This window comes from Arachis hypogaea, chromosome 9 (genome assembly GCF_003086295.3).
Source record: "Arachis hypogaea cultivar Tifrunner chromosome 9, arahy.Tifrunner.gnm2.J5K5, whole genome shotgun sequence".
Lineage (NCBI taxonomy): Eukaryota > Viridiplantae > Streptophyta > Magnoliopsida > Fabales > Fabaceae > Arachis > Arachis hypogaea.
In genome coordinates, this window is record NC_092044.1 from 77,053,855 (window position 1) to 77,125,943 (window position 72,089).

The 72,089-nt window shown below is 36.5% G+C and overlaps 2 protein-coding genes and 1 non-coding gene across 10 annotated transcripts; 1 reads left to right on the plus strand and 2 right to left on the minus strand.

The window, feature by feature from the left end:
- Positions 1-7,714: 7,714 nt before the first annotated feature.
- Positions 7,715-15,303, minus strand: LOC112711062 (uncharacterized). 8 transcript variants are annotated; one of them, XM_025763610.3, is made up of 8 exons: positions 14,816-15,276; positions 13,845-14,077; positions 12,606-13,227; positions 12,065-12,132; positions 11,637-11,965; positions 11,102-11,193; positions 9,320-9,514; positions 7,715-8,737 (listed from the first exon to the last, which is right to left on the minus strand). In XM_025763610.3, exons 1-8 carry the CDS (start codon positions 15,017-15,019, stop codon positions 8,081-8,083), a joined length of 2,400 nt encoding a protein of 799 aa, XP_025619395.2. In that variant the 5' UTR covers positions 15,020-15,276; the 3' UTR covers positions 7,715-8,080. The 8 variants fall into 8 exon arrangements, with proteins under 8 accessions (XP_025619395.2, XP_072059132.1, XP_025619394.2 ...); XM_072203031.1 differs by having other exon boundaries at positions 7,715-9,214; XM_025763609.3 differs by having other exon boundaries at positions 11,102-11,196.
- Positions 15,304-23,371: 8,068 nt separating this feature from the next.
- LOC112711064 (uncharacterized) lies at positions 23,372-24,152 on the minus strand. Its single transcript, XM_072203034.1, is given in 4 exon segments — positions 23,372-23,577; positions 23,579-23,586; positions 23,741-23,761; positions 23,763-24,152. Coding segments are annotated over 4 exon segments (429 nt in total). The 5' UTR covers positions 24,093-24,152; the 3' UTR covers positions 23,372-23,507.
- Positions 24,153-27,203: 3,051 nt separating this feature from the next.
- On the plus strand, positions 27,204-27,311 carry LOC112713924 (small nucleolar RNA R71). Its single transcript, XR_003158883.1, has one exon. It is a non-coding gene; the product is annotated as a small nucleolar RNA R71 (small nucleolar RNA).
- The last annotated feature ends 44,778 nt before the right edge of the window (positions 27,312-72,089 follow it).

Consider the following 72,089-nt stretch of genomic DNA (forward strand, 5'->3'; position numbering starts at 1 on the left):
ACTAGGAAAAGATAGATAAGATGCTCACGCATCACAACACCAAACTTAAACTGTTGCTTGTCCTCAAGCAACCAAAACTAATATAGGCTTAGGATGTGAATTTGCATGAGAATGAGAGTTCGATTAAACTCGTGTCTCTTCTTATACTGGGGTTTACAACTGCAATCCTGAATAGGTTTGGCATCTCACTTTTCTTTGAATCAGAAGAATGTTAATGTCATTCGGAATTAGAATCCGGATAATATTATGAATTCTCTGATCTTTATATTTCAGTTTAATCCTTGAACACAGCAAAATTTTCTTTACTTTATTTTTCTTTTGGTGCTTTGCACCTTGAGCCTAGCCGTGACTTTAAATGTTTTGTCTCAAGAGTTACTTGACACAGAAACACCACAAGCACTTAACTGGGGAACTCTCTTTGAGTTTTGATTTTTCTTTTAATTACTCCCGGACAGTGGTGCTCAAAGCCTTTGGCATACTCTGTTAAATGCAATTGATCTCGACTCTAAGTGTTCTGTCTCAAGGATTACTTGACACAATCATACCACAAGCATGTGACTAGGACCTTGCTTTTATTATTATTTATTTATTTATATAATGATTTTTTTTTTTGCTATTTCTTTTGCTTCAAGGATTAAATTTTTGTTTATTTCAGAGAAGTCATAATAATTCTCTAAATTCCTATTCCTTATACATCAACATCTCTTGATTCAAATTCAAATATGCACTGTTCATATCATGCATTCAAAAATCACAGAAATACCACCACATTTAAGTAAATAAGACTATTCTTAGAATTAAACTCAATTTCTCATGCAATACATCACTTCTTTTTCTTTTCTTTTTAGATTCAAGTTCAGTGAGTGGTACATGAAACATCTTTTCAGCATTAAAGCAATTAAAAGAAAACTAATCCTATGATTCTAACTAATAAAAGATCATGCAACAAACAAAGCAAAATAGCAGAAAACTGGAACATAATGTAGAAGAAGAGGGGGAGGAATAAAAATGAAAGGAACTCAACCACCTTAGTTATCATATCGGTCGCTTTATTCTTCATGTTGTGCTCCTCAATTAAGATGATTCGCCTCCCTTTTGTGCCAGAAAACCAATAAGCGCAGCGTCCAACAACACCAAACTTAAAGGTCTGCTTGTCCTCAAGCAAATAAGAACTGAAAATAGAAGAGACAAATATTAGGACGAGAGAAAAATAAAAGGATAAAAGAATAAGAGAGAATTAAGATTGGGAGAGAGAGGAAGAAAACAGGGCGGCGCAAGCGACGCGTACGCGTGCAGCACGCGTACGCGTGGGTCGCGAATTCTTCATAATGACGTGTTAGCGTCAGGCACGCATCCGCGTGCCCTGGAGTTTGTGCGATTTGCGCGAAGCCAGCCACGCGCCCGCGCGACTTTCTGTTCGCATGGCTTGGGAACCAAAATTTCGTACGATGCGTTCGCATCATGCATGCGAATGCATGGATGGCCATGTGTGCAATTGACGCGGCCGCGTCAGGGAGCATCTGCGTGACCAAATTTGTGCTTCTAGCACACTTTCTACCCCATGCCAGCACAACTCTCTGCCCAAACACTCTTTTACGTCGAATTTGCAGGTCACACGTTCGCGTCAGTAACGCGTCCGCGTGAATGGCGAAAATCACAAACGACGCGAACACGTGGGCTACGCGACTACGTGGGATCGCTTGTGTGAAATGCTCCATTCCTGCGCCACTCCCGCGCAACTCTCTGTCAAATAACATTTTTTACGCACACATAAGTGACGTGTCCGCGTCAGTGACGCTATCGCGTCGTGTGCCCTTTTTTTTGAAATATATATAGAGCTTGAAGTGTTCGGTTCCTGTGATAAAATAGCAGCATGATCAGAAAATTAGTAAGAACTCAATAAAAATCAAATAAGAAAATTTCTACTACGAAAAATAAAAATAGCTAAGGATACGAAATTATCGGGTTGCCTCCCAACAAGCGCTTCTTTATCGTCACTAGCTTGACGGTCAGCTCCTCTAAGGAGGAGAATCATAGGGGCTCAACTCTTCACCCCTTACTTTGAACTTCTTTCCTGTATCTCCATAACGTAGCTCAATATGCTCCAGAGAGAGGATTCTGATTACTGTATAAACCCATGCTGGATTGCTGGTCAACACTACCTTCATTCCTGGGGAGAAACCTTCAGTGGGGATCTTTTTGTTTCTCCATCCTCTGGGTACTTTCTTTTTTTGGGAACCTCTTCCTTTGTAGATGATGCATTTCCAACACCAAACTTAGGTTTGATGTCAGGAGAAATTTTATTGACTGTTACCAAGGGAGGTTTGAGTTGCAGATTCTGCTGTGTATCATCAGGCGGTTTTTGAAGGTTTGGATCAATAAGCTCAGCCTGCATGCACCTTTCTTCTTCACCTGTTGGATGTATATCTTTGAAGACATGAAAGGCTAGTTGCTCATTATGCACTCTAAGCACTAATTCACCCACTTCTACATCAATCAGAGCTCTTCTAGTGGCTAGGAATGGTCTTCCTAGAATTATAGAGGCATTCTCATCCTCCCCTGTGTCCAGAATCACAAAGTCTGCTGGGAGGAAGAACTTACCCACTTTAACCAAGATATTCTCCACTAATCCGTATGCAGGCTTCATAGATTTATCTGCCATCTGCAATGCTATCTTTGTGGGTTGTGCCTCTTGGATTTGCAGCTTCTTCATCACAGATAAGGGCATTAGATTTATGCTTGCCCCCAGATCACATAGGGCTTTCTCAAAGGTTGTGCTCCCAATGGTGCATGGAATTTGAAAGCTCCCTGGATCTGGCATTTTCTTTGGCAAGTTATTCTGAATTACAGAACTACATTCCTTAGTCAGGACTACTGTCTCATCTCCCTTTAAACGCTTTTTCTTTGACAACAGCTCCTTCATGAATTTGGCATAGATAGGCATTTGCTCCAAAACCTCAGCAAAAGGAATATTGATTTGTAACTTTCTGAAGATTTCCAAGAACTTTGAGAACTGCTTGTCCTTGGTCTCCTTTTGAAGTCTCTGAGGATATGGCATCTTAGGCTTGTACTCAGGAGCCTTTGGCAGTGTAGGATAAGTGTCAAGAGAGTCTGGGAATGGATTGTCCGCACGCTTTGGAGGGGCGTGCTCCAACTCTCCCCTCTTTTTCTCTGGAGCTTCCTTTTCAACTAGCTCTTCATTGACCTTGGTCTCAGAACCAGCTACTTTACCACTTCTTAATTGAATAGCCTTGCAATCTTCTCCTGGGTTCACCATTGTATCACCTTGAAATGTACTTGCAGACCTCTCAAGTATTTGCTTGCTCAGTTGACCCACTAGTACTTCTAAATTTTTAATGGAGGCTCTGGTTTCCTGCATAACTTGTGCTTCTTCACTTGCCACTTGTCCACTTATCACAGTGATAGCCTTACATTCTTCTCTTGGATTTGGAATTGTGTTACTAGGAAGGCTATTAGTGGTCCTCTGATCAATTTCATTAACTCTGGTGGCTATTTGACCCATTTGAATCTCCAGGTTCTTGATGGATGCACTGGTTTCCTGTCTAAAACCTGTCAATATTGCTTCCAAATCATTGTTCTGTTGGAAACCACCCTGAGAATTATTGTTGAAGTTCTGAGGTCTTTGAGGTTGATCTCTCCATCCAAAAAGTTGGGTGATTCCTCCATCCCTGGTTGTATGTCTTAGAATATGGGTCATTGTTGGGATTTCTAGGACCACTCCCCATGTAATTCACCTGTTCAAAAGAAGGTTGAGCATAATCATAATTATCATTTCGCACAAAATTACATGCCATGTCATAGGAGACTTCCTATGGGGGATTTTGGGTGTTGATAGCTGAGACTTGCATGCCACCCATCTGTTGAGTTAGTAGATTTATTTGCTGAGACATCAGCTTGTTCTGAGCAAGAAGAGCATTAATAGCATCAATAACATCTACTTCCAACATGCCTCTCTTCTGAGGGGTTTCAGAGTTCACAGGATTCCTGTTAGAAGAGTATAAATATTGGTTGCTTGCAACCAATTCAATCAGCTCAATAGTCTCCTCCGGTGTCTTCTTCTTGTGCAATGAACATCCTGCAGAATTGTCTAAGCACATTTTGGACATTTCACCCAAGCCTTCATAAAATATGTCTATTTGTGTCTATTTGGAGAACATGTCTAGAGGGCATTGCCTAGTCAGTAACTTGTATCTCTCCCAAGCTTCATACAGAGTCTCACAATCCTTTTGTCTGAAGGTCTGAACCTCCATCCTAAGCTTATTCAACTTCTTTGGTGGGAAAAATTTTATGAAAAACTTAGTAACCACATTGTTCCAAGTATCCAAACTGTCCTTGGGTTGAGAATCTAGCCATAGTTTTGCTCCATCCCTCAGAGCAAATGGGAAGACCATGAGTTTGTACACCTCTGGGTTTATCTATTTGTTTTCACAATGTCACAAATTTGCAGAAAACTAGAAATAAATTGATTTGGGTTTTCGTGGGGAAGACCATGATACTGACAGTTTTGTTGCACCAGGGTGACCAGTTGAGGCTTCAACTCAAAGTTATTCGCAGCAATAGGGGGCACCACAATGCTTTTTCCATAAAGATCCGCAGTAGGGGTAGAATAAGAGCCAAGCACTCTCCTTTGTTGATCATCCCCATTCGGATTTGTCATATTGACATTAGCATTATTATTGGGATCCATAGTGGATTCTGTAGCCTTGTAAAGTCTTGCTTGTTGTAAACGCCGCCTGAAAGTCCTTTCAGGTTCAGGATCAAAGTCTAAGAGATGTTCTTTGTCTCTGTTCCTGCGCATAAACAACCAGAAAACAAGAAAGAATGGGAATTTCTACGTTAGAGTGCAGAGAATTCCCAATGAGGTAACCTATGTAAAGAGATAAAAGTATTGAATAAAATAAATAGAAGGAAAATAATAAATAGGTAACACCAAACTTAATTTCAGAAATTAAGAAAAAATATTGGTGCTATTTATTAAAAAAAATTTTGAAAATATTTTAAATATATATATATATATATTTAAATAAAAGAAAAAAAAGAAAACGAAAAAAGGGGGCAAGGGGTACTGAACGGAAAAGAAGAAAAAAAATTGGTTAACAACGTAAAGAAAAATTTTACAATAATAAAACAATATTTAAATAAAAATTAAAACTAAAACGCCTAATCTAAGCGATCAAACAACTAGTAGTTGTTAATCACAGTCAATCCCTGACAACGGCGCCAAAAACTTGATGCGGTTTTTTTACAACCCACACTTACTAACCGGCAAGTTCACCAGGTCGTACCAAGTAATACCTTACGTGAGTAAGGGTCGATCCCATGAGGATTGATGGATCAAGCAACAATAGTGTTTGATAGAATTAGTCAGGCAAGCAGAAAATAGTGTTTTGGTATTCAAAGAGCATTAGACACAGACAAATAAATAAGTTAGGAATAATATAATGAGAAGATAGTTAAGGTTTCAGAGTTATCTATTTTTCCAGATTTATTTTTATTACTAACTAATTTAATCATGCAAGATATAATTTCATGGCAAACTATATGTGACTAGGCCCTAATTCTTTAGACCTTCCTAGTCTCCTCTAAAATTCATTAACTGCCAATTTCTTGGTCAATTACTTCCAATTAGAGGGTAAAAATCAATTTTCAGTTTATATGCCACAAAAATTCTAATTACCCAAAAATAAAGAGATTATATGTCACGTATCCCATTAAATCCAAATAATTAAAATTTAGGATAATATGTTTCCAAGCTGTTGTTCAAGTAAAGAGCTTTTCTAAATTTTACAAGAACTCAATTAGAACATGGGTCATACTTCCGTTCCACCCAATATTCATTAAATTAAGAGCGAAAACAATTATTGAAATATAGATCAAAACATGAACAAATTAGAAAGATCAAACGAATTAATCCATTAGAAATAGACAGAGCTCCTAACCTTAACAATGAAGGATTAGTTGCTCATGGTTCAGAGAAGAAAAATAAGGGTTCTTGTAACAACCTGATACCTGTCTAAATGTACAGAGTTTTTATTTATTACTAATCCTAATAGGTTTAAAAATCAAAAACTAAAATTAATATCTTTTCCTAAAAGATAAGATTTGAATTTAAATTCGAATTAATTAATAGATTTTCAGTTTATGGGTGGGGACCACTTGAATTGTCCATTCTGCAGCTTCTAATATGTATTTTTTAGGCCGAAAATTGGGTCAAAAACAGTCCAGAAATCGTAACTAGCGTCATTTGTATTTTTGCAGATCGCGCATGTGACGCATCCGCGTCATCCACGCATTCGCGTCATTTGTGCAGATTCCAGTCCACGCGTTCGCGTCAGGCACGCGATCGCGTCATTGCAATTTCTCCATTCCGCGCGGTCGCGTGAGCCATGCGTCCGCGTCGGTCTTCGCTGGTCATCTCTTTGGTTTCTTCTTTTTCTCTACAAAAACTTCATCAAATCCCTCCGAATGCTACCTAAAATAAATAAAATTGCACAAAACTCAAAATAGCATCCATAGTGGATAAAATATAATTAATTCTAAATTAAACTCAACAATTTAGATGCAAATTCACTAGGAAAAGATAGATAAGATGCTCACGCATCACAGCAAGTTATGCAACAAAAGCAGTTTGGCTAAGAAGAATTCCTGAGGAATTAAACAAGAAAAAAAGTACTCCAGTAACAATATTTTGTGATAACAAGTCAGCTATTACACTTTGTAAAAAATCCAGTATTCCATGAGAAATCAAAGTATATTGATATTCAATTTCATAAAATCAGACTTGGTGAATGAAAAAGAAGTTGTAATTGAGTATTGTCTTACTAAAGAACAAGTTGCAGATATATTTACAAAGCTATTGAGGACTTAGTTATGTTACAAGTTGAAAAAGATGTTTGAAATATTTAATTCTGCAAGTTTGATTTAAGGAAGGCAATGTTAGATAATTAAATCAAGAACATTCAAGGATAGTACAAATACAATATGCTAAAACATTAAAGAAATTCGAAATTAAATTGAATTGGAAACCATGTTGCACCCTCAATTAAGTGGTAGAAACTACAAGAATGCACGTTGTTTTTCCTAGTGCAAGACAACACAACATTCATGAAAAATAAAGAATTATGAATTGAAAGTTTCAAGTTGATGACTAAACTTAAAAATTTTGAAGCAAATTTGAATAAGAAAGTTAACTAGTCAAAGTTTTTGCTAGTTTCATGAAATATTACAATTAGTACTTAGTTCTTATAAGAATTATTATTTTATTATGAAAATTTGCCTATATAAAAATTTTATAGGTATGTTGTTAATCATCTCTCCATATGAATGAAAATATATTGGATTATTAGAAATTTTCTTCTAATTTATGAGTGTGTTGTTGGTGACTTTGAAAGCCAAAAAGATGATAGTATCGTTTATGAGTGAGTGATTCTGAGACCAATAAATTGTGAGTATTTTACTTGTAATTTTGCTTCCAAATCCAATCTGAACCACCCAATTACATCCTTTGTTTACTAGACCTGCCAAGAGGGGTGTTTATCCTTACAAGTGATAAAGCTGACACAAAACGTTCTCATAATTAACAAAAACATAAAAGGAATGGTCATTCAATTGTTCGAATTAACTATTTCTACTATCTGCTTGATAGTTGTTGAAGTTAGATCGGGTTGGCTAATTAACAAAGAACTCATCAATAGAAGTTCAAGAATATAAAATGCTATAACTGAACTATTCCTCAAATTTGAGGATATGAATGCAAAACTCAGCAACTAGACAAGTTCTCAATGTGTTGTTTAGCTGTGGCTGTGACAAATTTACAAGAGACAATGTATCTTTGACCTCCTCATGACCTGACAATATTTTCTTAGCTAGGATCATTAACATACCTATAAGCCCCAGTTTGATCTACTAAGCAACTTAAAATGTACAACTAAAAAATGAAACAATATCTGATACCTCCAGTTTGTTCTGCCGTATAGAAGGTACTTGTCTGTCACATTCATAATCAACAAGTGATCATGAATGAACAACATATCTGCATTTCCCATTTACGCTCTGGTTCTCATGGTCCTCGCATCTTCTCAACAATGTGCCTGCTTTTCTCTTCAAGATGACGCCTTTTCTCTTCGAACTTCTCACCCATCTTCTTCCGCAAATCAAACATCCTTTCCCTTCTCCCCATTTTCCTTGGCGTTCCCTCATCTTGCTCAATAGAATGATTGCGTTTCTCAGCTACCAAACTTCTATCCACTGATATGATCTGAGAGTTATCCTCCATCCTATGTTCACTAGTTTCGTCTTCGTCATTTTGTGAAGGTGTTCCAAATGGCTCCGAGTCTCTAGTTTCTTGTGGTTTGTCATTCTCTAATAAAGGCGTTGTCAATTCTTCCAACTTTCTGCTGCTTTCCAGGGATGGTTGGCTTGATGAACTTTGTGGAAGAGCAGAGTATGATGATTTGCTGGTCGGCTCTTTACTAGGTTTAGGAATTTTAGGCCTTTGTTGTTTGTGGTCCGAACCAGTACTCGAAGTACATGCATTAGCTTTCACTCCACCAGAAGGTTGATTATTGCTATCATTTGAACTGTCAACCGCAAATTCTTGGTTAATCCATATGAATGGAGCAACAGTGCGAGGAACCCAATCATTCTTTTCTGCTAACATCCATGGGATACAAATGGATTCACAATTGGGGAGTACTAAAGTTTCCCAAATTCCTGCCTGCAGGAGGAAAAGAAATAGTGAAATTTTATAGATTCCCTTTTGGCGGGGAAAAGAAAAATACCAGCTCAATCTCTTGTCCCGAAAATCCAAATTCCAATTTGTGTATAACTGACCATATTTGAGACAAGCTCAACCAGAAAGTAATAAAATGAGAGAAACTTAGGCACTTAAAAGGGGGTCCATATAAACAGATAGACGGAGACAAAAAAAAATTGCTTATAGAAGATTTATCCTCATTTAATACAATTACTGACACCTGCGATATATGTAAACTCGGTCTAAGTTTAAATAGCCTATGGTCGAGTTACGCTTATGACAACCAACATAAAATTTGTCTATGCATGGCCATGACGCAATGACGTCTTTGGATCCATGTAGGGTTGTGTTAGGTTTGCAACAACCAACGTAAAACTGTCGCATCCCAATGAATGGACATGACGCAATGACGTCTTGGATCCATGTAACCGACTCCACCTAGTAGGAAAAGGCTTTCTTAAAGAGTTAAGAGAGTTACACACTGAATAAAAACTGTAGGAAAAGAATGATCTTTGGCTTGAATTCTTTAATGAAATTACATACCTTTATTCTATTGATGAGGTACGAAGCAATGTGCCCACTAGCTATCTTACGTTCTCCAACAGATGACTCCAAGCTAAAATCAATATCTGGCATTGATGTGAAACCGTACCAGAGTTGATCAGACGGAGGTGGCTTTACATGCAAACGCAATGTCCCTCTGAGGGATTCTACCTTTATTGCCAAAGAGAGCGGAACCTTTTGATAAGAAATAATCAGTTACTCTGAGAATAAACACCTTTAGCTGTTTCATAATAATAATAATAATAAACGCACATATCATCAAATATAAATGTCTCTAGGTGCATGCATCAAAATGGTCTAGAATTGCAATATTATGCACCTTGTCAATGATGTTGTATATTATCAAAAACCTACAAAGTGGTTATGCGTGTAGTGACAAGAAAAATGAAGATAATATTAAGAATCATAACCAAAAAAGATTCAACTCACGCACTTCAGTTAATTTAGTTATTAAAAGATTCAGATAAATATATTAACCAACACTTATTGAAAGCAGAAGTCAGTGTTACTCGGACCAATATATTTGTATATAGGAGAAGATGCCAGCTTGCTGCTGAATCTTTCTAAGTAAGAACAGTTTGAGGATTTTCAAATTCAATGCTCTGGTACAAAGAAAAGAGAAGTTTAGCACAAATATGCAATTTTAACAAAAGCCTGTGACTCTCAAGAACCTTCTTGAGATAATCTTGAATTGCATGCTACTTCTGTATAGATTATTCATTTAAATTAACTCATTGTCTTCCAATTGGGAACACTCATGCCCATGGTCATAAACTTGCTGGAAAACAAATGACAATCAGCCACCAGAAAATTACACGATATGATAAACTTTCTATGCATGTGAAAAAGAAAAAAAAAACTTTATGATGTCATGAAAACCTATTTGGTTAGAATTCATTTAATGTAACTTTCAAGTAGTATGTTGTAGTACATACACCATTTCAAAATACCGGTCATATATATTGAAATCAAAAGAAAACTAAGTAATAATGGTCTCATTGGAGGCTTCCTGTTTGGCATGTTTGATATGGATTTGTGCAAGTTTGCTAGTCAGTGTCTACCCATTCAGTTTCAAGGATTCAGAAGAAGAAAGAAAGCAATTTTGTGACATTGCAGTTTATGGGTAATGTGAGTGGTATGGCAATGGTTGGAAAGAAACACACGTATGCTCAATGATATTTCATTACCTCTTAAATTTGTTATGCATCACATAATTTTGAAGAACCTATCTTTTCAGACATGAAAAGGGATTGACTCTAATACAGTTACTAATTTCGTACGAGTTCTTTCATTATGGTTTCTTTTACTGATTTTATTTGTTGGGGATTTCTTATCCTACAATCTTGATTGTTTCTTTATCCAGCTTTACCTTATAAAGTTCTTCTATCAATACACACACAAAGACCTCCCTTGTGGTTAATTTTCATTGGTCTTTTTCTATATTTTCCAACAAATGGACAGTCTCTTCACTGGTTTGGTAAATCTTACGGAGAAGTTAATTCAAGTTACTCAAACAAGAAGTTATTTTTCAAAAAATTTAGGGTGAAATAACAAGCTCGTGTGCCAAAATATAGGAGGATCTGTGCAACACACACACTATTTAACTGAGAAAAAAGGAATAAAGGAGAGAAGATGCCAATTTATTATGACCACACCACATTAGTGAAATAGCAGAAATTCAATAACAGTGAAAGGGACTGGTAAAGTGTAAATGAAAGAAGAAACCATGGAATAAAGGAGGAAAATATAAGAAAATGGTACCTGTGAAACCTGTTTGGCAAGAGACTTTAATATAGATTTCCATCTTGAACCAGTTGAGGAAGACAAAATCTTCTTAAAGCTCTTAGACACATCTGCTAAGAGAAAGCAAGAAATGATGGAAGTAAATTGAAGTTTGAAAAATAACAAAAAAGTATTGGATGTTCAAACAATAATGAAAGTGGAGACCTCATGTCCTGTTTTTATTTCCATTTTTCATTTACTTTTTTGTTTTTGTTTTAAAATTGTGTGAGGGAGATAGTTAAAATAGGAAATATAAATTGTTTTAACTATTGTCACCTTGACAGAATCCTTAAAATGGGAAACACAAAAAATGGGATAAAAAAAGAAGCCAAACAGGCCCATAATTGTGAAACAGATTGAACAACCTCCGAGACAACCAAGTTCAAGTAGATTTCCCGGAAGAAAGACAAACAACATAAATAATTGTGTTTGACACAACTCAAGAGGAAAGTTCATTATAGGATGCACGTAGAAAATGCATAAATAACTGGACTTGATAGGACTCATCACTAACCAGTGTTCCAATCATCATCGTCTTCTTTTTCCTCTTGTAAATCATTCTTTCTTTCCTCAAGATTCAATTGTTTTCCTAAATCTTCAAAACCTTCAAGAAGATCTGATGGGACAGCTCCTCCATCACTTACCTCTGGATTTGAGTCCTCTGTTTCAAGTTCGCCAACTTCAAGCCTTGTTTCGATCTCTACCACCACACCTCCAGAATATTCAATGTCAACTTCAAAGGCCCATACCTCACTCAGTTCCATAGGAAGAACCCTCATTCTAGCTATACAAGGTGGAACATTCCCAGTATTGATGTCAGTACAGATGACTTCACCAATATAGCTGGGAGTCCTCATATTGGACAATGATCTCTGTTAGATTTTAATAAAAAAATAATAAGAATAAGAAATTAAAGAAGGAAACTTAACAAACAACAACCACCTCTCTAGCAGCAACCATAATGAAATTAACAAGTAGTGCACTATGACCACAAGTCCATGACGGAATTGCTGCATAAACATTGGTGGGGAAAACAAAATGCATGATTACATTCTCTCCAATTCTATTCAAAAAAAATTTTAAATCAATTAATTACATTTTCCATTCACCAGATTGAAAAACTCTGAAACGGAAGAGATGCCTTTTGATTAGTTAAACTAACAAATTTTCTCTACAAAAGAACACATTTGGAAAGAACAGTGGCTGTATTCTTAATGTTTTATATTTAGCACAATTTAAATTCTATGAGTATAACCTTGAGCTTTATCGAAGAACTAGGAATGAAAAGGTTACTCAATACTCAAAAGATAGAATATCTGTTATCATGTTTCCAGCAACAATAAGCAAATATTCTCAATTTGAATAACAAGTACAGATAAATGCAAGAAATTCATAATTAAGCACAATGATCTCCACTTATACATTGATGCAAAAGAAAGATAACTAAACAAACTCACACGAATCCAATGGGACAAGTACAAACCTGAATCCGTGATTGAATCGATTTCTTCAACTCTGTGTTTCCTTTGACATCAAAAAATAGTCGAGAAATCAACAGATTCCAACATAATGTTCCCTCATCAATGCCAAACTTCTCCTCAGCATCAGCATCATCTACTACCAAGGAACTCTTATGCTTTCCTGTTGGAGCATTTTTCATCAATCCAGTGGCCAAAACTGCATCTTGACCAGCACGAAGCTTCTCACTGTACTTTTTTTCGTCATGGCCTAACAATAAAGCTGAACTTGATTTATGTTCCAAACCAACCCGGGAAGTTCTTTTCGAAAACTTCTTCAAAAGTTGACGAACCTTTGAGGAAGCACTATCAGGCTTACTAGATCTTTCTACCGTATCAACACTTATTCCTGCTGATGGTTTCATAAAAGAATGAAATACAGAATTTAAGGATGTTAAATAATTATGAAATTCTTCATGCAACTGGGAGAACCATTTGATTTTATCCTTTTGATCACATGAAACCAGATGGAGAGCTTTACACCAGGCTTCTTTCTCCCATGAAGTTTCGAGATATATGTAGAGGGTTTTGCTTCCATCATATATTGCAGAGCCCTTACTTTCTAATTTGATGGGGAACCTTTTTGCCCTATTAAGTAAACCATTAATCAAATAAGAACTTGAAACATTTAATTTCTTGAATGAATGATCAATAAATAAAATAAAATTCATCTCTGCAATATTATGAAACGAATACCCCCAAAATCCATGCTATCACATGACACCCATTTTTAAGAAGCAGAAAAAGACAAAGAATTGACATTCTCTATATGAATACACATATGAGGAGAATTCAGAAAAAGAAGTCCATACAGCTTTGAAGTTTTGAATCAAACGTTGAAATAAAAAATCATGCACAATGCACTTGAAAATGTTTGCCTTTGAAAGGAATAAAATAAGTTACAGAAGACGACTGCAACTCTAGCATAACCAATTTAGTCAAGAATATAATACTCACTATGGTAATTCATTATAACCTATTCATTTCTTTTCTTTACACTGATACTAAATAGTTAAACCCATGTATGCGTGTGCAGTTAAGAGAAAACCAGCAATGATAGGAATCACAAACAAAAGAGAGGCAGCATGAGATAAAATTGGAAAAAAGGATATGCATGAATATCACCAAATAAACATCGACACTCTTCCTATTTACTGTGAGAAATTAGATACCACCAAATGAAAGTGACTACAAAATCACATTACCATTTTCTTGAAGAAAAGCTTGAAGCTGACACAGCCTGAACTGTGCAGCCCTTGAGTTCAATTGTTCTCTGCAAACCATCAGACTCTTTTAGAAGAAGCGATTGACCCTTGATCTGCCCATACATTTTGATAGGGGAAACCTCTAAGAGCTCCCTTTTTCTTTTTTGTTCTTTTGATGGTTTATCCAGCCATGATCTCCAAACTTCTTCTGACTCTAGAACCCATAGAACACCCTGCAAGAAGAAGCTAATTAGAATTAGATGAGGAGTAATAAGATGGATTAAAAATTGTGGAAATTAATGATTCCCAAATGAAGGTTTCAAATCCGTAATTTAGTATTGCATAATCAAAACCTAAAACCTAACAGAGTACCGTGCGGAGTTCCTTACTGGGTTTTCCCCACCCTATGTACAAGACTTTCCTTTTTCCAAATTCTTTAAACATCAATATTTTCTTTGAAATCATTGTGATTAGTGGCACAAGGCTTGGTTAACATTAAAATAACTATTTTCCATAAATCAGAAGCTCTACTTTCCTTCTTTCTTTCTATTTCCATTTCCCAATTCCAACCACTAAGAGCCAAAAATGCGAAGGACTAACTAATTGCTTCCTATGAAACTCAGTTTTATATCTGCAGATAAATCGCAGTCTTCAATTTACACGAAGCATACACCAAATCAAAAATGAAGCTCACGTCAACAGAAAAAAAAGCAAAAGAAACTGAAGAACATACAATGAATTTTACTCGAAAGCATAAAAAATCAGCTCAAATTATTATTATTGTACCAGCATTATTATTAACGAATTAATTTAATTAATTGATTAATATCATTCAGTTTGCTAAAGCGCGTAACGTAGTAATATAATTAAAAATACGATTAATTTAAATTTAAATTTTGAAAGAAAAAAAAAAAAGAGGGAGAAAAAGAAGGATTTGAGTTGAGTTGAGTTGAGTTGAAGAATCGAAGAACCTGCTTCTTGGAGACGAAATCGAGAGACTGGAGAGGATCGAGCTCAGCGGGTGGTGGTTGGGAAGCAGCGATTCGGGATTGGTCTCTATCGGCCTTAAAACGCAGTCGTTTGAGGATGAAGAAGAGTGCGAGAGCTTGGGCCGCAAGAACCGCCGCAACCCCAAGAATGAAGCCAACAAAAATCAGTGCAGATACCCACACCATTCTCGATTCTGACTGACGCTGACACCAGAGCTTGGATTGAATAAGAGACTCTGAGAAGTTAAATTCAAGTGAGAGAGAGAGAGGAAGTTGGAAGATGGAAAATGGAATGAAGAAGAAGAGTTGCTTTGTTTCGTTGTTGTGGGTAACAGAACACAAAGGAAGGAAGGAAGGAAGGAAGGAAGGAAGCGCGTTGTGGGAAGAAAGAAACACGTAACAGTAACAATAACAGTAACAGTAACAGTAACGGCCAGAGACACAGTCGCACCGAGTCATTTCCAATAATCTATTTTTAAATAACTAGTAAATTGTCTATTTGACCCCTGAATATCAAAACACTTATTAAATTTATTTATTAATAAATAATATTAATTTTATATTTAGGAAAAATAATTTTTATAAGACAAAAATATTTAAAATATTAATTTTGTTTACGAAAAAAGTTTTTATTAATATTCTAGATAAAAATAATAATTTATTTTCTATATAAAACTATTTTTTTGTTCACAAATAAATTTGTTTATAACTTTAAATTTCAAATATAAAAATTATAATATTTTATAAAATATATTTGTAAAAAAATTATAAACAAAAATACCTCCAACACGATCATTTTTTTCTCAAAAAATAGATGCTTTTGAATTGGTTTAGTTTTTGTTTGATTAATGTTTATTTTTTCTAAAAAACAGATCATATGCCAGTGCTATTTATTTACCCAAACAGAAAAAATTAATTTGACTGCAATTTCAAGAAAAATAGAGACGAATGTTATTATTTTGGACAGACAAATAATTGAACTTCTTTTCTTTTTTTAAATATTATTTATATATTAAAATTAATTATTAATATATTTATATTTTTAGTGACTGATTTTAATATACAGGTTACCTAATTTTTTTTCTTAGTAAAATAGCCCTCCACATTGAATTCGGGTAAAGTACCGATGAGGTTAACTCACAGGTCACGACTAAATGCTTAAATACTCAAATAACACCAACGTATCAACGAAGATACCTCTTCAAAAATCACAAGCATCAAATTCTATCAAAAAGGTTGTACAAAAGAATAATATAATATTTGGTGTAATTCAGAATATAAAGCTTTGAAATAATAAAATAAGTGGCCTGGAGTCATAAGAATTCAGAATCACAAGAAAAGAAAGGTATACCTTCAAAAATATCTGTAAGAGAAACTTGAACCATGCACCGGGCTACCGACCCTTCAAGTTCATGATCATTCGATAAGATAAAAATTTTAAAAGTATTCTTAAATTTTATTTTATTTTAATTTTGTTACATAATTTTTTAATTTATATTAAATATATTTTTGATAGTTAATTTTTAAAAAAATTTAAAATTAATTCAACAACAATTTTATAAAAACAATTCTTAACTCAAGCAAATCAAATATAATTTTATATATTATTATTAGATTAGTTTTAAATTTTTTAAAAATTTAGCCATAAAAAATATATACAAATCGAAAATTTTTTGGACAAAATTGAAACAAAATAAACTTAGAGATATTTTTAAAATTTTTGTCAAATTTCAAAAGCAAAAAATATAATTTATCCTAATAAAAAACATCGAATTTTACTTATAGTTTATTAAAAGAAAAATATAAAAAATTATCTTTTAGTTAGTTAACATGAGTTTTTCTTTTAATTTTAAAAAACAAAAAATCTTTTTTTTTAATTTAAAATTTAAAATTTATTATTAAAGATTTATGATTTAAAATTTAAAATTTAAGATAAATAAAATAATTTTAAAAAGGTCGACTGATATTTGTCAAAAAATATTCTCATTAACGTTACCTTTTTAATCCACATGCCTTGAATTATATGCAATTTATATAACAATAACAATAGCAACCACAAATAAACTATTATTTTTATTCACGATATTTAAGATACTGATAATTTATTAAAAAATAATAAATAAAATTGATATTGTACTCAAAACAATAAAATTTAAAAGACAATACTATTCAGCTACAAAAAAAAAAAAGAAAAAAAAACTAGCCATGTTTTTAAAATATTCCTTCTAACTTAATATAACCCAAAATATCTAACAAAATTCTTATTTATTTCACCATAAATTTCTAATTTTTCACTACCACCCCATCTACTTACAAGTTGCAACCACTACAACTCTAGTGATGCAAAGTTGTATAAAGAAATAGAAATTTAGATAGAAATTTAAAAAAAATAGAATAAAAATTTTTAAAATTAAGGTCAAAAGAGAGAAAATAGAATTTTCAATTACATTATACATATTTACATTAATATATTTTATTTATATTTATAGTATAATTTTTTAATTAGACTAGACCTAATACTAATTTTAACATTATTTTCTCCTTCAAAACAACTTTGTCTTCAAAAGTTGTAAGAAAAAATTATAAATCATTATTAAATTTGTAAAAGTAAATTACAAAAAATTAATTCTAAAACAATATTTTTTATACTACTGTTTAAAATAAAAATTAACCACCAGACAACCAGAATCTTATTGTTTAAAACAAAATTAGATTTTTTTTAGTATACTTTGGAACCAGAGTCTTAAGAAAACAAAAGAAAAATTACAGATCTACTATTCTCCGAGGTAAAGAGACCCCTTTACAGTAATCATCAAGTAATAATATAAGGCAATGAGGTGGTTGATCAAGAAAATAGTATTCCTATTATATTTTCAAGGCTTCCTTTGTGAGCTAATCTGCACTCCTGTTACTCTCTCTGTAGACATGTCTTATGACTCTTATCTGTATTTTCCAGCTTTGCTTCAAGTAGGGGTGTTCATAAAAAAACCAAAATGTGGTTAACCGGTTAAAAAACCATAACCACATTGTGGTTAACCAGCTTAATAAAACAATTTTAAAAACCATATCCATATTTTTTAGAATTGGTTAACCAAAACCAAATTTAAAAAAACCGGTTTTTAACCGGTTAACCAAAACCAAAACCAAATTAAAATCAAAACCTAATTTCAAAACCAAATTACATACTCTTTCTCTCTCTCTCCTCTCTCTCTCTCTCTCTCTTTCTCTCTCTCTCCCTTCCTCTTTCTTTCTCTCTCCCTCCCTTCTTTATCATCTCTCTCTCTCTTTCTCTCTCTCCTCTCTCTCTCCTTTTCTCTCTCTCCTCCTATCTCTCTTTTTCCCTTCTCTCCCTCTCTCTCTCTTTCTCTCTCTCTCCTCCTCTCCTTTTCTCTCTCCCCCTCCTCTCTCTCTCTCCTCTCTCTATTCTCTCTCCCCTTCTCTCTTCTTTTCCCCCTCTTTCTCTCCCATCTCCCTCTCTCTCCCCCTTCCTTCCCCCCTCTCTCCCACTCATTTTTCTCTTTATCTCCTCTCCCCTTCACTCTCTCCTTTCCCTCTCTCTCCGCTTCTCTCTCTCTCCGCTTCTCTCTCTCCCTCTTCCTCATCCCTCTCTCTCTCTCTCTCCCCCCTTCCATCATCTCTTCCTCATCCCTCTCTCTCTTCTTTTTCCCTCTTTCTCTCCTCCTCTCTCTCCCCTATCTCTCTCTTTCCCTTTCTTCCTCTCTTTCTCTCTCTCTCTCCCCTCCCTCCTTCTCTCTCTCTCTCTCTCTCTCTCTCTCTCTCTCTCCTCTTCCCCTCTTTCTTCACCTCATCTTTCTTTCTCTCTCCCTTGTCTCTCTATCCTTCTCTCCCTCTCTCGCTTTCCCTCTTTCTCTCTCTCCTTCTCCCCCCTCTCTCTTTCTCTCTCTGTCTCTCTCTCCTTCTCTTCGCTCTCTCACTTTCTCCCCTCTCTCTCTCTCTCTCTCTCTCCCTTCTCTCTCTTCCTCTCTCTCCTCCTATTTCTCTCTCTAATCATCTCTCCCCTTTTTTCTATCTCTCCTCCTCCTCCTCTCTCCTCTCATATCCTTTTCTCTCTCTCTCTCCCATATCTCTCTCCTTTCTCCTCTCTTTTTCCTTCTCTCTCTCTCTCTCTCTCTCTCCTTTTCCTCCTATCTCTTTCTCTATCTCTTTTTCTCTTTTCTCTCTCTCTCACTCCTCTCTCTTTCCTTTTCTTCTTTTCTCTCTCTCCTCTTTCTTTTCTTACTCTCTCTTTTCTCTTTCTCTCTCAACCTTCTCTCAATCTCTATCTCTCTTCTATCTCTTTTCTCCTATTCTCTCTAAAGTGAGAGAGAAGAAAGAGAGAAGGAGAAGACAGAGGAAGAGAAAGAAAAAAAAAGGAGAGAGATAAAAAGAGGACAAAGAGGGAGAAAGAGAGAGGGAAGAGAGAGAGAGAAGGAGAGAGACAAAAAAAGAGAGGAGGGGAGAGAGAAGGAGAGAGGGAGAGGAGGGGAGAGAGAAAGAGGGAAGGGGAGAGAGAGGGAGAGAAGGATAGAGAGAAAGAAAGGGGAGGGGAGAAAGAGGATAAATGGGGAGAGAGAGATAGATAGAGAGGAGGGGGAGAGAGAGAAAAAAAGAGAGGAGGAGAGAGAAAAGGAAGAGAAGAGGAGAGAGAGGGGAGGGGGGAGAGAGAGAGGAAGAGAAAGAGAGGGAAGGGGAGAGAGAGAGAGAAAGAGAGAGAGAGAGAAGGAAGAGAGAAGAAGAGGGGGAGAAAAAACGAGAGAGATGGGAAGCAGGAGATAAGAAAAAGTTACTCGTATCATTTAGAAAGAAAATTATTTATATTAGAAAAAATTATTTATAGAAAATGCTGAAAAGAGATTACAAAGAAAAAGGAACAAAAGCAATGGAAGGGATTTCATTAGTTACAAATGTTACTCGTATTATTTAGAAAGAAAAAAATTATATTAAAAAATTTAATTTAAAAAAGGTTTAAAAATTTGGGTTTTTCTACGTAAAAATATTAATTTTTGTGTAAAAATCTATTTTTACATGTAAAAACCAATTTTTGTATAAAAACCAATTTTTTAGTATAAAAACTGGTATTTTTTATGTAAAAACCGGTTTTTAGTGTAAAACCGGTTTTTTAATGTAAAAACCGATTTTTCTATATAAAAACCGGTTATTTTTTAAAAACCGGTTTTTAATTTAATAACCGGTTAAAAACCGATTTTGAATTTTACTAACCGGTTAATAACCGATTTCAACATGTAAAACCAATTTGGTTAATTAACCAATACTATATTTTTGGTTAACCAAAAAACTGGTTTGGTTTTTAGATTAACCAAACCATGAACACCCCTAGCTTCAAGATGGAATCTATCTTTCTAACTAGACTTTTCGGGTGTTTGTGCATGTGTTCCAATTTCGTGAGAGCTATTACTACTGCTTGTGAATCTGATTCCACCATTACCTTCCTAAATCCTAGCTCCCAGGCCATTTGTATACTGTGGAGAATGCGCCAAATCTCTGCTTGAAAAGTCACACAGCTTCCAATGTTAATCATAAAGCTACCAATCCAATGCCCTTGTTCATCCGAATGAGCCCTCTACAATCCGCTGCCTGCCATGCCATTAACAGCTCCATCCATAGTCAACTTAGTCCATCCTTCATTTGGAGGTTACTTTTTAGAAGTTGACCCAATATTTGGTCCATTCTACAAGATCTGAATTTGGGCTGAGCCAACATATTGGAAGCCTAACCGGGAGGATCCCTTCCCTTCCCTTCTTTCATTCCTAGAGATGGAGAAGAGGAGTAAGGAACTCGCTACTGCAACCGATCCAGATACCGCCGGTAGTCGCTGGCTTGCATTGAGGAACCGCTATCCAGCTCTTGTCTTGCAAAGTATATTTTATTTTTGAATTACTGGACTCAATTGGAAAAAAAAAATATATGGCTGTTGCTGATTTGCTTAATTTCTATTTTTTTCACTACTGTATATTTCTCAATTTGGAGTAGTTAAACTAGGATTCCGATAATATGCACGGCTGCAAAGTTAATTTACTTGCTGGAAATAAGACAGATGTTTAATTTACTATGTATAAGGATGGTTGGTTTCCTTCAATAAATGGATGTTAGTTTCAATAAGACGGATGTTTAATTTACTATGTATAAAGATAGTTGGTTTCCTTCAATAAAAGGATGTTTGTATTTGGATGGTTGGTTTCCTTCATATAGAAATCGCCATCGAAGTGATTGATGTTGTGAAACCGAGGCATGTTATGGTGGTCCTAAATGAAGGGATGCAAATTTCTAAAGAACCAGGGAAACAAAGATTCTTGAGAATCAAGTTTGATGTTATGTTCCCTTCAAGGCTTTCCACATATCAAAAGCATGAGCTTAAGAAGATTATGAGAAAGGGTTATAAACTGTCATAATGAACGTGATATATATAAATAAACTAATTCTTTCAATCTTTTATCACTTACACTGATATATGTATGTAGTGTAATTTTCAGCTCTAGTCTTAAAGAAATTGTGCATAATACTAATAAACAAGGCATGGTTGGTTACTGCTACACAGGTTTTGAAATTGATAGCAAAAAATTGTTACTATGTGAAAATTGAAAAATGAAAACTTTTTGTGTTTGTAACTTGAGAATTGTCTATTAAGGTAGTTAAATATAGTTATATTGTAATTTACATAACTAAGTATAACACCACAAGTGGCCCTGGATTTTGTTTTTAATAATATTATTATAACACGTTACTACTTGTGTGTAAAGTGTGTATGGTTCACCTTATGAGTGGTTTCAGTTAAAGAAGTTATAGGCTTCTTATTTAGTTTGTCATATTAATTGCTTATTATAAAAATGACTTGTCTCTAGATATTTCCCTAAGGACTAAGGTCCCATGACATGATATTATTATGAATTAAAGTTGGATTTGAGTTAAGCCATTAAATATGGTACACGAGTGGTATTTTAGTTTGGTCAATTTGTTAATTATTTATTATCAACTAAAGCGGATGTTTATTTTACTATGTATGGGGACAGTGCTTTCATATGGAAAGTTGATGTTTATTTGGGTTATACCATTGGTCTTTTGTTTGATTTGCTAGATTCTACATACACATGTTCTGTAGGTTTTTTTTGCTATATGGTTTAGATTAGATTTGGTTTAATTTTACTTGAATTGAAGTTGGATTTAAGTTAAGTCATTTAAACATGGTGCACGAGTGGTATTTTGGTCAATTTGTTAGTTATTTCTTATTAACTAAAGTGGGTGTTCGTTTTACTATGTATGCAGATGGTTCTTTCATAAGAAAAAGTGAATGTTTATATGGGTTATACCATTGGTCTTTTGCTTGATTTGCTACATTTTGCTTGCACATACTCTATAGGTTTCTTTTGCTATATAGTTTGGGAGTTAGAAAAAAAATTCGATTAGATTTAATTTAAGTTTGCTTAAATTGAAGTTGGATTTGAGTTAAGCTAATTAAACATGGTTTGATGGATGTTTCTTTGTTTTGTGTAAAACACAAGGAGAAGATTTGTGTTCAAATGGACAATTCAACTATATCTGGGAAACTGTGTGTTTACTTATAGATAAGTTTGTGCCTTGGTGAATTATGGTAGAGACAAATGTTGGTGACCAAGAAGATGTTCTTGTATAAAATGTATTTTCTTAGTCTATGAGAATTTGTAATGGCAAATATTATTAATTGATGTAGAAATATTATATCTAATTGCTCTTTTGATGGTAGCGTATAGTAAAAATTTTGTTTCACATATTGTCTATGCTTATATTTTAATCGGAAAAAGAATGTCCATTAAGGGGAAAAAGAACTATACTCCATCTAAAGATAAAGAAGGAATCTTATTTCCATTTACATAGATGAATTTATATTAAAGGAAAAAAAGAATAGCATTATCTTCTATATTTTAATTCTTTATATGTTTCCTCTAGTGTACATATACACAATTGTTTTTGTTACAATATGAAGAAGCTCTAATCCAGACTTCGTGAATCTTTAGTTAAAACCGAACCATCTCATAAACCTATTTTCATACATCAAAACATCCAAATAATAAGAATCTCTGATTCTAACTTCATGAATCTATAGCCAAAAAAAACATCTGAATCTAATTAATCTATATCAACATAAAAACATCCCAGAGCAAAGACAAACATTCGAAAAAGTGCACATCACAAGCTTCTCAATCGTTATACCTTCTCCTTAAACTTTTTTGTCAGAACCTGAAAATACAACAAGTAATTAGCACGATAAAACAAACAAGCATGCACACACACATATGGGGAGAAATACTTGGTTCTAATAAGATGAATTCCATGACCGTGCTAATTTTTAAGAACTGAAATGAAATAAATGAAATGTAAAATGCTGCAGCGTTTGGAAATAATGGATTCTATGAGCTCTTGAAGGGGAGCCAGCTCCTTCTTGTCAATCAAACCGAATTCCTAAAAAAAACACCTTTAATAACCTTGTGATGTTAACAATTAGAAATGATTTCTAAACCAGATGATACACAAATAGAAATCACAGCAAAGGGATCAAAAGATACACAAGATGGGTGCAAACAGGTAAATAGCATATAACTAGAGATCTCCATTCGGAAAAGGCATAAAGCAATAGGAAACAAGAAACTGTATTGCAAGGAATTATGCTAAACCAAACCATCTAATCAGTTTTGAGCTTCTTCTCCTCAACACTGTTGCTAAGAATCACTACACCAATTATGATGAGTAAGGGCAAACCACTATGAAGAGTTATTTTGCATAAGAACATGTTGAACAATGACAGGCAAATGAAATAACAAGCCATAATGTTGAATATGATTGACAAAAGTAAGTCCTTTCTTTTTTTGATTTCTTTGTGGCATATTAACAAACAATTTGTGTGGTGTTGTATACCTGAGGAGAGAGTGATTCATGCATGGAAGAAGAAGAAGAAACCAGCCAAACCGGAAGAGATGAAATTAGTGGCAAAATTGGTGACGGTTGCTTGAAGCGAAGAAAGGGATTTGAGGCTGTTGACAAAGCATCCCCACATGGTGACATTGAAGAGTGCCACAAAGGCATACCTAAGAAAATGTGATGTAGGGTTAGGATACAAGGTTTGGTTTATTTGATGAGAAATACAAACGAATAGAATACATGATGCGGAAGGGGCACAGTCGTTCGGAAGTCTGGTTGATGTCGCGGCGGCACGAAAAATTGGCACGTTGGGTTGTTGGGAGCGACGGCAGCGACGACGGCATGGCATTGGGGGTTTGGGCGATAGGAATTAGGTGCTCATAGTGAGAGTGGATTTTTTTGGGTATACAATGGGCTTATTTATTTTTAAAATATTCAATTTTTAATCATGAATCTGAATTAAATAATTTCTATTTTAAACTATTATTCATATTGTTCACCTATATTTTTTTTTTTTTTACAAAAGACTAATTGTCTTAGAAATTCTATTGAGTATATTGACATTTGGAGTCAAAACAATTAAAATGCCACAATAAAGATTTCATAAAATTAAGAATTTTACCAAATCAAATTAACATTTAGAGCTTACCATATGAAAAAATGACTTCACAAAGTTAAGACAAAGGTCAATTAACACATATTGTGTTAATTAACAATGTCAATTGAAACAATAAAAGAGTATGTGTCAAAAGATCTCAATTAAAATTTTAAAATGTTAAGACAAAGGTCAATTAACACATATTTAATATGCCAAAATTTAGAATAGATACTATTTGACATGCTTACAAGCCCATACAGAAGAATAGATTCTATTAACAGACATGTATTCAACTATTAATGTAGAAGCTTTTATTGACTAAGAAATTTTGTTTAGTCTATAATTAATAGTTAACATTCAATTTTTCAAGCAAATATGTGCTCTAGCATCAACTTAAAGGCACTTGATATTTCCATTGTCAATCGGTCAAAAGATAAGATAAATATTAATTGATACCATCAACTTATCAAAGGTAAGATAAATGTCAAAAGGAGCTGTCAATAAACAACTAAATTTTCACATTTTCAATTGTTATATGTCTTTGGTGTACGAAATTGTGATCATCAACAATGGCGCCAAAGACTTGGAGCTCTCAAACGTGAATCACACTTTGTCATAACTTCGCACAACTAACCAGCAAGTGCATTGGGTCGTCCAAGTAATACCTTACGTGAGTAAGGGTCGATCCCACGGAAATTGTCGGCTTGAAGCAAGCTATGGTCAACTTGTAAATCTCAGTCAGGCGGATTCAAATGGGTTATGGAGTTTTCATAATTAAAAGATAAATAAAACATAAAGTAAAGATAGAGATACTTATGTAATTCATTGGTGATAATTTCAGATAAGCGTATGAAGATGCTTCATTCCTCTTGAATCTCTGCTTTTCGATTGCCTTCATCCAATCCTTCATACTCCTTTCCATGGCAAGCTGTATGTTCGGGTTTCACCGACGTAAATGGCTACCTCCCGTCCTCAGTGAAAATGGTCCAAATGCGCTGTCACCGCACGGCTAATCATCTGTAGGTTCTCGATCATGTTGGAATAGAATCCAGTGATTCTTTTGTGTCTGTCACTACGCCCAACACTCGTGAGTTTGAAGCTCGTCACAGTCATCCCATCTCAGATCCTACCCGAAATACCACAGACAAGGTTTAGACTTTCCAGATCTTAGGAATGGCCGCCAATAATTCTAGCTTATACCACGAAGACTCCGATCTTTTGGAATGGAGGCTAAGAGATACACGCTCGATCTAAGGTAGAATGAAAGTGGTTGTCAGGCACGCGTTCATAGGTGAGAATGATGATGAGTGTCACGGATCATCACATTCATCATGTTGAAGTGCAGCGAATATCTTAGAATAAGAATAAGCTGAATTGAATAGAAGAACAATAGTAATTGCATTAATACTCGAGGAACAACAGAGCTACACACCTTAATCTATGGTGTGTAGAAACTCCACCATTGAAAATACATAAGAACAAGGTTCAGGCATGGCCGTGAGGCCAGCCTCCCCAAAACATGATCAAGAGATCAAAAGATGATCAAAAGATGAAAATACAATAGTAAAAGGTCCTATTTATAAGAAAACTAGCTACTAGGGTTTACAGAAATAGGTAAATGATGCAGAAATCCACTTCCAGGCCCACTTGGTGTGTGCTTGGGCTGAGCATTGAGCTTTACACGTGTAGAAACTTCTCTTGGAGTTAAACGCCAACTTTTATGCCAGTTTGGGCATTTAACTCCAACTTTTATGCCAGTCTTGGCGTTTTGACTTCAGAATAGGGCAGAGAAGGGGCGTTTGAACGCTAGTTTACGTAGTCAAAACTAGCACAAAGTATGGACTATTATACATTGCTGAAAATTCCTGGATGTCTACTTTCCAACGCAGTTAAGAGCGTGCCATTCGGAGTTCTGTAGCTCCAACAAATCCACTTCGAGTGCAGGGAGGTCAGAATCCAACAGCATCATCAGTCCTTTGTCAGCCTCTGAATAAGATTTTTGCTCAGGTCCCTCAATTTCAGCTAGAAAATACATGAAATCATAGAAAAACACACAAACTCATAGTAAAGTCCAGAAATATGAATTTTGCATAAAAACTAATAAAAACATCTCAAAAAGTAGCTAGATCCTACTAAAAACTACCTAAAAACAATGCCAAAAAGTGTATAAATTATCCGAATAGAGGATAATTTACTCAGCTGGTCCACTTGTGCCTCTAAATTTCTAATAGAGGATCTTGTTTCAGTCATGAAACTAAGAGTGGTCTTAGATAGATCAGAGACTATGTTTGCTAAGTTAGAAGGATTCTACTCAGAATGCTCTGTCTGTTGTTGAGATGATGATGGGAAAGGTTTGCTATTGCTAAACCTGTTTCTTCCACCATTGTTATTTTTGAAGCCTTACTTCTGTTGATCCTTCCATAAAAAATTTGGCTGATTTTTCTATGAAGGATTATAGGTGTTGCCAAAGGCTTCACCCATATAATTCACCTCTTCCATTGCATGGTTCTCAAGATCATAAGCTTCTTCTTCAGAAGATGCTTCTTTAGTACTGTTGGATGCATTTTGCAATCCATTCAGACTCTGAGAAATCATATTGACTTTTTGGGTCAATATTTTATTCTAAGCTAGTATGGCATTCAGAGCATCAATTTTAAGAACTCCTCTCTTTTGAGGCATCCCATTACTCACAGGATTTCTCTCAGAGGTATACATGAACTGGTTATTCGCAACCATTTCAATAAGTTCCTGAGCTTCTGCAGGGGTTTTCAGATGAAGAGATCCTCCTGCAGAATGGTCCAATGACATTTTTGACAACTCAAACAGACCATCATAGAATATACATATGATGCTCCATTCTGGAAGCATGTCAGTAGGACACCTTTTGATCAGATGCTTATATCTTTCCCAAGCTTCATAGAGGGATTCACCTTCCTTCTGTCTGAAGGTTTGGATTTCCACTCTAAGCTTGCTCATCTTTTGAGGTGGAAAGAATTTGGCCAAGAAAGCACTGACCAGCTTATCCCAAGAGTTCAGGCTTTCCTTAGGTTGTAAATCCAACCATGTTCTAGCTCTGTCTCTTACAGCAAAAGGGAAAAGCATAAGCTTGTAGACTTCAGGATCAACTCCATTGGTCTTAACAGTATCACAGATCTGCAAGAACTCAGTTAAGAACTGATAAGGGTCTTTTGATGAAAGTCCATGAAACTTGCACTTCTGTTGTAATAGGGCAACTAATTGAGGCTTTATCTCAAAATTGTTTGCTCCTATGACAGGGATTGAGATGCTTCTTCGATAGAAGTTGAAAGTTGGTGTAGTAAAATCAGCAAGCATCTTCCTTGCATGGTTGTTTGGTTCGACCATAATTGTTTCTTTTGCTGCTTCCTTTTTGAAAACTTCAGTGAGGTCCTCTTCAGAGTTCTTTCAGGTTTTGGATCAGCTTCAACAAGTATGCCTTTATCTTTGTTCTTGCTCATATGAAAGAGAAGAAAACAAAGAAAATATGAAATCCTCTATGTTATAGTATAGAGATTCCTTGAGGTATCAGAGAAAAATAAGAATAGAAGAAGGAGGTAAGAATTCGAACACACAAAGAGAGATGGAGTTTGAATTGACAATGGAGGATGAATGTTAGTGTTTGAATAGAAAAAGATAAGAGAAGGGGGGAAGAATTATCGAAAATTTTCATTAAAATTAAAAACAATTAGTAAAAAATGAATTTTGAAAAAATAATGTTTTTTTTTCGAAAATTAAAAGTGAAAAAGGTAGTTAAGTGGTTTTGAAAAAGATAAGAAATAAATTTGAAAAAGATAAGAAGTTAGAAAAAGATTTTTGAAATTAGAATTTTAAAAAGATATGATTTGAAAAAGATATGATTTTGAAGATATGATTGGAAAGATAAAAATTAAAAAGATTTGATTTTTGAAAAAGATATAATTGAAAGATATGATTTTGAAAAAGATATGATTGAAAGAATTTGATTTGAAAAAGATTTGATTTTGAAAAAAAATTATGAAGATTTGAAAACAAAATTCTTCTCCTTGTGTCATCCTGGCATTAAACGCCCAGGAGCTGCATGTTTTGGGCGTTTAACGCCCAATTGCTGCATGGTTTGGGCATTTAAACGCCCAGCCAGGTACCCTGGCTAGCGTTTAAACGCCAATTTTCCTTCCTTACTGGGTGTTTAAACGCCCAACCAGGTACCCTGGCTAGCGTTTAAATGCCAGTTTTCCTTCTTTACTGGGCGTTTTGAATGCCCAGCTTTTTCTCTGTAATTCATCTGCTTTATGTTCTTGGATCTTCATTTTGCTAAATCCTTTATTTAAGAAGATATGTTTTCAATTTTGAAAAACAACAAAATGAATCAAAACATATAATTCTTGGATCAAAACACAAGATATATGCAAGAACATTATGAACGTCAAGATGAACACCAAGAACAATCTTGAAGATTAAGATGAACAACAAGAACTCAGTTTTCTTAATGAAAGAAAACATGGAGGACACCAAACTTAGAACTTTTCTCATGTTTGGGCCATATGAATGCAAGAATGCATATGTAGAACATCTTGCAGTGCAATTCAATAAATCATGAAGATCAAACAAGGCAATTCATCAAGAACAACTTGAAGATCATCAAGAACATTATACATGTTTTTCAAAAATTGCAAGACAATTAAAATCATGCAATTAGCACCAAACTTAAAATTTGGCACTGGATTCAAACAAGAATCATAAAATATTTTTGGGTTTTTATGATTTTATGATTTTTTTGTATATTTTTTTCGAAAATTAAGTTTGGAAAAACGAAAAAAGAAGAAAATTTTTTGAAAGATTTTTGAAAACTTTTTGAAAACAAAATAAAGGTTGAAATAAGAAGAAAATTACCTAATCTAAGCAACAAGATGAACCGTCAGTTGTCCAAACTCGAATAATCCCCGGCAACGGTGCCAAAAACTTGGTGCACAAAATTGTGATCATCAACAATGGCGCCAAAGACATGGAGCTCTCAAACGTGAATCACACTTTGTCACAACTTTGCACAACTAACCAGCAAGTGTACTGGGTCATCCAAGTAATACCTTACGTGAGTAAGGGTCGATCCCACAGAGATTGTCGGCTTGAAGCAACCTATGGTCACCTTATAAATCTCAGTCAGGCAGATTCAAATGGGTTGTGGAGTTTTCATAATTAAAAGATAAATAAAACATAAAGTAAAGATAGAGATACTTATGTAATTCATTGGTGAGAATTTCAGATAAGCGTATGAAGATGCTTCATTCCTCTTAAATATCTGCTTTCCTATTGCCTTCATCCAATCCTTCATACTCCTTTCCATGGCAAGCTGTATGTTTGGGTTTCACCGGCGTCAATGGCTACCTCCCGTCCTCAGTGAAAATGGTCCAAATGCGCTGTCACCGCACGGCTAATCATCTGTAGGTTCTCGATCATGTTGGAATAGAATCCGGTGATTCTTTTGCGTCTGTCACTACGCCCAACACTCGCGATTTTGAAGCTTGTCATAGTCATCCCATCTCAGATCCTACTCGGAATACCACAGACAAGGTTTAGACTTTCCGAATCTTAGGAATGGCCGTCAATAATTCTAGCTTATACCACGAAGACTCTGATATTTCGGAATGGAGGCTAAGAGATACGCGCTCGATCTAAGGTAGAACGGAAGTGGTTGTCAGGCACGCATTCATAGGTAAGAATGATGATGAGTGTCACGGATCATCACATTCATCATGTTGAAGTGCAGCGAATATCTTAGAATATGAATAAGCTGAATTGAATAGAAGAACAATAGTAATTGCATTAATACTCGAGGAACAATAGAGCTCCACACCTTAATCTATGGTGTGTAGAAACTCCACCATTGAAAATACATAAGTGAAAGGTTCAGGCATGGCCGAGAGGCCATCCTCCCCAAAACGTGAGCAAAAGATCAAAAGATGATCAAAAGATGAAAATACAATAGTAAAAGGTCCTATTTATAAGAAAACTAGCTACTAGGGTTTACAGAAATAGGTAAATGATGCAGAAATCCACTTCCGGGCCCACTTGGTGTGTGCTTGGGCTGAGCATTGAGCTTTACACGTGTAGAGACTTCTCTTGGAGTTGAATGCCAGCTTTTATGCCAGTTTGGGCGTTTAACTCCAACTTTTATGCCAGTCTTGGCGTTTTGACTTCAGAATAGGGCAGAGAAGGGGTGTTTGAACGCCAGTTTATGTTATCAAAACTAGCGCAAAGTATGGACTATTATACATTGCTGGAAAGCCCTGGATGTCTACTTTCCAACGCAGTTGAGAGCGCACCATTCAATTCTGTAGCTCCATAAAATCCACTTCGAGTGCAGGGAGGTCAGAATCCAATAGCATCATCAGTCCTTTGTCAGTCTCTGAATCAAATTTTTACTCAGGTCCCTCAATTTCAGCCAGAAAATACCTGAAATCACAGAAAAATACACAAACTCATAGTAAAGTCCAGAAATATGAATTTTGTATAAAAACTAATAAAAACATCCCAAAAAATAGCTAGATCCTACTAAAAACTACCTAAAAATAATGCCAAAAAGCGTATAAATTATCCGCTCATCAGTCTTCAAGTGAAAAATCATGGGGGCATTGTGTTAGGCAAAAAAAATATCAAAGAAGAAACTTTGAATGATGCAAATGAAGTTGTAACTGACACAATGTTATTGGGCATATTTGGTAAAAGACATAACTTTACATAGGTACCAATGCAAAGCATCAAGGAAACAAGTGTGGGACTGTTACTAATTCAAATTTGAAAACTGACAAAGATATTATGGAAGTAACTGTTAATAGACATTAGGTTAGTTTATAAACAAAATTTAGGGTAAACATTGTAATCAGTTTAGTTTTTCTTGAAAAATTTACGAAAATCCAAAAATACTTTTAGCTTCCCTGGCATCACAGAGTAAAACTGAAAATCTTAAGTAATTCCTCTGAAATTTGAACTCAAACTTGTACTCTATTTTCTATTTTTAATCAAAAATATTTATTTTTATTTATTCTTCTACATCTTTTTCTTCTTTTCTCTTTTAATTTTTGCATTTTACTTTGCCTCTCGCACCTTGCATATTTTTGTTTTATCTTTAATTTTATTTTTAAAAAACTACCATTAAGACCTTGAAACACCCACAAAAGGATTCGTTTTGCTTTTTGAATTAAGATTGTGAAACAAAAATAAAAAATTATTAATTTATTTGTTGTTAACAATGGAACAAAAAATTGAGTAAAATAAATTGGCCACTTGGTGGGACATTGTCAATAGGTTATAGTTTTGTTAAAAAAATTCCAAACTTGCAAGAGGTTACGAAATGGCAAAATATTTTTTGATACTAGAAAATTAGTATCAATTGACATGTTAGGTTTGTCTACTATATCTTCTACTTCCAGTGATGAAAGAAGAAAGGAAATTGAAAATATTTTCATACCTCAAACCACAGAGGCTATCTTATTGTCTGTGAGACATGATGACATTGGTCGTACCTATCTTGGCTTGTATGAGGTGGCCATCTAATGCCTTGCCATTGGAGTTTATCCCCTCCATAGCAACACAAGGTTTGATTAATTCTGTTTACTCACCAATTCAAAACCATGTCTACTAGAACCCATATGTCAATGCTACCATGGCAAAATTTTCAACTTTTAGCTCACAAACTTCACTTGGTATATTATCTACTTCAAATGTGAGCACAATATGCGATAATTGTTCTACTACCCAAAATATAAGTCCAGTTTTTCTAGTATGTCAAAAACATTATCGCCAGAAAACTTTATGGTTACTACAGATATATTGAAAAAGTTTCATTAGCAGATAAATGAAAATCATTATAATTTGGCTAATATATTGACTCATCATATGACAAAAATGTTTGATTCTTTTATTGAGTTGACCAACACTAAGTATGAGCAATTAATCTATAAAGTAAATCAAATTGCTAAGATAGTTAGTATGAAGAAAAATTAAAATGGTTTCATTGAAGTACAAGAGATAAATACAAAACAAAATTCTCTTGAACATAATATGCATTTGGGTAACCAAGATCAAAATGATAGTGATGTAATAAAAGATGATACTAGACTACAACAAAATAGTAATCAAGTTATTAAACAAAATGACATTGGGGGCAAGTGGTCAACCAAGTGGTTGAAGAAATTCTAAAAAGATTGATTTGGATTTGTAGATCAACCTTAGTTTATGTCTTCTTTTTCCTGAATTTATCCAACAAACTAAATTGCCTAAGGGATAGAAGTTTCCTAAGTCATTAACTATATTCTCTAGGGAAGATGAAGAATTGTCAATAGAGCACATTGCTCGCATACCGTTGACATCATCGAGGTGGTGTCAAATGATGAGTATTTAAAGATAAAATTCTTTTCTCCTTGTAGGGTTGGAAGTGAGCCAACCCAACTTACTCGACTCATTAATAGATCGATAAGCTGAACTTGTGAGCTCGTGAGCTGAGCTTAAGCCTGGAATTGAGCTCATAAATTAAATGAGCCGAGTTTGAGCTTGAATAAGCTCAGCTCATTAGCTCGTGAGTTGGCTCGAATATATATATATATATATATATATATATATATATATATATATATATATATATATATTAATACACATATCTTATATGCATTTAATCTATACTTTTAATATTATATATATACATTTGAAATAGTAATATAAAATTATATATATTAATGATCTTAATTATTTAAAATTTTATATTTATTTTTTATATATAATTTTAATGTAGGACATAAATAAAAAATTTATAATTTATTGATAGATAGATAATATATAAAATTAATTTTTTATTGATATAGAATTATAGATTATATTCTTATTATTTGAGTAATTTGTTCTCCACTAAACTCAATGTAGGAGAATCAATTGATAAGTATTTGGCTAGAATCACAAAAAATAGAAGCTTTAATCTAGTTTCAGAATCTGAAGTGGTCAAAATGGCCATAAATGGATTAGAATTTGGATTTAGGAAGAAGCTTGTAAATCAACAATATCATGGCATGACTCAACTTGTTGAAATGTTAGACAAATTGAATAGTTGAAAGTTGAGAAAAAAGCAAAGTATAAGGAGATGATAAAAGAAAAATTGATGAATAATCATCAAATGTCTACATATCATTGAATAAGCAATGTAGAGAATGATCTGAAAGAAATTTCTGAAGTATAAGATAAATGACTTTTCTGCAAATAATGAGTAATTTTTATAATATAAAATATAACAAAAAATGATATCATCTTTATTTTTTTTATCGTCCTTCATCTTTTCCTCAATCTTATTTTATTTTTTCTTTTCTCTCTTCTTTCTCTAATTCTCTATCTCTTTTCTCTCTCTTATTCACCGTAGTCTTCTTTCTTCATTTTTTCTCTTTTTTCTTTGTTTCTCTATCCTTTTTCTCTTTCTTATTCATCCCATTTTTTTTTGCTTTTTCTTTCTCATTTTTCTGATTTTTTAAATTCTTTTTCTTTCTTGTCTTTTGGTTCTAACTATTTTATTTACATTTTTATAGTTTTATTTTTAAAAAAATGCATCAAGTTTAAAATCATGGGCAAAAACAATCACTCATTGATATTTGAATATGTAATTCATAAGTACAAAAGCCTAATTTTCTTAGAAATTATGTTAAGTAAATTGAAACTTGGAGTCAAAACTATTAGAATGTTAGTATCGAAATTTCATAGGATTAAGAATTTTATCAAATCTAATTGATACTTAGAGCTTTACATATGAAATAAATGACTTCACAAAGTTAAGATTCTGTTACTTCTGAAGTTAGAAAAATTGTGTCAAGTAATAGTGTTAATTGGAACAACAAAAGAGTATGTGTCAAAAAATCTCAAGTAAAATGTCAAAAGGTTAAGATGAAAGTCAATTGACATATATTTGGTGTGCCAAAACTAGAACAGATACCATTTGACATGCTTACAGCTCAGACAAAAGAATAAATTTCATTAACAGACATGTATTCAACTATCAATGTAGAAGCTTTTATAGACTTAGGAATTTTGTTAAGTCTATTAATGGTTAGCATTCAATTTTTCAAGTAAATATGTTCTCAAAGTATCAACTTAAAGGCACTTGATACTCCCATTGTTAGTGTCAAAAGATAAGATAAATATTAACTGATAACCTTAACATGTTGATGGGAAGATAAATGTTAATAAGGGTTGTCAATAAACAACTAAGTTTTCATAATTTTATTCATTACATGTCTTCAAATGAGAATATTATCTAAGAAAAAACTTTGAATGATGTAAAGGAGGTTGTAACTGATACGATATTATTGGGCATACTTGGTCAAAGACATAACTAATAGAGGTAGCATTGCAAAGCGTCAAGAAAACAACCGTAGGAAAGTTACTAATTCTAATTCAAAAACAAACAAATATAATATAAACGTAACTATCAATTGACATTAAATTAGTATATAAATAGAGTTTTGGTAAACATTGTAATCGGTTTAGTTTTTTTTGGGAAACACTTAGAAACCCAAAAATACTTTCAATCTTCTTGGCATCACAGAGTTAAACTAGAAAATTTAAGTAATTCCTCTTAAATATGAACTCAAATTTGTACTCTATTTTCTATTTTTAATCAAAGTTCTTATTTTTATTTGTTCTTCTTTATCTTCTTCTTCTTCATTTCTCTTTTAATTTTTGCATTTTACTTTGCCTCCAGTACCTTGCATGTTTTTTTTTTTATCTTTAATTTTACTTTCGAAACTACAATTGAAACCTTGAAACACCCACAAGAGGAGTCATTTTCGCTCCTTGAATTAAGATTGTGAAGCAAAACTAAAAAATTATTAAACGATTTGTTGTTAAAATGAAACAAAAAATCGAGAAAAATAGTCAGTAATATAAATTTTTAAATATTATTTTAATTTTTTATTTTTATCAAAAGACATGTCATTCTGACTTTATACATGTCATTCAAAAACTAAATATAGAAGGGGAGAGAAATTTTACCAAAATAGTAGGTGTTATAGAGGGAAATATGAAACAGGGTTGATTCATCCAATCAAAATATCAAAAATATGCTCTGATGATAAAAAAAACTTTTAGGGGTGTTAATGAATCATAAAAGTGATAAACAACCATAACAAGAAGAAGGCATGATAGAAAAGTAGTAACAGATGGAGAAGTATATGGTAAGGTCGATCAGACAATGTTAGAGAAGCTTAGAATAAGTATCATTGGAGAGTCAATAAGGCCTATGAGAGCAGAAGACTGATGAATCCATATTTGATGATGATTTTTTGTTAGAATTGAACGGATTTCATCACATAAACTTGTACTTATTTCCTTGAATAGCATGCTTTTGAACTTTCCTCCCAAATTGTGCTTGATTATGAAAACATGCTCTTTTGTGCCCAATTTGATATATTTTATTCCATTTGCCTTCCATTCGATACTTTGATCTTGTTTGTGAGTGATTTCAGGTGTATAAGGTGGAATGGTTTGGAGAAAACGGAAAAAGAGCATGCAAAATAGAGGAAACATGAAGAATCAAAGGAGATGAGTTCAGAGACGTGTGCGTGTGCACAGCCTCTTGTGCGTACGCACAGGAGCCCAAGCAGAGCGCGTGGATCATTTCGAGCGCGTCGTGCGTCCAAGCAAGCATCGCCTAGTGTGCGTGCGCACAAGTACTTGTGCGCACGCACAGGATGGGATTTTCGCAAGGTGTCGTGTGCGTCCGCACAGGTGTCCGTGCATGACTTCATTAAAAAAGAATGTGACTCGCGATTTGAGGGCTTTGGAGGCCCATTTTTGAAGTCTCTTAGCTCATATTGGAGGGGGAATGAAGGACATAACATAGCATATCATTAGTATAGTTTAGGAGTAGGAGTAGAAGGTTTTTAGTTTTAGTTTTCTCTAAGTTTTTCCTCATCTCTACTAGGGTTTCTATTAGGGTTTTACATTCAAAGTTCCATTTCCATTTTTGAATTTGGATTTTGCTAATCTCATTATAAGTATTCTCTTGTTATTACTTTTTATAGCTACATTGTCATTACTCTTTCTTCTATTTCAAGTTATAGTTCAATTTCACTTCTCCTTTGCAATTTCAACTTCTTGTTGATGCATTTGGTATTTGATGTTTGTTCTATGCTTTTTTATGTTATTCTTGTTGATTGAGATCAATTATTGCTTTTAATTTCAAGTCATTTTTTATTTCCCTCATGTTTAAGCTTTTTGCCCACCAAGTGTTTGACAAAATGTCAAACATGGTTTTAGGCTAAATTTTTGTATCTTGGCTTGGGTGAAGTGAGCCATTGGGTTCCTAGAGTTGGAATGTCCAACATTGTGTCAATTCTTGGATTGTTAATTGTTCTTGTTCCCACTAACGCTAATTTATTGCTAAAGCAATTAGCAAGCAATTTAGGATTTGTGGGTTAAGAACACTTATGCTCATTTAACTTACCTTCCGATGTGAGGGTTGATCAAGTGAGACTAATCCATCATAATTTTCATAGTTGTGGTTCCAACAAGGAAAGGACCCTTAGCTCACGCCAACCCAAGACCCCCTTTTATGCTTTCAATCTTTCATACATTGCTATGTTAATCTCTTTTATACTTTACTTGATTATATTACATAGTCGGTTCTTTAATTTCTTTATTGGTTCAATCGTTACAATTTTGCATGTTCTTTTATTTCTTTATATGTTCATTTCTTCGTTGACAACCCCGTGATCATTACAACCGGAATTTGCACACTCGTTGCCTCAAGTGATTCTTTGGGAGACGACCCGGGAGTCAAATACTCTCGGTTTTAAATTAGTTTTGAGTTATGACATATCTTGTGAATTTCTAATTTGATTGGTGACCGATTGTTTGGTTTGGTCTATGCTTGCAACGTTAATCCTCTTTTAGTGTGAAAAATCCAAACTCAAGCAATTGCCAATATCAATCGCCCGTCAAATTTTGGCACCGTTGTTGGGAAATTCGCTTTAAGTGTAATGAGTTCTATGATCTTGGTTGTGTAAATATGTGAATAGTGTGAATATTTGGTTTTTGGTTTGCTATTTGGCATTAATTGTAGATACTATTTTCCTCTCTAGTTAGTCTTAGTAGTTGTAAATCGTTAAGTTAGTTCTGATTACTTGCCTACTTTTGTTTTACTTTTCATAATTGCATGCTTTCGTTGCCTCCTCAGTTGAATGACACGGTCGCTTCCAGACCCGAGCTTGGCCACTTTTGATCCAGAAATTGAAAGAACTTTAACTCGTATAAGGCAAGCTCGGCGCCGGCTAGCTTTCGTGAATAGTGAATCGGGTTCCCTTGAGGATCACTCCCATTCACTATCACCGCCAATCCGTGACCATCATTCTCCAATCAACGAGGAGACTCTATATTCATATGTGGGGAGTACTGAATTCTCTTTGAGTGACTCAAGTGACACCGTCATGGTGGACCCACCCCAAAGGATCACCTTGAAGGAAGCCGGAGCTCCTGATCTTAATTTGCAACCACTTCAGATTCTATATCTGGCCTTGGACCCAAATTTCAAGCTTAAGTCTAGCACAATTAACTTGCTCCTCAAATACAATGGACTACCTGGGGAAGATCCTCTGAAGTGCCTTAAGGATTTCCAAGTTTTATGTGCAACTGCGAGAAGACATGGGGCGGATGAAGCCGCGGTGTTGGTCTTCGCTTTCCCGTTCTCTCTAGAGGAAAAAGTAAAAGAGTGGTTTTATACTCAGCTGGGAGAAGTTAGATCCAATTGGGACTTGTTGCGGAAAGAATTTTTGGAGAAGTTTTACCCTCCTTAGAAAACAAACAAGCTGCGAAGAGAGATCTCTTGCATTATGCAACGAGATGGGGAGACTTTGTATGAATACCTGAGAAGATTCAAGAAGTTATTGGAGGCTTGCCTTTACCACCAGATTGATGATTTGGTTCTGATCAGTTATTTCTGTCAAGGAATGCACCACCAAGATAAGCTTCTCCTAGATGCCGCAAGTGGAGGGTCATTGACCAAAAACAAGACCGCTGCAGAAGCATAGGAAGTTATATCGGATCTAGCGAACTCAACTCAATACTCAAGGGCAAGGAGTCCACAACCAAAAGCCTTGAGTGAGGTTTCTCCCTCCGGAGATGTAATTTTGACTAAGACCCTCACTGAATGACGATTTTGTTGAGGCAAATCACCCAAGGGCAACAAATCCCTCAAGCTTTGATAAATGCTCCACCTCAACCTCCACGGATTGAAGGACCATCAAGGATATATGGTGTTTGTGCTTGTAATACTCATTCCACCAATGAGTGCCCTCAAATCCAAGAAGACACTACATTGGCGGTTGCTAATCCTTACCCGCAAAGACCCAATTACAACCAAGGATCCTACCCACATGGAGGTAATCAAAGCCAAGGGTGGAGAGATAACTCAAACCAAAGGTGGAACCAAGCTCCCCAAGCTTAACCCAACCAAAATGCTCAAGTCTACTACCATCAACACCCCCAAGGTCAACCACAATACCAACAACAATACCAACACCCCCACAACCTCAGTCTCAAGTGAAGTATCAACATCCAAATAGTCGATCCAATCCTTCTCAAATTAACCAAGCCCTTCCCTCCAATCAATCCCACATGAATGACACAATTCACACCTTCATGTAAGAGCAAAGAGAGTTCCATAAGAAACAAGATGCTTACATGGCTACAATAGCCAAAGCCCTTACCGTTTAACTCTCCCTTCTCAAGCCGCACAAAGCACCCAACAAGCTTCAACCTCAAGTAGTTTACCCTCTCAAATCCAACCTAACCCTACGGGGAGCATAAATGACATTACCCTTAGAAGTGGTACCAAATTGGATAAGAATGTTGTTATACCCACAAGGTTGGTGAGGAAATAAACAATGAGAAGGTAGGAGATGAAGTGGAGGTGATGAGGGATGAAGAAAAAAATGTTGACAAAAGTGAGGAAGAACCACCAAAGGTCAAAGAGCCAAAGAGAAAGACCTTGCTTGAAGAGCCTTTGCCCATTCCATTTCCAACTTTAGCCAAGAAAATAAAGAAGCAAGAAGATCTTGACCCCACTATAGTGGAAGTTTTTGAGAAAGTTGAAGTTAACGTCCCTCTCTTTCAAGCCATTCAACAAGTGTCAAAATATGCCAAGTTTCTCAAGGATGTTTGCACTCACAAAGACAAACTTGGCAACCTCAACAAAAAGCCGGTAGATGACTCTATCTCTTCTTTACTTCCTGAAAAATGTAATGATCCCGACCCATGTTTGGTGACTTATTTGATTGGTGGGATTAAGTTCATAGACTGGATATGTGATTTGGGGGCATGTGTAAGCATCATGCCACTCTACATATGTGAAAGATTGAACTTATCTCCCCTAAAGAGGTCCGGGGCGAGGTTTGTGTTAGCCGACAAGAGTATTGTGTCAGTTGTGGGATTGCAGAGAATATCATAGTTAATATTCAAGGATTGCTCTTTCCAGTTAATTTTCAAATTTTGTAGACCCCTCCCATTGACTCAACCAATTCATCATCAATACTCCTTGGAAGACCATTCTTGAAGATGGCCCGTTTCAGGCTAGATGCACACTCGGGAGTCTATTCTTTTGAGTCAGATGGCAAGTTAGTCAAGTTCACTTTGGAGGAGTCCAACAAGCCCATCCTTGAAGCTTACTCTATTTTTGGGTGCGACATAGTTGAAGACAAAGTGAGTGAAGATGGCAAGGAGCAAGGAAAAGAGGATAGTGCCAAGAAGTCAAATTCAAAGGATCATACTCAACCAAAGCAAGTCAAGGAGCTAGAGATTTTCCTCCTTGGGAAAATTTCTGAGTGATCAAGAAAGCCATGCAAGTCTAATTTAGGACTCTTAACCAAAGTTCTTGGTGGGAGACAACCCACCATGGTGACATTTTCCAATTCTATCTCTTGTTTATAGCTTTTTGAACTACTTGTTTTCTTGTGATATAATGATTAGTTTAGATTTAGTTGGATAATTTTGAGTTGTATAAGTTAAATTACTTGTGGACTATGACTTTGTGCTTGTTTGAATGATTTGGGGTTGGTATCTTTTTGTGCTAAGGTTAGGAACCTTAGTTTTGAAAAGAAAATAAATTTTTGAAATAGGGCATCTGTGTATACGCACTAAGCTGTGCGTGCGCACAAAACTTTGTTTTTCGCCATCTATGCGGACGCACAAGCCTTTGCATCTGCACACAACTTGACATGCCCTCTGGTCGCGGTGCTAGCACAGCTTGTGCGTGCGCGTTGCCCCCTTTCCCTTGACCTGTGCGTGCACACAGCTGCGTGCGTACACACACGTTCCCTTTCATGCTTCATTTGTGCGGCCGCACAGACGTGTGCGTCAGCACACCAATTGGAAGCCCCTCTGGTGGGAGCGAGGGAATAGCCTGTGCATGTGAAAACCTCCCTCATTCTTAACCTTTTTGCGTGCGCACGTGCGCACGCACACCTGCGTCTGTCCACATAAAAAAAAGACCGAGCCCCTTGTGCGTGCACACACCTTTGTGCGCACACGCGCTCTTTTGCAACCTCTCTGGTCATGACGTTCGCACACTGTGTGCGTCCGCACAGCCCCTTGTGTGTCCGCACAAGTCGCGTTCTGGGCAATTAAAGGGCAATCTGCCCTATTAAGAGGCAGCCCCTCTCTTTTCTTCTTCTTCATAGCTGCCCTCTCCCTCTCTTCTCTGCCCAGCTCTGCCGGTCCCTGCCGCTGGCCACCGCCACCGTCAGCCCATCGTCGGCGACCACCATATCTCTCTTTCTCTTACTTCTCTTCTCTATTCACCACCGGTGAGTTCTCTCCTCCGGTGTTCTTTCCGGTGAACCCAACCGCCGTAATTTTGCAGTGGCTATAAGAAGTGCCATTGTTCCTCCCTAGTTCTTGTTTTCTTTAACCTCTTTACCTAAGGTTCTTGTTTCTTTCTCTTTCTATTAATATTAACATTTTTGCATTTATTTTCACTTCTTTTATGTTGCTTAGATTAAATTTGTTGCTTTCTTTGTTGCTTCTTTGTATTGCAAAGTGTTGTTGCTTGATTATTAGGTTGGTTAGGATCAATTTTGACCTTAATTGTGATGAACTTGCACATTGCATACGACATGTTCGATAAAATGCCTCAATGAACATCTTGTTTGATTCATATGACTTGGCCATCATATGCTTTCAATTTATCTGTTGTTAGGCATATTGTATGAATTGTGCAACTTCATTTGTGAATTTTGATGTTGATCAAATTGTTTTACCAATGCATTTCCTTGTTAGTGTACTTTGAGTTCAACCACCCACATTTTCCAAGAATTACGTACTTTGTTAATGGGTGACTTTAGTTGTAAATGCATTGTCTTGGTAGAATCTGAGTTTCATTGTTCATCTTGGGATTTAAATTGAGTAATCACTTTACAAATGTTCAACATTTGGTGATGTCTTGATCAAACATCTTTTGGCTTCCAATTAAAGAGCATTGTATATGTGATTACCACTTGTTGCGGATGAACAATTGACAATTCCTTTTTGGTGCTTGCTTAAAGTTTCTTGCATTTCTATGTTTTATATTTGCAACTTGAGAATTTAGTTGTGAAGCTTTGAACTTCAAGTTTCCTAAAGAGTGTGATTGCCGTTTTGTGCGGCCGGTGTATGTGTTCCAACCGCGCGCACCATTGGAATATACACACCGCCATTCTTATGAATCACACTATCTTCAAGCTTCTAACTAAGATTTTTGATTTTCTTGACTTTTTTAAGTGCTTCCTCATTATTCTTAATTTGTTGTTGTCTTATGACCTTGATATTTTCTGTTTTCTTTCTATATGCGAAAGAAGGGTAAGAAACCGGTTACTTTACCGGTTGTGCAACCTGCTGCCCGCACCCAGACCATGTTTGATGGATCGCCCGAGTAATGACCCGAATATCTTGCTCAACCAGAGAGCCGAGTTTCAATATGACAAATTTGAGAAAAGGTCAATTCATTAGCAACAGACGCTTAAGGTTCCGATCAAGTACAAAACGGTCATCCATGAGCGGATTGCCTCACTTCATTGGGAGTTTTTAGAGCAAGACCCAATCGAAGTTAATGAAACCTTGATGCAGGAATTCTACGCCAACTACCAAAATTGGGAAGCAGAGTCAGTATTCCTCCGGGGAAAGAGGTTGGATACTTCCAACCGAGCTCTCGAAGCTATTCTGAAGATCCCCCATATTTCGCCTGAGAATGATGACTATTCAAGGATCAAGGTGAGATTGTCCAAGGGGAGGATGTCTTTGACTCCCATACTTGCGAGAATTGGCCGTCCCGGTGCTTCATGGGAGTATAACAAAGGGAGAAATTTTGTTCCCGCAACTATAGCTTACTCTGATTTGAATGCCGAAGCTCATATATGGCATCAAATTGTGGCGGACTACATCATTCCCAGCACCCATGCTACCCATATGAGATTCAGGACTACATTGCTAATTTGGGCTACCATGGAAGGAAAGAGCATAGCCATTGTGCCTTTATTATGCACATCGATATGGATACTGATTCAGAAGAAGAACATCAGCATCCCTTTTCCATCGATGGTGATGCGTCTAGCAATAGCAACAGGGGTAGAGTGGCATCTGAGACTGATGAGAGGATTTTTGCGTGGTCTAGAATTCAGAATAAATTTCCGTTGCAAGTATAGTTCTAAACCAACAAGAATCCTTTCTTACAAACGTTTTGGTTGTCACATGTAACAAACCCCTTTAAAATTGATAACTGAGTATTTAAACCTCGGGTAATCTTCTCAAGGAACTGCAGGGAGGTATGTTCTTATTATTGGTTATGAAGATTGTAAATCGGGGTTTTGAAGTTTGGGCAATGGGCACAGGTATATTTAAATGACAAGTGAAATAAATTAACAATAATAAAATCTCTTGGCAAGGTATAAGAATTGGAAGTTGGTGCACGAATTTGTAATCCGTACAACTAACCAGCAAGTGCACTGGGTGGTCCAAGTAATACCTTACGTGAGTAAGGGTCGATCCCACGGAGATTATTGGTTTGAAGCAATCTATGTTTATTTTATTAATCCTAGTCAGGATGCCAATAAGATTAATTGGATTTAATTGTAAGAAGTCAAAGTATTTGGAATAAGAAATTGTTACTTTATTAATGGAGAATCTGTTGGAGTTTTGGAGATGCTTTGTCCTCTGAATTCCTGCAATGTAATATTCAACTCAATTGTTTGTAAAGTTCCATCCATGGCAAGCTGTATGTAGGGTGTCACCATTGTCAGTGGCTACTTCCCATCCTCTCAGTGAAAATGGTCCAGATGCTCTGTCACAGCACGGCTAATCAGCTGTCGGTTCTCGATCATGTTGGAATAGGATCCATTGATCCTTTTGCGTTTGTCATCACGCCCAGCAATCGTGAGTTTGAAGCTCGTCACAGCCATTCAATCCTTGAATCCTACTCAGAATACCACATACAAGGTTTAGACTTTCCGGATCCTCAAGAATGGCCGCCATCAGTTCTAGCTTATACCACGAAGATTCTGATTAAAGAAGCTAAGAGATGCTCATTCAATCGGATGTAAAACGGAGGTGTTTGTCAGGCACACGTTCATGGATTGAGGGAGGTGATGAGTGTCACGGATCATCACCTCCTTCACAATTAAGCGCGAATGAACATCTTATATAGGAACACACACATGTTTGAATGAAATAGAAACAAATTGCATTAATTCATTGAGACGCTGCAGAACTCCTCACCCCAACAATGGAGTTTAGAGACTCATGCCGTCAAAGTGTATAAAATTTAGACCTGAAAATATCATGAGGTACAAGATAAGTCTCTAAAAGTTGTTTAAATAGTAAACTCGTAACCTAGGTTTACAGAATATGAGTAAACTAAGATAATTAGTGCAGAAATCCACTTCTGGGGCCCACTTGGTGTGTGCTGGGGCTGAGACTAAAGCTATCCACGAGCTGAGGCTTTTCTTGGAGTTGAACTCCAAGTTATAACGTGTTTTGGGCGTTCAACTCCGGATCATGATGTGTTTCTGGCGTTTAACTCCAGACAGCAGCATGTACTAGGCGTTCAACGCCAAGTTACGTCGTTTATCTTCGTACAAAGTATAGACTATTATATATTGCTGGAAAGCCCTGGATGTCTAATTTCCAACGCCATTGAGAGCGCGCCAATTGGACCTCTGTAGCTCCAAAAAATCCATTCCGAGTGAAGGGAGGTCAGGATCCAACAGCATCAGCAGTCCTTTTTCAGCCTAACTCAGATTTTTGCTCAGCTCCCTCAATTTCAGCCAGAAATTACCTGAAATCACAGAAAAACACACAAACTGATAGTAAAGTCCAGAAATATGATTATTGCCTAAAAACTAATAATATTCTACTAAAAACTAATTAAAACATACTAAAATCTACATGAAATTACCCCCAAAAAGCGTATAAAATATCCGCTCATCACAACACCAAACTTAAACTGTTGCTTGTCCTCAAGCAACTAGATAAATAAAATAGGATTAAAAGAAATTAAGAAGGAATAATATTTTAGAGTTTTTAAGTGGAGCTCAGATTCTTATTAGATGAGCGGGGCTTGTAGCTTTTTGTTTCTGAACAGTTTTGGCATCTCCCTTTATCCTTTGAAATTCAGAATGATTGGCATCCATAGGAACTCAGAATTCAGATAGTATTATTGATTCTCCTAGTGTAGTATGTTGATTCTTGAACACAGTTACTTTATGAGTCTTGGCCGTGGCCCTAAGAACTTTGTTTTCCAGTATTACCACCGGATACATAATTGCCACAGACACATGACTGGGTGAACCTTTTCAGATTGTGACTCAGCTTTGCTAAAGTCCCCAGTTAGATGTGTCCAGAGCTCTTAAGCACACTCTTTTTGCTTTGGATCATGACTCTAACCACTCAGTCTCAAGCTTTTCACTTGGACCTGCATGCCACAAGCACATGGTTAGGGACAACTTGATTTAGCCGCTTAGGCCTGGAATTACTTCCTTGGGCCCTCCTATCCACTGATGCTCAAAGCCTTGGATCCTTTTCACCCTTGCCTTTTGGTTTTAAGGGCTGTTGGCTTTTATTCCTTTTCTTGATCCAATGATTTCTTGTAAAAAATATTATTATTATTATTATTATTATTTTCACTACTTTTTCTTGCTTCAAGAATCAATTTCATGATTTTTCAGATCATCAATAATATTTTTCGTGTTCCTCATTCTTTCAGGAGCCAATATTCATAAAATTCAAGATAAAAATTATGCACTGTTCAAGCATTCATTCAGAGAACAAAAAGTGTTGCCACCACATATAGTTAATTATAATTTTTATTATTAAGAACTCGAAAAAATAAATTACTTCTTTATTCTAATTATCTACTATTTTATTCATGCCTGATGATGATGAGAAAAATAAATTATAACTTAATTGAAAATAAAACCAGAATGGATATACTAATTACTACTACTACTATATATCTCCTAAGGTAAATTTCTATAATAACACTATCACAGAGTTAAAGCTGAAATTAGAACTCAACAACCTGTGTTTTGAGAAGTAGATGTTCCTCTGATCTGTGGGGTGCTTGGTTCTTCAAGGATTAATTTCTGGCGCTTCAGATCCCTTAAATCACGCCCTTGCTCTTCTTGTTCCTTAAGCAGTTTGCAAAGCATGCTGCTTTGATTGTTCTGTTCTTCCTTTATTTGGTTAACAGCTTCTTGCAATTTGGAAATAGATGCTTCAATATGTTCCCAATATTCGAATTGAGGAAGTTTTGGGAGGACTTCCTGTGCTCTCCTCTTGATTGGATCATCCTGCAACTGTTGTCTGTCCATTGATATTCTAGTGATTGGCCTTTCAACTGAGATATACTCTGTTATTCCCATCTTCACTCCGGCATCTCTGCAGAGCATAGAAATTAAGCTTGGATAGGCCAATCTGGCATCCTTGGAATTCCTGTTTGCTATTTTGTATAGTTCACACGAGATCAGTTGATGGACTTCTACTTCTTTTCCCAACATGATACAGTGAATCATCACTGCTCTTTTAACAGTAACTTCAGAACGGTTGCTGGTGGGTAATATGGAACTCCTAATAAAATCCAGCCAGCCTCTGGCTACTGGTTTGAGATCTTCTCTTTTGAGTTGATTTGGGATGCCAGTCGTGCTGGTGGTCCACCTGGCTTCAGGGATGCATATATCCTCTAGAATCTTGTCCAGACCTTTATTTACCCTCATCATTCTCCTATTAAAGGAGTCTGGGTCATCTTTCAGTTGAGGAAGCTTAAAGATCTCCCTGATTTTGTCAGGATGGGTATGAACAATCTTTCCTCTGACTAAGGTCCGATGGTCATAGAGGGCAGCTCCAATTATTCTTTGCCTGTCTATCTGCCATAGATTAGCATAGAACTCCTGAACCATGTTCCTTCCCACTTTCGTTTCAGGATTAGCTAGGATTTCCCAGTTCCTGTTTCGAATTTGTTCTTGGATCTCCGGATATTCATCTTCCTTCAGATCAAACTTGACTTCCGGGATCACTGATCTGTGACTCATTATTTTGTAATAATGGTCTGAATGTTCTTTAGTTAAGAACTTCCCTTGATTCCAAAGTGGCTTTGGAATATTCTCTTTCTTGCCTCTTGGGTTGGGTTGTTTTCCTTTAGGGGCCATGATCAAAGTGAGAATGTTTTTGTGATCACGGATAAGCACACCAAACTTAGAGTTTTGCTTGTCCTCAAGCAAAAGAAAAGAGAGAAGAGGAATAGGAGGAGAGCAAGTGTGGAATGGAGGATGAGGAGAGGTGGGTCGCCGAAAGGGAATATAAAGGGAGGGGGTGGGTATTCGAAAATAAGAAGAAGATATAAGATAAGAGATATGATTTATAAAAGATAAACATGATAAGAAAAGGATATAATTGAAAAAGATATGAATGATATTTAAAAATAAATTTGAAATATATAATTTGAAAAATATTTTAAAAGATAATGAAGTTTGAAAAGAAATTGGAAAAAGAGTTGGATTGGATTGAAAAAAAAAGTTTATGTTTATGTATGAAGCCATATTATTTAAAAAAAAAGTTTTAGAAATTAGGGTTTTTAGAAAACTAATTTGATTTGAGGGATGACAATTTGAAACATGTTTATGCAAGAAATCATGAATTGAAACATAAAAAATTAGAAAATTTGTAAAGAAAAATGAATTTTACCTCCTCCCCACCATCTTGGCGTTAAACGCCCAAACGCTGCATGTTTTGGGCGTTTAACGCCCAAATGTTGCTTCTTCTGGGCGTTCAACGCCCAGCTGTTGCTTCTTTCTGGCGTTGAACGCCAGGAAGTCCTTTGTCACTGGGCGTTTTTCTGAACGCCCAGGATGCTATCAATTTGGCGTTAAACACCCAGAAAGTGCTTCTTTCTGGCGTTTAACACCCAGATGGCTACCCTTACTGGCGTTGAACGCCCAGTGGGTGCTTCTTTTGGGCGTTCAACGCCCAAAACATTTCTTACTGGTTTTTTTTATGCCAGTGATCTTTCCAAATTTCCCTGTAACTCTGTGAACTCAAGCAATTGCTATTTTACCTTTTGAAGATACTTGACACATACCTGTAAAGAAAAGGAAATTTATTTAATTAGTAAATAAACTTTGTAAATGGCTGGGTTACCTCCTAGCAAACGCTTCTTTTTTGTCTTTAGCTGGACTATTACTGAGCTCTAATCAAGTCTCAGTTTTGAGCATTCTTGCTCAAGATTACTTTCAAGATAATGTTTGATTCTCTGTCCATTAACAATGAACTTTTTGTTAGAGTCGTTATCCTGAAGCTCTACATATCAATATGGTGATACACTTGTAATCACATATGGACCTCTCCACCGGGACTTCAATTTCCCGGGGAATAATTTGAGCCTAGAATTGAATAGCAGAACTTTTTGCCCCGGCTCAAAGACTCTGGATGACAATTTCTTATCATGCCATCTTTTTGCTTTCTCTTTGTAAATTTTTGCATTTTCGAAAGCATTGAGTCTAAATTCCTCTAGCTCATTTAACTGGAGCAAGCGTTTTTCTCCTGCTAACTTGGCATCAAGGTTCAGGAATCTGGTTGTCCAGTAGGCCTTATGCTCCAGTTCCACTGGCAAGTGACATGCCTTTCCATACACAAGCTGGTATGGAGAGGTCCCTATAGGGGTCTTGAATGCTGTTCTGTATGCCCACAGAGCATCATCCAAGCTTTTTGCCCAATCCCTTCTACGGTTAATTACAGTCCGTTCCAGGATTCTTTTGAGTTCTCTGTTTGAGACTTCAGCTTGCCCATTAGTCTGTGGATGGTATGGAGTGGCTACCCTGTGGCTAACTCCATAACGAACCAAAGCAGAGTGAAGATGTTTATTGCAGAAATGAGTGCCCCCATCACTGATTAATACTCTAGGGGTACCAAATCTGCTGAAGATGTGTTTCTGGAGGAATTTTAACACTGTTTTAGTGTCATTAGTGGGTGTTGCAATAGCCTCCACCCATTTGGATACATAATCCACTGCCACCAGAATATAAGTGTTTGAGTATGATGGTGGGAAAGGTCCCATGAAGTCAATACCCCATACATCAAACAACTCAATCTCCAAGATCCCTTGTTGAGGCATTGCATAACTGTGAGGTAGGTTGCCAGATCTTTGGCAACTGTCACAATTAAGTACAAACGCTCGGGAATCTTTATAGAGAGTAGGCCAGTAGAAGCCACATTGGAGGACTCTTGTGGCTGTTCGCTCACTTCCAAAATGTCCTCCATACTGTGATCCATGGCAGTGCCATAGAATCTTCTGCGCTTCTTACTTAGGCACACATATACGGATTACTCCGTCTACACATCTCTTGAAGAGATATGGTTCATCCCAAAGATAGTACTTTGCATCTGTGATCAATTTCTTTGATTGCAGCCTACTGTACTCTTTGGGTATGAATCTCACTGCCTTGTAGTTTGCAATATCTGCAAACCATGGCACTTCCTGAATGGCAAAGAGTTGCTCATCCGGAAAGGTTTCAGAGATCTCAGTAAGAGGGAGGGACGCCCCTTCTACTGGATCTATTCGGGACAGGTGATCTGCTACTTGATTCTCTGTCCCTTTTCTGTCTCTTATTTCTATATCAAACTCTTGCAGAAGCAACACCCATCTGATGAGTCTGGGTTTTGAATCCTGCTTTGTGAGTAGATATTTAAGAGCAGCATGATCAGTGTACACAATCACTTTTGATCCTACCAAATAGGATCTGAGCTTGTCAATGGCGTAAACCACTGCAAGCAGCTCTTTTTCTGTGGTTGTGTAATTCTTCTGTGCATCATTTAAAACACGACTGGCATAGTAAATAATGTGCAGAAGCTTGTTATGCCTCTGTCCCAATACTGCACCCATGGCATGGTCACTGGCATCACACATCAATTCAAATGGTAATGTCCAGTCTGGTGCAGAGATGATTGGTGCTGTGACCAAGTTAGCTTTCAGAGGCTCAAATGCCTGCAGACACTCTTTATCAAAGATAAATGGCGTGTCAGCAGCTAGCAGGTTGCTCAGAGGTTTGGCGATTTTTGAAAAATCCTTTATAAACCTTCTATAGAATCCTGCATGCCCCAGAAAGCTTCTGATTGCCTTAACATTGGCAGGTGGTGGTAGTTTTTCAATTGCCTCTACCTTAGCTTGATCCACATCTATTCCCTTGTTCAAGATTTTGTGCCCAAGGACAATTCCTTCAGTCACCATAAAGTGACATTTTTCCCAGTTTAAAACCAGGTTAGTCTCTTGGCATCTCTTTAGAACAAGTGCTAGATGGTCAAGACAGGAGCTGAATGAGTCTCCAAATACTGAAAAGTCATCCATGAAGACTTCTAGAAATTTTTTCACCATATCAAAGAAAATTGAGAGCATGCACCTCTGAAAGGTTGCAGGTGCATTGCACAGACCAAACGGCATCCTTCTGTATGCAAATACTCCAGATGGACATGTGAATGCCGTTTTCTCTTGATCTTTTGGATCTACTGCAATTTGATTATAACCTGAATATCCATCCAGGAAGTAGTAGTATTCATGACTTGCCAGTCTTTCTAGCATCTGATCTATGAATGGTAAAGAAAAATGGTCCTTTCTGGTGGCTGTATTGAGCCTTCTATAATCAATACACATACGCCACCCTGTAACTGTTCTTGTAGGAACCAGTTCATTTTTTTCATTGTGAACCACTGTCATGCCACCTTTCTTAGGGACAACTTGGACAGGGCTCACCCAGGGGATGTCAGAAATAGGATAAATAATCCCAACCTCTAGTAATTTAGTGACCTCCTTCTGCACAACTTCCTTCATGGCTGGATTCAGCCGCCTTTGTGGTTGAACCACTGGCTTGGCGTCACCCTCCAATAGGATCTTGTGCATGCATCTGGCTGGGCTAATGCCCTTAAGATCACTGATGGACCACCCAAGAGCTGTCTTGTGTGTCCTTAGCACTTGAATTAGTGCTTCCTCTTCCTGTGGCTCTAAGGTAGAGCTTATGATTATAGGAAAGGTATCACCTTCTCCCAGAAATACATATTTCAGGGATGGTGGTAATGGTTTGAGCTCGGGTTTGGGAGGTTTCTCCTCTTCCTGAGGGATTGTCAGAGGTTCTATTATCCTCTCTGATTCCTCCAAATCAGGCTGAACATCTTTAAAGATGTCCTCTAGCTCTGATTCGAGACTCTCAGCCATATTGACCTCTCTTACCAGAGAGTCAATAATATCAACACTCATGCAGTCATTTGGGGTGTCTGGATGTTGCATGGCTTTGACAATATTCAACTTGAACTCCTCCTCATTGACTCTCAAGGTTACTTCCCCTTTTTGGACGTCAATGAGGGTTCGGCCAGTTGCTAGGAAAGGTCTTCCTAGAATGAGAGTTGCACTCTTGTGCTCCTCCATTTCCAGCACCACAAAGTCAGTAGGAAAGGCAAATGGCCCAACCTTGACAATCATGTCTTCAATCACGCCTGATGGGTATTTAATGGAGCCATCAGCAAGTTGAAGACATATCCTGATTGGTTTGATTTCTTCAGTCAAACCAAGCTTTCTGATAGTAGATGCAGGTATTAGGTTGATACTTGCCCCAAGATCACATAAAGCTTGCTTGGTACAAGTACCCTCTAATGTGCATGGTATCATAAAGCTCCCGGGATTTTTAAGCTTCTCAGGTAAGCTTTTCAGAATGACTGCATTGCATTCTTCAGTGAGGTAAACTTTTTCAGTCTCCCTCCAATCCTTCTTATGACTTAAGATCTCTTTCATGAACTTAGCATAAGAGGATATTTGCTCAAGTGATTCTGCAAACGGAATCTTTATTTCAAGAGTCCTGAGATAGTCTGCAAAGCGAGCAAATTGCTTATCCTGTTCCGCTTGGCGGAGTTTTTGAGGATAAGGCATTTTGGCTTTATATTCCTCAACCTTAGTTGCTGCAGGTTTATTACCTACAGAAGTGTGTTGGGAAGCCTTTTTAGGAGGGTTGTTATCAGCACTTGTATGTGACTGATCCCCCATTGGTGTTTGAATGCCAGGGGTGAAAGCTGGAGTGGCGTTAGACGCCAACTCCTTATTTGTTACTGGCGTCTGAATGCCAGAACTGTGCTCCCTTTGGGCGTTCAACGCCGGATTCATGCTTGTTTCTGGCGTTGAACGCCAGGAATGAGCATGGTCTGGGCGTTCAGCGCCAGCATTATTCCTCTCTGGGCTCTGATTGTCCTCAGAGGGATTTTGAGTAGCCATTTGTTCATTTCTTGGCTTCCTGCTGCTTTGAAGTGAGGTATTTAATGTTTTCCCACTTCTTAATTGAGCTGCTTGGCATTCTTCTGCTATTTGTTTTGACAGTTGCTTTTCTGTTTGCCTTAACTGTACTTCCATATTCCTGTTAGCCATTCTTGTTTCCTGTAGTATTTCCATGAATTCGGCTAGCTGCTGAGTTAGAAAGTCTAATTGCTGATTGAATTCATTAGCCTGGTCTACAGGACTGAGTTCAGCAGTTACTGTTTTAGCTTCTTCTTTCATGGAAGGTTCACTGCTTAGGTACAGATGCTGATTTCTGGCAACTGTATCAATAAGCTCTTGAGCTTCTTCAATTGTTTTTCTCATATGTATAGATCCACCAGCTGAGTGGTCTAGAGAAATCTGAGCTTTTTCTGTAAGCCCATAGTAGAATATGTCTAATTGCACCCACTTTGAAAACATTTCAGAGGGGCATTTTCTTAGCATCTCTCTGTATCTCTCCCAGGCATCATAAAGGGATTCATTATCTCCTTGTTTGAAGCCTTGGATGCTTAGCCTTAGCTGTGTCATCCGTTTTGGAGGGAAATAGTGATTCAGGAATTTTTCTGACAGTTGTTTCCATGTTTTTATGCTGTTCTTAGGCTGGTTATTTAACCACCTCTTAGCTTGATCTTTTACAGCAAATGGAAACAGTAATAATCTGTAGACATCCTGATCTACTTTCTTATCATGTACTGTGTCAGCAATTTGTAGAAATTGTGCCAGAAACTCTGTAGGTTCTTCCTGTGGAAGACCGGAATACTGGCAGTTTTGCTGCACCATGATAATGAGCTGAGGATTCAACTCAAAGCTACTAACTCCAATGGAGGGTATACAGATACTACTCCCATATGAAGCAGTAGTGGGGTTAGCATATGACCCCAGAGTCCTTCTGGACTGTTCATTTCCACTTAGTTCTATGATGGAATAAAGGAGATGATATGTATGTTGATATTATTTATTTTATAAAAATTTATTTTATAAAATAAAATGAAAACGAAATAAATAAAAGAAATTGAAAATATTTTGAAATTGAAATCTGAATTTTTATATAAAAATTTCGAAAATATAGTTTAAAATTAGTTAGAAAAGATATTTTTTGAATTTTGAATTTTATGATGAAAGAGAAAAACACACAAAAGACACAAGACTTAAAATTTTTAGATCTAATGCTCCTTATTTTCGAAAATTTTGGAGGGAAAACACCAAGGAATATCAAACTTAAAAATTTTAAGATCAAGACACAAGAAAAACTCAAGAACACCTTGAAGATTCACAAGAACAACAAGAACATAAGAAAGAACACCAAACTTAAAATTTTTAGAAAACCAAGACAAATTTTCAAAAATTAAAGAAAAATTAACAAGAAAACACCAAACTTAAAGTTTGGCACAAGATTCAATCAAAGAAAAATTATTTTTGAAAAAGATTTTAAAGAAGATACCCAATTATTAAGAACAACTCCTAATGCTCCAGCCAATTAGGCAGTAACTTCAGTGTTGGTTTTAAAGATGTATTATATTTATGGATAAAAGTTTAATTTTTTTTGAAAGATAATGTTTTGAAAAAGCACAATAAAAACAAGAAAAGACACAAAACAAGAAAAACTCAAGATCAAACAAGCAAAATAAACAAGAACTTGAAGATCAATAAAGAACAAAGAACACAAGTTCGAAAATTTAAAGAAAAATATAAAATATGCAATTAACACCAAACTTAGAACAAGACACTAAACTCACAAAAATTAACAATTAATTAAGAAAAATAATATTTTTGAAAAGAAATTTTTGAAAAGAAACTATCCTATCAGAATTTAATGACTCTATAACAACAAAAATAAGTTATTCCTAATCTAAGAAATAAAATAAACCTTTAGTTGTTCAAACTCGAACAATCCCCGGCAACGGCGCCAAAAACTTGGTGCACGAATTTGTAATCCGTACAACTAACCAGCAAGTGCACTGGGTCGTCCAAGTAATACCTTACGTGAGTAAGGGTTGATCCCACGGAGATTATCGGTTTGAAGCAATCTATGTTTATTTTATTAACCCTAGTCAGGATGCCAATAAGATTAATTGGATTTAATTGTAAGAAGTCAAAGTATTTGGAATAAGAAATTGTTACTTTATTAATGGAGAATCTGTTGGAGTTTTGGAGATGCTTTGTCCTCTGAATTCCTGCAATGTAATATTCAACTCAATTGTTTGTAAAGTTCCATCCATGGCAAGCTGTATGTAGGGTGTCACCATTGTCAGTGGCTACTTCCCATCCTCTCAGTGAAAACGGTCCAGATGCTCTGTCACAGCACGGCTAATCAGCTGTCGGTTCTCGATCATGTTGGAATAGGATCCATTGATCCTTTTGCGTTTGTCATCACGCCAGCAATCGCGAGTTTGAAGCTCGTCACAGCCATTCAATCCTTGAATCCTACTCGGAATACCACAGACAAGGTTTAGACTTTCCGGATCCTCAAGAATGGCCGCCATCAGTTCTAGCTTATACCACGAAGATTCTGATTAAAGAAGCTAAGAGATGCTCATTCAATCGGATGTAGAACGGAGGTGTTTGTCAGGCACACGTTCATGGATTGAGGGAGGTGATGAGTGTCACGGATCATCACCTCCTTCACAATTAAGCGCGAATGAACATCTTAGATAGGAACACACACACGTTTGAATGAAATAGAAACAAATTGCATTAATTCATTGAGACGCTGCAGAGCTCCTCACCCCCAACAATGGAGTTTAGAGACTCATGCCGTCAAAGTGTATAAAATTTAGATATGAAAATATCATGAGGTACAAGATAAGTCTCTAAAAGTTGTTTAAATAGTAAACTAGTAACCTAGGTTTACAGAATATGAGTAAACTAAGATAATTGGTGCAGAAATCCACTTCTGGGGCCCACTTGGTGTGTGCTGGGGCTGAGACTAAAGCTATCCACGAGCTGAGGCTTTTCTTGGAGTTGAACTCCAAGTTATAACGTGTTTTGGGCGTTCATCTCCGGATCATGACGTGTTTCTGGCGTTTAACTCAAGACAGCAGCATGTACTTGGCGTTCAACGCCAAGTTACGTCGTCTATCTTCGTGCAAAGTATGGACTATTATATATTGCTGGAAAGCCCTGGATGTCTACTTTCCAACGCCGTTGAGAGCGCGCCAATTGAACTCTTGTAGCTCCAAAAAATCCATTCCGAGTGCAGGGAGGTCAGGATCCAACAGCATCAGCAGTCCTTTTTCAGCCTAACTCAGATTTTTGCTCAGCTCCCTCAATTTCAGCCAGAAATTACCTGAAATAACAGAAAAACATACAAACTCATAGTAAAGTCCAGAAATATGACTTTTGCCTAAAAACTAATAATATTCTACTAAAAACTAATTAAAACATACTAAAATCTACTATAAAATATCCGCTCATCAGAAGTCCTATCCTAGTTATCCTTATCAACTGTGATGAGAATTGGATTTTTCTCCCACTTTGTTAACCTCTAAGTATGAAGGTAAGTTAAGTGGGTGAATTAAGTCAAATCCTCAAGTCCCAGTCTTTTCTTGGGAAAAGTTAGAGTTATTGGATCTGGAATCAGTTCTTGAAGAATTCCAATTTTCAATCAACAATGAGTTTGATAACTCAAGAGTCACCAATTAATCAACCAAAGCCAAAAGGGAAAATATCTAAATTAAATTAAAAGCATTCATGTAAATAAAGCAATCAAACTACGTCTAAATATAAATTCAAGTTATAACATGGAAAGGTTCATAAGCCAATTGGGCAACATAAATCAAATACAAATAAAAGTATTAGAGTAAATAAAAGTAGAAAATAAATATTGAAGGAATATAGAACCTCGAATGAAGATGAATTGAACTAAACTAATAGAAATCCTAAAATCCTAAATCCTAAGAGAGAGGAGAGAACCTCTCTATCTAAAAACTACATCTAATCCTAAAATCGTGAATTATGAGAGCCTCCTTATGAATGAATGGATTCCCCCACTTTATAGCATCTAATATGTGTTTTCTGGGCCGCAAACTGGGTCAAAAACAGCCCAGAAATCGCTGGAGAAGAAATTTGCCACGCTGATTTTCGCCACTGCAACGCGTCCGCGTGGATCACGCGTTCGCGTTGCCTAGCGGTATGACCACTATGGCAGATTATATATCAAATCGAAGCCCCGGACGTTAGCTTTCCAACGCAAGTGAAACCGCATCATTTGGACTTCTGTAGCTCAAGTTATGATCGTTTTAGTGCGAGAGGGTCAGGCTGACAGCTTTGCAGTTCCTTCAACTTCTTGTATTCCTTCCACTTTTGCATGCTTCCTTTCTATCCTCTAAGCCATTCCTGCCCTGTAATTCCTGAAATCACTTAACACACATATCAAGCCATCTAATGGTAATAAGAGAGGATTAAATAAAAGGAAATTAAAGCCAAAGAAGCATGTTTTCACTCATAGCACAGAATCAGGAAGGAAAATGTAAAACATGCAAATCATATGAATAAGTGGGTAAAGAGTTGATAAAAGCCACTCAATTGATCCAGGAATCCCCACCAATGTTTGTACTTCCAGTAGCCTCTAGGGTCCCAAACTAAGCATGTAAAGCCCTTAAGGAGCTTCAAACAGATTCTTAGGCTCCCGGGGTGACAAATGTCAGAACAGATTCCAGGATCCCAGACCTTACTTTTACACCCGTTTTTGTCTCGATCTGCATTTTTCCAGCCGGGTGAAAGGTGATCTAAATTCTCACTGCAGCGAACAAACAGCTTCCTAGACCCATTCAGTTGAGCTTTACACCAACCTTTGCGTTTAAACTTAAAGCTTCCAACCATAACGAACCTTGCAGGACAATTCTTACCACTGGCCATCTTCCTTTTACTTTTAATGTTACAAAGAGCACTAAGTTGACCATCCGTCTCCAGTAGCCCATATTCAAGTGGAATTAGAAAGTTAAGGGATATGAATTTTACCCACTTGAATGTTGTGAAGGATGATGGCAACTTAGGGGGAGGTATTTTTAATGAAATTGCAAGCTCCACTCCCTTGTGCTCTTCTCTAATAATTACTACCTCTTTGCAAGCTTCTTCAATTTCAACCTCTTCCTCTTGGTAGCTTTCTTCCAATTCAATCTCCTCTGTATTGCTTTCCAAGGTCATGGGAGGTTGTGCTTCTTCTTCTTGAATCTTCAACCTCTTCCAAGTCTTCAACTGTGATATGCCTTGGAGGTTGTACACCCTCCTCAACATCAATTTCGAACGTCTAGGAAGGGGGTTCTATGACTGGACTTTCCCATGGAGGTTCTGCATCTCCTAAATCTTCAACCACTACTTCTTCTTCAATAATTCCGGCTTCCTCCACTTGTTCCAGTACAAAGTCATGCTCCGTACCGTTCACTAGAGTTTCTAGTATCTCCTTCATGCTACGTTCTTCATTAGATTGTCCACTTGAAGTCATGGGGGTTCCTTAAGTGTCCGAACGTCGGAAAGCTAATTGAATTATCACTTGCTCCAATTGACGAATGGTTGCCTGAAATCAATCCACTGTTTCCTTGAAACGATCCTTTGTCTCTTGATGTGCTCGGCTGTCATAAATAGGATCATAGTGCTCTTGGATTGATGGATATGGAGATGGTGAATATTGAAGTGGTCATTCTTGTGAGTAATTGGGTTGGAATTGGGGTGGTTCTATATATGGTTCATATGGCTCATAAGGTGGTTGGTATGGTGGTTGAGGGTTGGGGTCATATGGAGGTGAATGGTGAAAAGGGACTTGTGAGTATGGTGGTCCAAAGCTATGTTGAGGAGGGGGTTCATAGGCGTATGGTGGTGGTTGTTGATAGTCAAAAGAGTGCTCACCATAGCCATTGCCTTGATATGCATCACAGAATGGTTGTTGATAGTCCATTGGAGGTGGTTGTTGCCATGAGGGTTGATCAAATCCTTGTGGCTCCTCCCATCATTGATTGTTCCAACCATGGTGCATGTTGTCATTATAATCTCCTCTTCCTACAACATAATTATAGCCAGACTCATAGCCAAAGGGGTGAGAGTTCATAGTAGTGAGAGATAATAAAAACAAAAACTAACAAAAAAGGAAATTTTTTTTTGAAAAATATTTACAATAACCAATAATAAGGCACACGTTTGCAATTTCCCGGCAATGGTGCCATTTTGATGAGAGGATTTTTGCATGGTCTAGAATTCAGAATAAATTCCCGTTGCAAGTATAGCTTCTAAACCAACAAGAATCCTTTCTTACAAACGTTTTGGTTGTCACATGTAACAAACCCCTTTAAAATTGATAACCGAGTATTTAAACCTCGGGTCGTCTTCTCAAGGAACTACAGGGATGTATGTTCTTATTATTGGTTATGAAGATTGTAAATCGGGGTTTTGAAGTTTGGGCAATGGGCACAGGTATATTTAAATGACAAGTGAAATAAATTAACAATAATAAAATCTCTTGGCAAGGTATAAGAACTGGAAGTCCTATCCTAGTTATCCTTATCAATTGTGATGAGAATTGGATTTTTCTCCCACTTTGTTAACCTCTAACTATGAAGGTAAGTTAAGTGGATGAATTAATTCGAATCCTCAAGTCCCAGTGTTTTCTTGGGAAAAGTTAGAGTTATTGGATCTGGAATCAATTCTTGAAGAATTCCAATTTTCAATCAACAATGAGTTTGATAACTCAAGAGTCACCAATTAATCAACCAAAGCCAAAAGGAAAAATATCTAAATTAAATTAAAAGCATTCATGTAAATAAAGCAATCAAACTATGTCTAAATATAAATTCAAGTTATAACATGGAAAGGTTCATAAGCCAATTGGGCAACATAAATCAAATACAAATAAAAATATTAGAGTAAATAAAAGTAGAAAATAAATATTGAAGGAATATAGAACCTGGAATTAAGATGAATTGAACTAAACTAATAGAAATCCTAAAATCCTAAATCCTAAGAGAGAGGAGAGAACCTCTCTCTCTAAAAACTACATCTAATCCTAAAATCGTGAATTATGAGAGCCTCCTTATGAATGAATGGATTCCCCCACTTTATAGCATCTAATCTGTGTTTTCTGGACCGCAAACTGGGTCAAAAACATCCCAGAAATCGCTGGAGAAGAAATTTGCCACGCTGATTTTCGCCACTGCGATGTGTCCGCGTGGATCACGCGTTCGTGTTGCCTAGCGGTATGGCCACTATGGCAAATTATATATCAAATCGAAGCTCCAGACGTTAGCTTTCCAACGCAAGTGAAACCGCATCATTTGGACCTCTGTAGCTCAAGTTATGATCGTTTTAATGCGAGAGGGTCAGGGTGACAGCTTTGCAGTTCCTTCAACTTCTTGTATTCCTTCCACTTTTGCATGCTTCCTTTCTATCCTCTAAGCCATTCCTGTCCTGTAATTCTTGAAATCACTTAACACACATATCAAGGCATCTAATTGTAATAAGAGAGGATTAAATAAAAGGAAATAAAAGCCAAAGAAGCATGTTTTCACTCATAGCACAGAATCAGGAAGGAAAATGTAAAACATGCAAATCATATGAATAAGTGGGTAAAGAGTTGATAAAAACCACTCAATTGAGTACAAGATAAACCATAAAATAGTTGTTTATCAGAGACACATCATGTTCAAGGTTCCTAGAGGCAACAAGTTCATTTTGAGGGGAGATTTGGAGAGATCAACAAACACCACACCCTCCGAGAGGAAGACACCCAAAGCACCACCACCAAGTCTACCAGCTTCAACAACTGCTTTACCCTTTCTCCGTCCTCTTCTAGAATTATTCGAAGAAATCTTGCACGATATCCACGACAAGGTGCATTTGGAGAAAAATAATTTTGATTGGATAGCGGCAAAGCTTGAAGGGAGAGACCCCGGCCCACTTCCTAGAGCTTCATCCGAGCTAGCTGGGGACGAGTGTGATGTAGTTGACTAACCCACATCCAAGTCCACTGGCTGAAGGTGACCCTTCTTTACCCCCCGGAGCATAAGCATGCACGGAGGACCGTGCACAAACTAAGTGTGGGGGATGATCGATTATTTCAAGGGGGTAAAATTTCTCTTTTCAAGGCACTTTGCAATGTTTCTTCTAGTACTTTTCCTTTATTTTGAGTAGTTTTAAGTATATTTCATCTTGTTTGGTTTGTCTATAAATATTTCTTTATTATTTATGGATATTTAGTAGTTAGTATTTGCATGTTGCATGGTAGAATGAATAAGTTGGTGAAACACCAAGGAATTTCCATGAAATCTTTTTCTAGGGCGTACCACTGATTGAATTGAAGGAGATATTATGTTTGTCAACTTACTTGGAGTAAATTGTTTGTAGAACATGGAAAAAAGAGCTCGAACAACATACCTTGTGAGTCTTGAGCTTTAATAGATGGTTGCATCTTTTCAACCATAATGTTGTTCTTGTGTGTGATTATTACTCCTTTTTTATTGTGATCATTGATTTGCATGATTCTTTATGTCCTGTTTTAGTGTTTGGATGCATTTAGTATGATTGAGGCCATTTTTGACGATAAACTCACTAACCTATATGGCCAACCCTTGTATGTACCTTTGTGAACCTCTTTGAGCCTATGGATTCCCTTTTTATTCTGATGATAGCACATTACTCCCCTTAAGCGGAAAACTATTGATGTCCCCGAATTACTCTTTGATTAGCTTAGGTGGATTATTGTGTAAATTCTAAGTGTGGGGGAATTTTGGGAAATATTGGTGATAGAGGCATGAACTTATTGTAAAAAATTTTTGGTAATTAGGTAATGCTCATGCATTTCATTAATGAAGACATAGGCATTCATAGTTCAATTTCAAAAAAAAAATTGTGCATAACAAAGTATGAAATAAAGAGCTAAATAAAGGATGCATGTACCATGTTTGAAAAGAAATTGCATGAGTGAGGTGAGATAGAAAAAGAAAAGAAAATGGGTAGATAGGTTGTAATAACATGTGTATATAGGTGATATAGGATTAGGTGGATACTCAAGCTAATCAAAGAACTAATTCTTTAAGTCTACTTAGCCATATTTCATCCTACCTAAACCCTAGCCCCATTACATCCCTCTAAAGACCTCATGATATTTGTTATTCATGCATTAAATACTGGTTGATTGTTAGATGACTTGCAAATCTTTGAAAAGTATGAAAAAGGAGAATTGAGTGGGAAAACCCTAAACACTGAGCGAATTGAGTAGATACATATCCGGTGAGGGGTTCGATTGCTCAATTCTATGTTCTTGCGTCTCATAGTGAATCTTCTTGCAAGTTGTTCAGTTGTATCGTTTTGAAAATTCCAATTCAATTCTTTGGACATTGATCTTAATGCATGGACTCTTTGCATTGGCCCTAAAGCTTTCTTGTGATGGATTAGAATTTCAAGGTTTGTTTCTAGCAACTCTCGTCGTAGTACGTATTGGAAACTAGCCATAGGATAGTTGCATGCATTTGAGTAGTTTATAGCATAAGTCATTTTCCCTTTCATCTACCTCATTTGAGTGTGTTTAGCATGAGGACAAGCTAGTGTTTAAGTGTGGGGGAATTGATGAATCCGTATTTGATGATAATTTTTGGTTAGAATTGAACGGATTTCATCACATAAACTTGCACTTATTCCCTTGAATAGCATGCTTTTGAACTTTCCTTCCAAATTGTGCTTAATTATGAAAACATGCTCTTTTGTGCCCAATTTGATATCTTTTATTCCATTTGCCTTCCATTCGATGCCTTGATTTTGTTTGTGAGTGATTTCAGGTGTATAAGGTGGGAATGGTTTGGAGAAAATGGAAAAAGAGCATGCAAAGTGGAGGAAACATGAAGAATCAAAGGAGATGAGTTCAGAGATGTGTGCGTGCGGACAGCCTCTTGTGCGCACGCACAGGAGCCCAAGCAGAGTCCGTGGATCATTTCAAGCGCGTCGCACGTCTGTGCGCGCGCACAGGTTCTTGTGCGTGCGCACAGGTACTTGTACGTATGCACAGGATGAGATTTTCGCAAGGTGTGCGAACGCACATGCCTGTGCGTCCGCGCAGGTGTCCGTGCATGACTTCATTAAAAAAGCACGTGACTCACGATTTGAGGGCTTTGGAGGCCCATTTCTGAAGTCTCTTAGCTCATATTAGAGGGGGAATGAAGGACATAACATATCATATCATTAGTACAGTTTAGGAGTAGGAGTAGAAGGATTTTAGTTTTAGTTTTCTCTAAGTTTTTCCTCATCTTTACTAGGGTTTCTATTAGGGTTTTACATTCAAAGTGTCATATCCAATTTTGATCTTAGATTTTGCTAATCTCATTGTAAGTATTCTCTTATTATTACTCTTTATAGCTACATTGTCATTACTCTTTCTTCTATTTCAAGTTATAGTTCAATTTCACTTCTCCTTTGCAATTTTAGTTTCTTGTTGATGCATTTGGTATTTGATGTTTGTTCTATGCTTTCTTATGTTATTCTTGTTAATTGAGATCAATTGTTGCTTTTAATTTCAAGTCTTTTCTTATTTCCTTCATGTTTAAGCTTTTTGCCCACCAAGTGTTTGACAAAATGTCAAACATGGTTTTAGGCTATATTTTTGTCTCTTTCCTTGGGTGAAGTGAGCCATTGGGTTCCTAGAGTTGGAATGTCCAACATTTAGTGTCAATTCTTGGATTGTTAATTGTTCTTGTTCCCACTAACGCTAATTTATTGCTAAAGCAATTAGCAAGCAATTTAGGATTTGTGGGTTAAGAACACTTATGCTCATTTAACTTACCTTCCGATGTGAGGGTTGATCAAGTGAGACTAATCCATCATAATTGTCATAGTTGTGGTTCCAACAAGGAAAGGACCCTTAGCTCACTCCAACCCAAGACCCCTTTTATGCTTTCAATCTTTCATACATTGCTATGTTAATCTCTTTTATACTTTACTTGTTTATATTACATAGTCGGTTCTTTAATTTTTTTATTGGTTCAATCGTTACAATTTTGCATGTTCTTTTATTGCTTTATATGTTCATTTCTTCATTAACATCCCCATGATCATTACAACTGGAATTTTCACACTCGTTGCCCTCAAGTGATTCCTTGGGAGACGACCCGGGTGTCAAATACTCGGTTTTAAATTGATTTTGAGTTGCGACATATCTTGTGAATTTCTAATTTGATTGGTGACCGATTGGTTGGTTTGGTCTATGCTTTTAACGTTAATCCTCTTTTAGTGTGAAAAATCTAAACTCAAGTAATTGGCAATATCAATCGCCCGTCAAAGACATCATCCCCAAGCTCTTCAAAGGCTGTCACACGCTCGTTGATGTTAAATGTTTCGGCTCATTTAAAATGCTCCTCACAATTGAAGCTCTAAATTCATCATTTATCCTAAACCGCTTTGGAGATTTAAGCAGATGGTCACAATGGAAAATAAATAGGATGAAAAAGCATGGATTGATATTTTTGGAGTTCCTCTACATGCATGGTGTGAAAATAATTTCACTAAGATTGGTATGGTATGGGAGAAAGTTTTTGAAATAGAGGAAAAGTGGATGAACTTGAAAAACTTTAATTTTTTAAAAAATTTGTTATACTAATTGGATCCTTTAAATCAATAATGTTCTATGATTGGATCTAAACAGAAAAAATATGACATCTTTGTGAAGAAAATAAGCATAGAGGACAAAATATTTGAACAAAAAATGCTAAGGAGCACTTTTCTGATGACAAAGGTAGTAGAATTGAAAGATTTGGAACCATGAATGGTAAATACCAAAATTAGGAAGAAGACTTGGATATAGCAACACCAGTGAATAGTACAAAGAATAATCAAAGCAAAAGGGTAGGCGATTTACATCAAGATTTGTTGTGGGTGCATAAAGAAGTAGAAAATGCAGGTGGGAAAAGAAGATCATCTCGATTTACAAATGATAGAGACCTAGTTTCTAATGAAGACTCTTTCTTACTAGGTGCATACATGATGATAGGTCAAAAGAAATAATACAAGAGACACAACTAGCCTTGTAAGGAGATAAAAACATACCTGAGTTATTCAAACCAAATGCTGACAAAGAAAATGAATCCTTTTTAAGACTGTTATATCCACCTAGTTTTTGAAAATATGATTGAGGAAATTTTGGCACAAGTTAGGTGGGGAGAACCAAGGAAGATAAGGAAAAATCCAGTAACGTAAAGGTGATAAAGGTGGGAAAACAGTTTCAAAAAAGGAGGCAAGTAAAACAAAGGCTAAAAATATGGAAGGTTCATAAACAAAAGGGTGGCGGGCACAAATCTAATAAGAAGAAAAGCATAACCAAGAAACAAGAAAAAATCACAAAACAAAAAAAGAAGAAAAGTGCGCAAGAACAAAAAAAAGAAGGAAATGAATGATTCACAGACATATGCTGAAAGTGATATTGAAAACATAGAGGAGAACGTAAGAAGAACATGAAAATTTAGGTCTCAACTTGGTTTACAATGTTGTGATGAAGAAGAAGTGGTATAATATTTACATAGAGAAGAATTAGGAGAAAATAATAAAATAGGACAATACAATCCACAAAACTTCGAGAAGAAGGCGGAGAGTGGCACAAAATTAGAACCCAGAACCTTTTCATATGGTGGAACGCATGAAGTTCAACATTTAAGGAGCTCAATAACATACCTCATAGTTATTTTTGATATGGTATTTTGTTTTGTATTTATGGGTGTGGTTTGTTCTTTTTAGTTTTGTGTTGTTGGTTAAGAGGGATATTATTCTGTTCACATGCTTGGGTGTTTTGCTTTGTGTTTTATTTTGTTTGGATGTTGTCATCTGTTAGCTCATCAAATCCATTTTCGTTCAGCCATTAAACTTTTGCTCACCTTTTGTGGTCGAGTACCTCAACTAAAGATAAAAAAATTAGTTTTCTCTATACCCTATTCTCTAAAATACATTTGTTGTAGACTCGGCTCTCCAGACTTAGCGGCCCGATGAAGATCCGGCCTTTAGGCCCAATTCGACCCTTCCGGCCCAAACATCTGGGACCTTTAGGTCCACTTTGATTCACCCTGACAATCATTTAGATACGAATCGTATCCTTTCGGATTAAGAAGATCTCTAAATCAGGATAACACCTATATAAGGGGAGCCTCGGACTCTCCCTCCCTAGGTATGACACACAAAACCCTAAACCTTATACTTCTAAGATCAACTCTGACTTGGACATCGGAGTGTCTTTGTAGGTTCATCCCCTTTATTCACAAGAAAACCTGAAAGCCATAAAGCTCGACAACCTTGCTAGGTCGTGGATCCCATTGTTCTAGGTCAGTACCGAATATTAGCACCATCTATAGGGATCTACTAGCGGAGAAGGACGAACGGCTTCTGGGCCAATGAACAACCAGAACCCGTTGGAAAATTATGATGAATACAACCCCCCATAAAATCATGCGCCAATCAGGGTCTAAATTATGTGCATTGTTCACACAGTGGCGACACCCAGTCATCAGCCATAGAACAGGTAGAACAAAAACGCAAAAACTAGCTCACGACCTTTCGGTGGGATGTGGTTTGACAATTCACGGATCATCCTGTTGATAGCATAGTAATCATCAGATTGTTGCTCTATCCCCAACTGTTGGTAGATCAATTGCACTTTATCTCCCTTTGAGAATTCTTCAGTTGGGATCTTTTTGTTTTTCCACCCTTTTAGAGCCTTTTTCTTGCTCTTATTCCCCTTTTTGATAATTCTTGTATTTTGATAGTGGGCTGTAATTTGGGATCCATCTTCTTAGTGGCCAACACCTCACTTTTTTCTTACTTTTTCTCATCATATTGTACAGTCTCATTCTCCTTTTGTCCTGCTTTGCTGCTTGTCTTTTGCTTTAGAGGGGAGCTAATGAGTATCTCCTTGTATTCTTCCTTCCAATGCAAGTCTTCTTTGTCATCATTCATGCAGTTTTCCTTTTCATCAGTGTGTTGTGCTTCTGGAAAGACATTCAGAGTGATGCTCTCATCATGTACTCTTAGGGTCAATTCCCCTTGTTCAACATCTATGATGGCCCTTGCTGTGGCCAGGAATGGTCTTTCCAAGATAATGGAGTCACTCCCTTCTTCTCCTAGGTCTAGGATTACAAAGTCTGTAGGGAATATAAACTTATCCACCTTGACTAAAAGGTTTTCAATCACTCCTTTGGGAAGTACCACTGATTTATCCACAAGTTCCAACGACATCTGTGTAGACTTTACTTCCTCTATACATAGCCTTCTCATCATAGAATAGGGTATTAGATTGATGCTTACTCCTAAATCGCACAGGTCCTTATCAATGGATATATTTCCAATGGTGCAAGGTAAGAAGAAGCTCCTACGGTCCTTGAGTTTTGGTGGAAGCCCTTTTTGGATTACTGCACTACACTCTTCAGTGAGCATAATGGTTTCCTTCTCATGCCAGCTTCTCCTTTTGTTGATGAGCTCCTTCAAGAACTTGGCATATAGAGGCATCTGCTCTAATGCTTCAGCAAGTGGGATATTAATCTCCAGCTTTTTAAAGACCTCAAGGAACTTGGGAAATTGCTGGTCATTGAGTTCTTTTTGTAGTCTCTGAGGATATGGCAGAGGAGGTGTGTAAATCTTTACTTCCTTCCTCTGTTCTTGTGATGATTCCTCCATGACTTGTTTCCCTTTTCTTGAAGCTTGTGGCTGCTCATCTTTCTCTTTAAGTTTCTCCTGATCTTGCTTGTCTTCTTCCTTGTTATTGGCTTCATCTTTCTCAGCTGGCCTTTTGTCATTGCCCATACGCTTCTTGTTAGTTTCCTTGTCTTTCACCAAGGTTTTTCCACTCCTTAACTGGATGGCTTTGCATTCTTCTTTAAGATTCAGAATGGTATCACTTAGGAGTGAGCTTGTTGGTCTCTCAATCACTGCTTGCTTAGACAATTGACCAATTTGCCTTTCTAAATTTTTCATTAAGGCTTCATGGTTTTCACTGGTTAGCTCTTGGTGCTTCATCATCCTTTCCATTATTATCTCCAAGTTGGAGATTCTTTGGGAGTCTTGAGTTGGTTGTGGTTGATTATGGGGTGTTGAGGGTTGGTGAAAAGTGTTTTGGTTAGTTGATGGATTATTGGGTGGATAGAAGTTGGAATTGGGGTAGTTGTTTTGCGGTTTTCTGTATTAGTTTTGGTTAGTTTGCTGATGGCTTTGGTGGTTTGTGTTTCTTGAGTTGTTTTGGTTTGAATTTCTTTGCCATGGATGCTGGTTTTGATTCTGGTTGTCTCCCCATCTCAAATTTGGGTGGTTCCTCCAGGAAGAGTTGTAAGTGTCTCCATGAAAGTCATTTGATCCAGAACCTTGGTTGTGCATATATTGAACTTGTTCCTACTGCTGATCCTCTTGGTTTTCTTCATTTTGCCCCATGTGGGTGATGGTTGACTTGTGTTCACTATTGCAACTTGGAGGCCATCAATCTTCTTGGCCATCATCTCCATTTGCTGCTGGATTTGTTGGTGCATCACCTTGTTTTGAGCTAAAATAGTGTCCACACCTTCAAAATCCAATACACCTTTCCTTTGAGCTGGTTGGCGTTGCCTCTGATGGCCATAGAAGTATTGGTTGTTTGTTACTGTGTCAATGAGATTTTGAGCCTCCTCAGCCGTCTTCATGAGTTGTACTGAGCCTCTAGCAGAGTAATCAAGTGCTTCTTGAGCTCTCAGTGTCAATCCTTCATAAAAGTTTTGGAGTCTATCCCATTCACTGAACATTTCTGGCGGGCACTTCCTGATTAGAGCTTTGTATCTCTCCCATGTCTCATACATTGAATCTTCATCCATCTGAGTGAATGTTTGGACCTCTGTTTTGAGTCTGATGATCTTCTGGGGAGGATAGAACTTTGCTAAGAACATGTTCACTAGATCTTCCCAATTATTGATGCTATCTCTTGGAAATGACTCCAACCATTGAGTAGCTTTTTCTCTCAAGGAAAATGGAAACAGCAACAACTTGTAAATGTCAGGATGCACACCATTGGTTTTCACAGTGTCACATATCCTCAGAAAAGTGGATAAGTGTTGGTTTGGATCTTCAAGTGGGCTTCCTCCATAGGAACAATCGTTTTGCATGAGAGTTATGAGTTGATGCTTCAATTCAAAATTATTTGCATTGACATTGGGAGCGAGGTTGATATTCCCACAGTGCCTTGGATTAGGAAAAGTGTAGGAGGCTAGAACCCTCTTTTGAGGCTGGCCATTGTTGTTAGCCACTCCCTCTGGTAGATTAGGAGCATTTCCTTCCATTTCCTGGTTTTCTTCCTCTGATTCCTCTCCACCAATAATTCCTTTTCCACTGGCTTCTCTTCTTATTCTTCGAAGAGCACTCTGTAGCTTGAGTGCAGTGAGAGTTAATAGAGACAAAGTCTCAAATAGTTAGTGTGCTTATCAAAAATAAAGAAAAATAAAGAAAAAGTGCTTAATCTAGACCACCACCTTACCTAATCATTGTTGATCTAAATCAATCCCCGGCAATAGTGCCAAAAGCTTGATGAGGGAAAAATGATTCCACACAAAACTCATCGGCAAGTGTACCGGGTCACATCAAGTAGTAATTACTCACAAGAGTGACATCGATCCCATAGGGATTGATGGATTGAGCAATTTTAGTTAGGTGATGAATTTAGTTAAGCAAATAGTTGATGATTTGAGTGAATTGTGATCAACAGAAGCTAAATTACATGAAAATAAAAGGGAAAGGGGAAATTGACAGAATTTAAAGTGCAAAAAATGTAAATTGAGCTGAAAATTAAAGTGCAAGTAATGTAAATGACTGAAACTTAGATTGCAAAAAATGTAAATGGCTGAAGCTTAAGGTGTAAGAAAACTAAATGACTGAATCTAGATTGCTGAGAAATGTAAATTGGTTGAAGAGTAAAAGGGATTTGGGTGCTGGGATTCAGAATTCAACCAGAAAATGTAAATTGAAGCAAATCAGAAAGCTATCAGATGAAGGGATTCAATTCAGTAGCAAAACAGAAAGGAAAATTGCTTGAAGAAACAAACAGCAAGAAAACTTAATTCAATTATGAAATTCTTAAAGATAAATTGAAGATCGAAAAAGAGAAATGAGATTAGAAAGCAGATCTAGATCTCAATTGCTCTCTTGATCAAGCAGAAAAGTAATTGTAGAAGAAGAAAAATGAAAACAAAAACTAAACTCAGATCTAATTCTTAGAACAATAGAGAAGAAAGGTGAAAGATGATTCTCATAGTTTTGAATCAATAAAGCTCTTCAATCTCAATTCAAATTCCAAGAACAGATAGCAGAAGTTGCAGAAAAAAAAATAAAAGCAGATAGAAAACTCGATCCAATTCCCAATTCCCAAATTCCTAAAATGAAAATTCAAAAGTGAAAAGTAAAAAAATAAGCTAAAAGTCCTTTACAAATTGAATTAACTCCTATTTATACACTTTCTCTTTTTGGTCTTCAATGCTTGGAGTGGGCCCTTTTGATTTGTGAAGAGAGATGGATCCGATTGGCCTTGGTTTAATTGATTTGGAGGCATGGGTCAGCTCCCAGGGGAGTGCTCCATTCAGTTAGTGAGCATTGTGCTCACTTCTCTTGGCCCAGCAGCTTTTGGTGTAGCGCTCACTATTTGAGTGCTATGTCTTGTTGTGATGCGCGTCCTCAGCTTCGATTCCTAGCGCCCTTACTTTTCCCATGCTGCGCCTCCCTTTTTCTCTTGGCAAGAGCACGAAAATGCTCACTTCAAGTGAGCATAGTGCTCACTAAGTGAGCGCTATTAGAGCATGCTTCCTTTGTTCCCTGGGCGTGCCTTGCTTTTCTTGGTGAAGAGAACGCAAATGCTCACTTCAAGTGAGCATAGTGCTTACTAAGTGAGCGCTATTAGAGCGCTCCTTGACTTGTTGAGTGCTGCTGCCTTGATGGCCACGAAAATGCTCACTAGAGTGAGCATAGTGCTCACTAAGTGAGCGCCAGCCTTGGATGCCTTGCTTCCAGGCTTGAGAGCGCCACGCTTTATTTTCATGGGCCACGCTTTTTAAAGCGTGGCCTGATGTCCAAAACGTGCTCAAACTTCAAAAGTGTGCCAAAAATTCCTTTTTCCACCATTTCTTCACCTACAAGCAACCAAACAACTAATCAAAGCTCTACCAAAATCACAAGATCTCTATATTAATTATAAAATCAACTAATTCTAGCATAAATCCTATGATTTTGTGTCAAATAAATGATGGTTGATTGAATTGACATAACTATGCAAATCCACTCTAAATCACTTACTTATTATGCAAGAAAGTGCATAAAACCTAATCAAACAAGTGAAAAATGCTTGAAAAACTAGCATAAGATGACTTGTCATGAGTCTAAAGCTCATACAGTAATATATATATATATATATATATATATATATAAGGAAGTAATATTACTGGAAGCCCAATGAATAGATAAATCTCAAAGACGTAGAAAATAGATATATAAAAGCGCAAAGCATTGCACAAGATAACTAAAGCATAAAGAAAAGAAAAGGATAATAGAATACAAGATAATCAAATCATATATATATATATATATAAAAGAAAGATAAATACAAGCTGCGGAGTTTAGGCCAACTAGCTCAACTAAATACAACAGTGTTTTTGGAATAAAATAGCAACATCCTAACTCTCAAAGTAAGCCTCTAAGGCAACAAGGTACAATATATGAAAGTGAAAGATACTACATCAAAATGAACAAAATACAAGGATAAAAACAATCCACCGCATCTGTCACCATCCCACAAACTTACCGAGGTGGGTTGCGACCTGCATATGAAAAACAACAATAACATATGTATGAGAACCGGAGATTCTCAGTATAGTAATAGTGCCCAATAGATAAGATATAAGGTTTTGAGTTGCCAAAGGCAATCCTTGAACTTCACATCAAGCATAAGATTCAAACTTAGAAAAATTTAAATAAAAACCCTTAAGGGTTATCTAAACTTTTTCTAACTGACAAAGCCACCGCTGTCCCACAGCCTCCACTAACCTATCCTTCATGCGATCCCATCGGCATCGCCTACCGAGCCTCCTCAATCCCAGCAGAAAACACAGATAAATGCAAGCAAGTAAAGCACATGTGATATACATTTACCGCAAGTAATTTAGGAAGCAAGTAAGCATGTTATACATTTAGGCATTAGATGCAATTAGGCAAAGCAAGAAAACACATAGAAAATGCACATGATAAATTCCTGTCCTAGTGGCCGTGATATTGATGGAGGATAAATGTCGGTAAAGAATTTCACACAAATAATCACGTTGCAAGTATAGATCTAAACTGACAATTAAACCTCAATCAACGTTTAATTTGTTTGTTACTTAAGCAAACCCAATAAAATTAACTGAATTATTTAAACCTCGGGTCGTCTCTCAAAGGAATGGCAGGGAAGTGTAGTTTATTATTGGCTATGAGGTATATTTTGGGGTTTTGTAATAAGAAACAAGAAAGTAAAATGGCAAGAAAATAAACTAATAACTAAGAAAGCTCTTAGCAAGGAAAGAGAATTAGAAGTCCTATCCTCATTATCGTCGTCAATTGTGATGGTAAATGTAAATTGCCTTCACTTAGTTAACCTCTAACCAATGAAGGAGAGTCAACTGCATACAATCAAATTGAGTTCACAAGTCCTAGTCAACTTAAAGTGAGATACTAGATTTAGTGAAGTTCAAGCTAACCGACAATCTTCAATTACCAATCAACAAGAGACTTTGACAATTCAGGAATCTCAAAATCATCACCCAAGCCAAGAACACAAAAATCTATTTTAAAATCTGACCAAGAATTTTACAAACACTTGGAAGGCACACAGTAAAAATATAGAAAACTAACAAGAAACAGTAAAACCCAAGACTAACAATTGCAAGAAAACAATAACACAAATTAAAGAAACCATTAATAACATGAAA

Coding starts and splice junctions, on each gene's coding strand:
- LOC112711062 (XM_025763611.3), bottom strand. CDS start 15,292: ATGACTCGGTGCGACTGTGTCTCTGGCCGTTACTGTTACTGTTACTGT. Junction 9,515..11,101: donor TTGCCAAACAGGTTTCACAG/GTACCATTTTCT, acceptor TCTTATCAAAAG/GTTCCGCTCTCTTTGGCAAT. Junction 8,738..9,319: donor ACCTCATCAATAGAATAAAG/GTATGTAATTTC, acceptor TTCCTCCTGCAG/GCAGGAATTTGGGAAACTTT.